General features: G+C 50.2%; 1 protein-coding gene across 2 annotated transcripts; it reads left to right on the top strand.

Moving 5' to 3' along the window:
• Positions 1-45,415: 45,415 nt before the first annotated feature.
• Positions 45,416-61,431, top strand: TBC1D21 (TBC1 domain family member 21; the record flags this gene model as incomplete). 2 transcript variants are annotated; one of them, XM_081050329.1, is made up of 11 exons in its annotated part: positions 45,416-45,475; positions 54,239-54,346; positions 54,488-54,591; positions 55,815-55,909; positions 56,392-56,502; positions 56,739-56,839; positions 57,767-57,863; positions 58,227-58,327; positions 60,183-60,299; positions 60,937-61,020; positions 61,399-61,431. In XM_081050329.1, the coding sequence occupies 11 exons, from the start codon at positions 45,416-45,418 to the stop codon at positions 61,429-61,431; spliced, it is 1,011 nt and encodes a 336-aa protein (XP_080906455.1). The 2 variants fall into 2 exon arrangements, with proteins under 2 accessions (XP_080906455.1, XP_080906456.1); XM_081050330.1 differs by lacking the exon at positions 54,239-54,346.
• Between the last annotated feature and the right edge of the window lie 9,944 nt (positions 61,432-71,375).

Below are 71,375 nucleotides of genomic sequence, written 5' to 3'. Positions count from 1 at the left end.
AAAGCCCATGCCATTCACAGGATAGGCCCAGGGTCAATAGAACCTAGCCCTCTAGGAAGCAGGACGCCACCTTATTCCTGGCCGTGGCCTGTGACCTCATGCCTTACCTGTTCTCACCTGAGGCGCCTCTTGCCTATCAGCCTCTGAAACTGGGCTTCCTGCTTTCTCCCCTCTGGATGAGCCCAACCATGTCGCATGCTTCTGCTGACTCGGGCTGGGCGTCTCATCACCTGACGACTTCACTCTCTGAGGACGTCCTGGGCCTGGCCCTGGTCCCTCTCATGTCACACCCCACCTCTAACTGGCCACATTTTCTATGCTTTTGAGCTTCCATTTGCTCTGAAAATCTTCTGTTCAACGAGAGCTGTGTTTGGTGGAGCCAAGAGGGGCTGAGTCAGAACTAGTGGCCCCTTCACTTTGGGAGTTAGTTGAGCTCTCCACCATAAACAAGCCAATCCCAGATCCAAGCTACGAGATAAAACCTAAGGGCTCCATTCCTGGTTCTGTGCTCCCAAGGCAGGGGCCTTAACTGCTAGCAATTCTTAAGCACATGCAGCAATAGCCACAAAATTCCTTCTTCCCCTCTCAGTCCAAGTCAGAATAAACTGCTCCATCCCTGAGCACTGAGTGGGAGAGGAATATGAGTTGAGGGGGAGCTTCTGTAAGTCAGGGTGGGGAGAAAAGGACCATGCTTCTTACAGCCAGCCATCTCCCCCCTCTCCCCACCAGGTCCAGGATTCTGCCCTCAAGAATTATTTAGGTGAGAGTAGGCCTGGGAATCATATGGCTTGTCAGTTGTTTTTTTTTCCATGTGAAGCCTGAAAAGAAGGGGATGTGACTGCCAGTAATGATGCCTTGGCTCTGACCCAACTGGCTTAGACAATGAGTTTCAGTGTCTCACAAGACAAGAAGCTCAAAGTGGGGAGGGGCTCCAGGGGCTCTGAGCACAGCTCTAACTCTGCTTTCCATTCTCCGCTTTACTCTGGTATTATGGGAGAGACTAGCTCTTCCTGTGTGGTCCTTTTAATTTTTTAAATCAATGTGAGCTCGTTTTCCATACCTCCCAGCAGTCTTTCTCTCACACCTCATTGGCCAGAATTGTTCAAATATCTGTTCCTAAAACAATAATTGGCAAGAATATTAGGACCACTATGACTGTCTAGTGAAATCCACCACCTTCTAGAGAAGGAGGTTGCCCTTAAACACAGTCTAGGTTCTGTTAGTGGAAGAAATGGTTGGCAAGTGGGATGGATGTTGGTAGTAAGTACAATGCCCACTACAGGTAGTAAGGTTGAAATCAGTTTGGACTCTATCTCTGTATCACTTGGAAAGAAAAGGCTTTTTTTTTTTAACAATAAGAAAAAAGGGAAAAGAGTCATGGTAGGTCAGTGGCTGATCTGGACATTTAGACTGAGTTATTCCCATCTGTAGTTTTACGCTGCTCACAGCTCTTTTCTGTCCACGTCTTATTCAATAATGATAATGACACTGTGAGCAAGGCAGAGAAGTGACTATTATCTCTATTTGACAGGTAAGGAAGAGGAAATAGTATAAGATAAAGTGACTTTCCAAGATCCCTTCTAGGCTCCCCTTTCATTCACACCACCTAGCAATACCAGCATAAACTTGTGGCTTATTTTTAGATATTTTAGTAAAAAGATTCAGTCTCACTTGTTATATGGTTTCAGGTGTCAGATGCCTGGGAGTCAAGTATCCAGGTCCTCAGGATATCCAGGCCATATTTTTCCTTCCCCAGCCTTATTGGAGGAGATGCAAATATGTCCTTCCTGGCCCTAATCACAGGCTTTTTCTATTAGTATGGAAACATGGTGTTCCCTAACCAACCTTGCTCTCCAATGAGTGGCGCTGTCCTTGGTACTCGCCACTGCTTCCACCACTTTCTGTCCTTGATGGCTTCCCTTTTTAGCTTTAAGACTGAATTCTTAAACCAAGATCTAGAGGGATTATGGGAATTATAGTCCTTCCTAACATCACTTTTTCTACCCCACGGAGGAATTCCTTTGTGGCAGATAAGGTAGGGATGAACTGAAAAATGATTTGCAAGTTCCAGACACAGGCTCTCATGCTCTCACATGGCTCTGTTAGCTCAGCACATGCCTAAGGCACTAAACAGTCTACATTCATTAATTAGTTTAAGGGTTGGCAAACTATACCCTACAGTCAAACCTGGCCCATCATCTATTTTTGTAAATAAAGTTTTATTGGAACATAGTTATATTCACTTGTTTCTTAATTGTCTATGGCTGCTTTTGCTCTACAACAGTAGAGTTGAGCAGTTGAGATGACCATATAATCCACAAAGCCTAAATATTTACTAACTGGCCCGTTACAGGAAAAACGTTGCCAATTGCCACTCTAGTTTATTCCATTTGTGCAAATTTTTGTTCTGAGCACAATCCTGTATTATCGGTGTATCCCTTTATCCCTACGTTCCCCCCTAGTTCATGATAGGGTCTTTCTCTAGCTCCCTCAGTTCCTGGATAAACAGATTTTCTTACCTGTATGGGTCGTAGGTCCATCATCTCTTTAAATTTAAACTACTCTCCTTGAATACTAACTACAGAGTCCAGTGTTGTTCTCTGGATGTTTCCAAAACCCACCCATCTTCGGTACACAGCCTTCTGCTCATCTTCACCAAACCAAGCCTCTGGTCTAGACAACACCCCAGTTACTCCAGGATTCACCCCCAGGAGCCTCAAACTTCTTTATAACCTTTCTCAGTATGTTAGGACTTTTTCAGTTGCAAATAACAGAAACTTTATCCTAAAATTAGCTTAATTTAAAAACAAAAAGGAAATAAAAGAATTCCGCTGAAAAGTCCAGAAGTAGGTCTTACTGCTTCCTGTACTCAGGTGATGCCATCAGAACTCAGCCACATGTCATCTCTTGGCTCTGTATTCCTCAGTATTGGGGTCATTCAGGCAGGCCTTTACCACTTGGTGGGCAGAGGGCTGCAAATAGCTTCAGCTTCCCAAATCCTCTCACGGTCCTCAGCAGAAGAGAGATCCTCTTCTTCTAACAAAGGAGCTTGGAACTGAATTGCAGAGGCTGAAGTGGGGTCACATGACCATCTCTGAGCCAAGCACTGGCCAGGGGAATGGAATATTGTGATTGGCCAGGCCTGGGCTATGTGGTGAGGTGGATATTGGGTGGGCAGCCCCACTGAGCAGGCAGACTTAGAGTGGCAGAGTAAATGCTCCTACCAGATGGAGCGTGAACGAATGCTGGCCAGGCGAGAACTAAGATAAACACCTCACCCTACCTGCTGGGTTTGTATTACTTCTCCCTCATGGACTTTCACCTTCTCTTTCTCTGCTCTCTTCTCAAGAAGCTATAACAATGTTCAAGTCTCTCCCAGATCACATGACAAAGTCTGTGCTTTCCAGGCTATGATATATCCTCCCTCTTTCCTGCCCCTCCACCTTCTCCTTTGTCTCATAAGCTCTGGCAATGTTGAGCTTCCACCAGCAGTTCCCCAAATGTCCCAAGTCTTCACTGTATCTTTGCACATTCCATTCCCTCTGGCTTTCTCACTTCATCATTGCACGACACACCTCTCACTGACTGTCCCCTCCTGTGCGAAGCCGCCTCCCCACCTCCAGGACAGAAGAGCACCCCGTCTCTGCCTTACCACCGCCCCTGCACCACTGTCCTGCGTCCCCTCTGATCCTGCTCTTAACCCAGAGGAGCATCTCTCTCTGTTTGTCTGTGTCTTCTCTTTTAGACTGGGGGCTCCTCGAGGGGCAAGGACATTTTCAGGAAATGCTTCATGAATGAAAGCATCTTCCCAGTGAGTTGGCCTTTGTGTGGCTTCTCCAACTTCAGCCTTATAACAATTCCAATCCCTCTAAAATTTCATAGGAATAATGGGAGACCACAGGCTTAAAAGGGAGGATGAAGCCAAGTAGAGGCATCACTAACTAATTCAGTCGACGCTTAGTGAGCACTTTATGTGCCAAGCACTAAGCTAAGGGATGGAACCACGAGGGTGATTCAGGCATGTTCCCAAACTCAAGAAACTGTATGACAGACAAATGAAGATGTCTTGTCTTTTCATCACTCTCTCCCTAATACGTAACTTAGTAACTGACACATAGTTAATATTTAATAAAGTTGCTGAACAAATAAATGCACAAACAAGTAAGTGAAGGAACAAATGCTGTGGAAGGTGCAGATAAGGCTCTGCCAGTGTGTGGAGTCAGAAAAGAAAGCCGGGGAGATATTATTTCACTGTCTCTTGTTTATTAAGGGAGCCAGGTACTGGGCCTGCAGCTGGGGATTCAGGGAGAGGGGACATTTGCCCCTATTCTCTAAGATCCCACAGCCCCAGGGGATGAGGCCAGATAGGAAAATTGCTGCTTACAGGGCTGTGTGAGAATTACCAAGCAGAGACAGCTTGGGAGCAATGATAAAAAGAACCCAGTGAAAGAGTACAGGGAGAGGAAGCCAATGAATTCATTGATCGAGCAATCAGTGTCCTTTATTATGAGATCTCAATATTCTCAGCCATTTTCAGAGTTTTCTGTGGGAGCACCAAGAAAATACTAATCCATTTGCTCACGAAGATTACAATATGAGAAGGGGAAAACACATTCATAAGACACTAAGCATGATAATATTGGACAGTGGCTGGCTACCTGCTAACTTCAAGACAAAGAAAGTCACAGAAGAGAGAGCGTAGGTTCACAATGGGCCCAGGTGTTTGGGAAAAGCTTCCTGGAGGAGGAACATGGAAAGGAAGCTCTGAGAACTGAGGTCTCTGAGGGTCTCCAGTGCCTGGCTGGGAACCTTTATATCTTATAGTTTATAGGCAGCAAAGAGTCCTTGGAGAGTATTGAGCTGGGGAGAAATATGATTAGATATAGATTTTAGAAAAATGACTCTGGGACATTATATAGAGATGGGGGAGTGAGATAGGGGTGCAAGATGGGATCAAGGGGGACCAACTTGGCTGTAACACCAGTAAAAGATCGTCACGGTCTCAACTATATCTTTCAGTTAAGATACCCTGTCTCCCAGCAGCTAAATGGCCATTGCAAACGGGTGCTTTCCCTCAGAGTCTGGTCAAGTGAAGGTTTCTTGGGGGTTGCAAGTCACTCATTCGTTTAATAAATATTTAGTGTTCTAAACACCTGGGGTAGAACTGTGATCAAAACAATGAAATCCCCTGCCTTTGTGAGGTTTCCACCCGAATAGTCATCTTTATTGCTGTAGATTGCTCCCAGGGAGAGAGGAAAGCTGATCAGAGCTGCCTTTCAAGGCAGTACATCTGGGAGGTTCTCTTGGCAACCAGTCAGCTTTCCCCCATCCCAACCCTCTCCCACAGACCCCTTGGCTGATAAGCCATGCGCTTCTTCCATTTTATCCCATTCAATCCTGATCCCCAGCAGAGCCTAATGAGGTGAATGGTGGTGCCCATTATGCAATGATAATGTGTGGGCAAGGAGTCCTGGGGTGCCACTGGCAATGGGTTCCTCAGAGAGTACTGAGGCCGGGGCGTCTGTGGGAAGGTGCTGCATGCATCAGGCAGGGCGCTTGTGGGGAGGCCTGTCTCAGGCAGGCAGGCTTCCTCAGTGCCCGAGTTTGCCCACAGGCACCTGGGAGCACCTCACATCTCACCAAACCCAACACTGATACCCACAGAATGCTAATCAGACTGGGACATCAGGATCTAAGACAATAACTGAGATGCAGAAAACACACAAAATAACCAGGCAGCCTTTGTAATTAACTTCCGCTCCCTTCCAGCAGTCATTTGGAGTTAATGGTTTCTTAATTCAGTGCTCATTTGGTGACTTTAATTTCCAATTAATTTTGCCGATTTTCCTCCAAGGTGCTCATGGTGTGATAGAAATTCCTGCATGGTAAAGCCCCACCACAGGGACCTGGGGAGGCGAGGGAGGCGGATGAGATCACACTATCAACAGAAGGGGGACCCTGCCTGAGTGCCAGGAGTCAGAGCCTCCTGGGAGGCGGGCAGGCCCAGGGGTGCTTAGCAGAGCCCTCTGTAGGTGAGGGCTGATGAAGGGGCACAGGGGTGAGGATGCCCTTGAGTTTCTCTGGCCCCTGATGAGAGTCTTGGCTTATTGCGGGGGGTGGGGTAGGAGAGGAAGCCCAGCCCTGCTGGAAGTAGAAGGGAAGGATCAGGACCAAGGGCAATGCCCTCCCTTCGGACAAGCTAAGGGGGATTTGTGAGGCCTCAGTGCTCTGAGCTAGCACTGGGGTCTGCCCAGACCCCCTTGGCTGGGCCAAACCCCATTGCCAAGCTGCTGCAAGTATCAGCAGTTAATGGCTCACAGCCTCCCTCTTCTCTAGAATTGACTTTGGCAAATGGAATTCACCTATGCTGGGACGTTCCACCCTCCCTGCCACTCGGGGCATTCTGTGGATAAGCACTGGGTGCTATAGGCAAAAGGCACCCCCTCTGCCCCTGGCCCTCCCTCTGCCCCTTGTGGCAGGGTAAGGCTGTCTCTGTGGTGTGGCTGGCATTCCAGAATGTGCAGGCAGACCCCAGCTGAGGCCACATCCTTACTTAAGTCCTTCCTATGTGCTGTCGCCCTCCCTCCCTTCTTCCCTCCCTTTCTCCTCAGAGGACCGCTCAACAAATCCCATGCACCTCAATCTCTGTCTTGGGCTCAGTTTGTAGCGAACCCAAACTCCAACAGTACTTATTATATTAAACTCTTGTCTAGCTCTTACAGTGCACAGACACTGGTCTAAGTCCTTTACAAAAAAAAAAGAAGTCATGTCATCCTTATAGCAGCCCTGTGAGGTCGGCATTGTTAGCGTCCCTATTTTGAGACAAAAAAACAGACAAAGAGAGGTTGAGAGACTTGCCCACGGTCAACATAGGTAGTAAGTGCAGAACGGGGCAGGAATTCAACCAGTCGGTGCAGACCTGTGACCTTAACTATCATGCTGCCCAAGATGTAACCACTAGCCCAGCAACGGCTAGAAGCATGGGCAACACACTTCAAGAGGCTGAGCCATCCAGAGGGATGGGGGACAGCTTGTCTTGAGGTCTTTGTCCTGGTGATTGAGACTCAGGGAGATGAGAAACCCGGCAGCTCTGGCCCCATGACGTCAGGACACTCTTTCAGGCAAACTCTCCCTGACCCCTCCGAGGTGGTACTGAAGAGTGATAACATGACTCAGTGGAGCAAGTCCTAGTCAGACGGCCCAGCTTCCAGAGCTACTTTTGTGACTTGGGACGAGTAACTTTGCACCAGCGGGTTTCCGAGTCTCCCTCTCCACTATGTGATGGGAGTTACGCATTTTGCAGCGTATAATTCGCTCCCGTGTATAATGCACTCCCACATTTTTGGCCCAAACTTTCAGGGGCAAAAAAAAAATTTTCTGCTTTGATTTTTTAATTCAAATTTTTATTTGTTTACACTTAGGTACTTGTTTGGTGTATTATAAAGAAATTTTAGCATTTATTTTTTAACATATTATGGTACAAGAAATTTTGTGTAACAAATAATTACAAAACAGAAGAACAGACACAAGGTACAAGGAATTTTATGTACCGGTAACAAATGTATGATATTTACGAATCGCATTGTAGAAGGCCAAGAACTCTTCGGCATTGCAGGTTCATCGTAATTTCATCAAAACCGATTATCGTATTCCAGAGTATTGCTTTGCATACTGATATTGTTATTGATTTCTAGAGTTACACTTTTAACTCATAAGCATAAATAAAAGAATTAAAAACATTTATATAGATATGAAATTAGTACCACTTATGTATAATGCGCATCCTTATTTTTCCCTTACAAATTTAGGCAAAAAGTGCACATTATACATGGCAAAATATGGTGGTTACGAAGTCTAGAAGACCTCCTGCTCTTACCTTTTTGGCTTTAGCAAGTGGAAACTTGGTACTTCCCTGGAGATCGCCCGTCAGAGGGTGAGACCAGATGTTCACAGAAAGCAGAGGAGAAACATCCCATGACCTGCAGGAATCAATGGCTCTGTCCCCAAGGGATTGGGGAAGGGAGCCACAGAAGCACCCGGGTCACAGTGACCACTCGATGTCCATTTATGGAACAATCATCTGTAAAGAAGCATTTATCAGGTCCCTCCATGATGCCAGGGACTGCACATGTAAATCGTGTCTCCCCAAACTAGGGGCACAATGGAGGCACCCTCACAATGGCTGTCAGTTCACTGACCCTTGCCCTACTTGCCATCGAAGGACAAGTCCCATGTAAAGACCCCGCAACACACACAGTGATATTTGTAGACTCCATGGGGTGCCCCCAGTGTACTCAAGGAAAACTATTTTCTGCTACCAAGTGGGGGTGTGCCATGCCCTCGCTCTCCTGCCAGAAGCCCTCTCAGTGATGCCCACTGCCTATGGACCCAGGGGAGGACCCCACTGCTGACTCCATGGCTAGTGCCTTTGATGAGAAGGCCTTAGCCAGCTGTGCTCCCAAAGCTGCCAGTCCACATGGGGCCAGGAAGCGTGATTTGCTCTTTGATGTTTCTGAAAGGAAGAGCAGAGACCCGCTTGGTCCCTTGAGGCAGGCTGGGGCTGGGTGAAGGTGGGGGAGAGAGGGTGAGCAAGAGTGGTATAAATCCTTGTTCTTCCCGTCTCCCTCACCCCCAGCTCCCACCTCTATCCATCCTGCTTCCTCCTTCTCTTGACCTTAGTAAGACCATATCCAGGGCAGCCTGCTCACCACGGGCCAGGGAGGTGAGGGAGAGGGGGGAGGGCAAGGCAAGGTTATATCTGCCATCATGCCCTCTGTGAGTCCCATCCCCCTTCCACTCTCCTCTCAAAAAAGCCAGCCCTCACTAATCCACCATAACAGTCGCTGCTTCATCCAAGCCTCTGCCAGGAAGCTCGGGCCTAAGGCTTGCCGGAAGGTGCTGGAGCTGTCATGGCTGTCACCGTCACGGATCCCAAATCTCCAGCTGGCAAGAGCTGCAAAGTCCAACTGTCCAGGGTGGCTTTTTGGTTTTTTGTTTTTTTTACTTTTCTAACACTGTGAGTAAAGATGACATGTTTGCAGACAAGGGCACCAAATTTACTCTTGGATCCTGGCCCACAAGGTGGCGTGATGTGCCTGCCACCTTGGGGCCTGCCTGAGTGGCAGTTGGAGTCAGCCCTCAGACACCCCCTTGCTGTGCTCCCAGCTTCTTTTCTCACCCTCCCATTCTCCATATGCACAGCTCTGACCACGCACCTCTCCTGTCAAAACTATCAGAGATTTTCCAAGACTAACTGGAGGAGCTGCCACACTCTGGCTCTAAACCACCTTCAGTCATATCACAGACTCCAGTCAAAACTGGAAACCCATTCTTTCCTAAACTTGTCCTTTGCTGCCAAGGCTCAGGGCCTTTGCATATGACATGTCTTCTACAAGGAGCGCTCCACCCTTCCCCCCCACCTGTGGAAATTCCCTTTTTCCCTGGGAGCCCTTTCCAAGGAAGAGCTCAGCCCTGGGGCCTGATACTAAGTCAGCCAATATTAGCCCCTCCCCTGGTACTCATGGCCTCCCCCACGCCCTTGGTCTCTGTCTTCCTAGATTTGATGAATGCAAAGAATTATAGCCGTAAGGTTGGAAGGGACCTGAGAGTTCCATGTCCTCCCACATCTACGTAGATCAGTGGTTTTCATAGTTGGGTGCATCAGATCTCCTGGGGGGCTTGTTAAAACACACGTTCCTGGGCCCCACCCTCAGAGTTTCTGGTTCAGGCGGTCTGGAGTGGTGTCCAAGGATTTTCATGTCTAGCAAGCTACCGGAGGAAGCCCAAAGTGCTGGTCCACGGACCACAGTCTGGGAACTGCTGACCTAGATTTTGATTCAGAAATTAACTTTGTAGCTCTGTTTCCCCTGAAGAACTGTCACGCGGGGCGGCCTGGGGGGTCTCTGTTCCCACTCCCCACATAAGAATGCTGGATGTGGCTAGGACAAAAAGGAACACCCACGGAGCCATAGGTAGGGAAGTCATACCACTATGGTCTCACTGGAGGCTGGGTTTACACGACGTGCGACCTGCTGTCCGCTTTTCTGCCAATCGACCAACAACTTTCCTCGATTCCCCTCAACTCCCCTCGACTCGACTCCCCAATGTAGCCACAGCAGTTATACTAGTGGCGAATGGCTCACTGGTTACAGCTGACGGCCATCCACTACCCGAGCCAGCACCTTTCCACATGAGGCCAAGAGCCTGGAAACTGCTCTCTGGGGCTCTGTCCCCACAAGGACCCAGTTCCAGCAAACTCACTCTCTCGGTTTGGCATCTACTGATGGCGGTGATGAGTGAGGGAGAGGCAGGGCTTCCAGGCCCCCACCACTGGGCCCCGGGAAAGGTGTTGGGTATTAATACTACAGTGAAGCCAGTGACAAGAACATAAAATTCCCTGCAGGGAAAAGAATCACAGTGACCCATAAAGTGACATAATGTAACAATATCAACAGTGGCGATAATAACGGTAATAACATGATTATAATATAATGTTGTCTGCCCTAATGTGCCAAATCCAGATTGATCTGAGCAATATAAGAGGATTACTGACACACATGCTCGCAAAGTCTACCTTAGTCGTATCGGGGGCCATTTGGATTATGGCCGTGGTAATGATGGCTGTAATAACAAACCACATTTGTACACCACTTTAGAGATTCTAAAGCACTTTCAACAGTTTTATTTTAGCAGCAACCCTGGGAAGTAGACAGGCAGGCAAGTTTCTTTGCTTTATAAATGAGGCTCACGCTCGTCTGTCATTTGAGCCTCATTTGGCAAACCTGGGCTGCGTGCCTGTTGCAGGCAGGGCAGGTCCTGAGCAAGGGCTGGTATGAGCTTGCAGATAAAACAAGGACAACCGATTACATTTGAAGTTCAGATAAACAACAAGTCATTCTGCAGTGTAACTATGCCCCAAATATTCCATGGGACATACTTATCCTAAAAAATTATTCATTGTTCATCAAATTTAACTGGGTGTCCTATATTTTATTTGCTCACTCTGGCAATCCTACTGGCGAAGGAAGAAGGGCCTGAGACAAATAAGAAACATTTGTTGCCCTCAGAACAAGTTCACAGCCTGGTAGGCGAGGAAAAAGCCAGCCGGGTGGTCCCGTCCGTGGTATCCGTGGGTGAGAGCAGCACTTCCCACAGCCGAATGTGCGTGGGGTCACCTGAGACGCTGTTAAGCTGCAATCCGGCTGCCGGTGGTCCAGGGTGCACCCCAGATTCCGCATGTCCAACTATCTCCCGGCAGATGCAATGCTGCCGTCCCCCGGCTACACTCGGGCGCAGACGGAAGCTTGGAGGAGGTACCTGGGCCTCTTAGGGGGCTTCTTGGAGAAGGTGGTACCTGGTGGGTCTTGGCTGGTAAGAGTCAGGGCAGAAAGGTGGAGAAGGTGTGCTAGGCGAAGGAGCCCCATTTGTGGAGTCCCAGGGCAGGAGAAAGCACGTAAGTTAGGGAGGGGTGGGGAGTCGGGGGTCAGAATTGATGGAGTGCTGAGTTCTGGGAATCCAGAGATAAATCAGGTGAGGTCCTCACCACACGAGACTCCTACCCCATCTTAGGGGAGAGGCTGAGCATAGACGGGCCAGCACAGTCCAGTGTGGCTGGTGCTGAGTTATGAACTGGAGGTAAGTTCTAGAGTGGTGGGAGCGCAGAGAGGGAGCAACTCACTCTGCTGGGGGCTTGTTGGATGAAAGAATTCAACGCCATCTTAGTGGAGGCAAAAGGCCAGGACAGCCAGGGGGCCCAGCTACCTGGCGGCCCCCAGCCTGTAGCCCAGGCCGTCACTCACTCGCTTCATCTCCACACTGGTCAGAACATCAATGGCAGAAAGCTGGCTAGGTCAGTAGCCTCGGGTTCACCTGACTGGGTTCTGGGACCTGTAGTATTCGCAGTTACATGGCCTTCGGGCCCTGTGGTACCAGCATCTGGGGTGTCAGCCCTCACGAGGCCAGTTTTCCTGTTCTTCAGATTCATCATAGCACCCACGCTCCCTGTCCATTCGCTCCCTCTTCCTTTGCTAGTAGGTCACCTGCCTTTCAGCTGAGGACATAGCCTCTGAGAACCAAGTCGACACTTCCTGGCCTCCGCAGATGTGCCCTGGCCAGTAGGGTGCGGAGGACATCATCCGCGAATCAGTCTGGGAGCAGTACAGGGAACAGAATCTAGCTGTTCCAAGCGTAGTGGGACTGAAGGAAGAGGTGGGTGCTTACAAAGGCGTTGGCAGGCCTGGAAGCAGGGGGCTGGTGGGGTGGCGCTAGGGTCTGTTGTCATGGCAGCCACAAACCAGAGGTCAGGAAGCTCCAGGAAAGCGCTCCGACGTCACAGCAGACACAAGGTGACCAGACAGCACACTGGAGAGGCAGCCGGTCGGAACTCCCACGGGCCAGAGGCTACAGGCCAGCTGTGTCCCCTGCCGAAGGACAAGTGACCTCAGCCTTCTTTCTGCCTTCCAAATAGCACATGGATGCAGCTCATTGGCTGGAACTAGTCACATCCAGAAATTCTGAGAAATTCGGCGCTGCAGCTTCCAGGCTCTGTGATAACGTGACAGCATAGCAGGGTGAGGGCAGAGCACGCTGACTGCCACCCACAGTACGCACTGTCACCCTTCCTGCCAGCTAGGGCGAGGACATGATGGTGAAGACACACTTCCTGGGACGGCAGGGAATTACAGAGGTCTCAGAAACGCCACAGGAGCTGGGACGTGCAGGGGTGAGAAATACACTTCTACCCTGTTCCAGTCACAGTTTCAGCGGCCGAGCCTGTGTCCGGACACAGCACCGTGACGTGTAAAATGCGGCCTCAGAGCTGTCACTGCCAGAAAGAGTGGCGCTGATGCTGCTGGAGTATCGATTCACCCCGGCCATCAGGACGGCAGCAAGAAACCTCCATCGGCAGACAAAGCCGTGTTCAGGGCTGTAGCCAGCTGGTGCCAAATGTGGGCCATTGAGTGTCTGCGGAGGAAGCTACAGCACGCTCAGAGGGCACAGGGCTGTTGCGGAAGGCTTCCTGAAGGAGGTGGAGAGAGGGAGAGAAAGGCCTTCCGGGAAAGGCAATCCTCTCCCTTCCCCAGAGCCTCACCCGCCAGGCTGGCACCAGGGCCAGGAGGGGAGACTAGTGGTGCCCGCAGTTAACCAGGGGAGCTGACCTTCAACCTGGAGCAGGCTGGAGACCAGAGGGTGGCTTAGGAGGTGTGAACGGAGGGGGCACTGCCCCAAAGGGAGGGACCTGTGTCTCTGCCACGTTAGCGACAGGCTCTGAGGAGGGTGGACACTCAGGAAACGGCCTTGGGGTCATAACATGGTGCCTGCTTGGCCCGGCCCTATTCTGCACTCCTCCCAGGAAGACACACTGCACTCACCCCTCCAACAGGGACCCCATAGTAGGCCTGCAGCCTGGGGCACAACGACAGTCCCATGAGCCTGTGTGTCAGAGCACTGGGATTGGGCCACACCCAAGCAGCCATTGTCTCTTAGAAGGAGTGTGTGTTTAGGACGTAGGGATAGGCCCCAATGGGCAGGGTCAGGGCTGATTTAGAGACCAGGTCAGGACTGTCCAAAGTGAAGGGAGAGTCAAGGGCCAGGATGAGAAACTAGGCGGGAATGGGGCCAACCTGTGCTCGGCTTACGCTCAGCCTGGGGCCAGGGTCACAACTGACTGTGACAAGCAGCACACTTCAGTCTAGGACCAGTGTCAGCGTTCGGGCTGGGACTGGGGTCTGGCTCAGGTTTTGACAGGGAAAGAGTATTGAGCCAATTGACCACTGTGTGTGAGCTCACTTTCATTAGTTCCCCAGAGAATAAACCACAATGAAAAGCTATCAGAACATAAGTGTGATTTCTTCATTTCTATCAGACTTAGCCTTCCAAACCATCTTACTCTGGGCCATCTCTTGACTCTTCCCCCAAACTTGGGTTCAGATCCTTATCCGCTCTGGTAGAAGAGGACACACAGGCAGACTGGTAAAATGAGCTGCCTCCATTCTCACAGCAAGTTCAGAAAGAGTTGGAGCCAGGCGACAGGCCAGTTGAGCAGGTGCCCAGCCCAGGGCCGCCTGGTGGACCCACAGCTTCCTGCAGTGCTTTGGAGACAAGCCCCAGGTCACCCTGAACCCCACGGGCAGGAGGCAACGGGCAGGCAGGCAGCTGGCTAGAGGAGCTGGCAGCGGGGACATCCTGGATCAGAGCCTTGGGCTGCAGCCAAGGCAGTTTAGTTGGGGTGGAGGGTGAGGACCACGATTTATTCAGCCTGCTCTGCAGCAAGCCCCGGGGCAGGTGCCAGCAATTTGGCAGCCCTGAGTGGCAGAGCCAGGAACCGCTGCTGAGTGGCAGGAAGGGCAGGGACCCCCCACCCAGGTCCTCATGGGCGTACTCAGCCACTGAAGGAAATACAAAGTGATGGTAAGTGACAAAATCGAAAACGTAATTAAGACAGATGGAAACAAGCGGTGCAGATGATAAAAACCGTTCCCCAGGCTCTGAGATTTAAAGCGAGGTCATTGAATGACCCCGTCTTGGCCACACAGCCGGCAAAGAGGAGGCGAGGTGATGAGCTCCAGGATGGGAGCCAAGCTCTGTGGAGGACAGTGAACAAACGGGGTTTCGGCTGCACTGAGAGAGTGGGGTCAGGCGCACGGATGAACTTCCTGGACGTCAGGGTGCAAAGACGCTGACATAAGTGTGACATCATCTCCTTTCCCAAGGACATATATTCCTCCTGGACAGGCTAGGACGCAGGGGCCTGGACAAGCGAACCTCTCCAAGGTCTATGAACATAAGAATGACTCCATTGTCAAATGAGAAGTCTGTGCAGATGGAGGCAGATGGCATTTGGAGAGAGGGCAAAGGGAAGGAGGTTCAGTGTCTGGCAAGTCCCACAGGGCTTCCTGAAACCAGAGCTGGAGAATGGGAGTCTGCCAGGCCCCAGGGAGGTTGACATCACAATGCTTGAACCTGACAGCGTGAGGAGGTCTCCAAGTGACCCCTTGTTCTTCTTCTACGTTTCCTTACCCTTGGTCAGACCAGGAGAAGAGTGGGCATGGTGGCCACCCCCTAAGCCCACAGAGGAAGCAGCAGGCTGCCTAGCCCTGGGCTCTCCAGGCTCTGATGGAGGGTAGCCTGTCCAGGCCCTCGTGGCAGGAGGGATTGCTGACATCTGTAAAGAGACCCATGCAAGAATCAGGGAGCTCAGCAGCAGCCTCTGGGACAGTCTTGCTTTACCAGCTTCGGCTGACAGCCAGCTTAGCTTTGCTGTGCGGCACTGAACTGGCCAGCTTTAAGTGGCACCCTTTCTACCAATATTGCGTGCCAGCACCCTGTGCTGGGCAACGGGGCAGTCCGAGAAGCTGGCCTTATGCTTGGTGAGCTCCCCAGTCTGTGGGAGAGGAGAGACTCATACACTCAGACAAGGTGGTGATTCAGTTCCTGAGTACTGAGCGTCTGCCCTGTGCTAGGCATGGCAGGGTAGGGGCCCACTGTGGAGGCTACAAAGCTTGTAGTTTGTTGGGAATTGAAACAGAGAAGCAATTAGATAGAAGTGAAATCCTGGGATGTTAACTCAAGGCACCGGGTGGTTCACATATTAAGTGCACAGGAACGAGGGGAAGGAAGAATTCCGGTACAGCCAGAGTAATCAGTGCAGGCTTCTTGGAGGAGGCAGCGTTTGAACTTGACCTTTATAGGATGAGAAAGAATGTCTCGGAGGATTAGAGGAAGGAATGCATCCTGGGTGGCTTTGGTGTATAGGTAAACAGGTAGAGATGGGAAAGAGTATTCAGAAAGAAATTTTCTGAACTTCAGCTCAGAGCTAAGGTCAGTGGGGCAGAAAATAGATCCCAGCAGGTCTGAGGCCACTGTGGGATCCAAAGTTTCTCTGAGAGAGAAGTCCGTGCCCAGGGATGAATTAATTTCCCTAAGTGGACTGATCCTGCCATCTCTGGGCCATCTTTCATTACAGGACACGTCCTTGTTATAGATACTGGGCGTCATCTGAGAAACTGGAGACACAGGGAGCGCGCTCCATCATTTCAATCACACCATCCATCCGTCCATCACAGGCCCAGCGTTTACACCTGCAGCCAGAACACGGAAATGTCAGATCACGATTTATCTGGTCCGTTAAATCATAATGGATGCCATTCTTTTTCCTTTTAAGGACAGTCTTCCTGAAACATCTCTATTTCTCTGACTCGCCATTCCTAAGGATCCAAGACATGTGTGTCTGCCCACCCGCAGCCCTTTTCTGGGGTGTGTTTTCTCTATCTCCCCCCACCCAATGGGTCAGCCTCTCACCTCGGGGCAGCCCCTTCCTCTGACCTGGGAGAACAAATGCCCAACAGGTAAACTATATGCTGAGGAGGAGATAAGTTCCCTTTCCTGATTTGCCTGCAGGTCCCGCTGGGGATGTGAGTGTTCCAGGAGAGTCACAGTGCTCACCCCTGATAGCTCCCAGGGGACAATGGCAATTCTGGGTGTCAGCTGCGTAGCCTTGGAGAAGTCACTCTCCACACTGGGGACTGTAACCTTCTCCCTCAAATGACGGGGCAGGATTGGATGACCCCTAATACTCTTTCTTCTCTAAAACTCGGTAAGCACAGTCCTCCAGCTTAGGCTCATGAAAGACAAAGCCTGGCAAAGGGTGGCCATTCCAGAGATCCAGAGAGAAGCCGGAGCCACGGACAAAGGCTGACGCTGTGAAGATGATACTTAGTCACCCCCACATCGCGGGGACCCCAGCGGGAGCTGCTCTTTTGAGGGTAGGGGTGCTGGGGCTTCCCTGCCGGCTTCCACTCCCATCTTTTCTTCTGCTCTCTTATTCTCCCTCTTTCTCCCTTTCCTTCTCATCTGATTTATACCTGCCTTGAACTTTGCCATCCTGCTTCCCACAAACTATTGATTTCAAACCACATTTTGTCAAACCAAAAATGGTCCCAGTTGTCCCAGACCCAAGGTCAGAATCTGAAGCCCCGGCTCCCAAACTCTGACTGGTTCTATTGACATTTAATGGCATCAGAGCCTGTCTTATTAAGAAACCCCTTTGGACAAGCAGAAATGATGAAGAAACAGTCCGGAACCTGGCCTTTGAACATTGAATGTTCTTCGAAGCTGGGAAGCATTTTCACTCTAACTTTCTCAGTCCACTTTCCACTCTCCTGAAAGAAGAGTGTAGTTGGTTCTGTCCAAAGCCATGAGCTCTGGGCACCTTTCAGAGGAGGCTGACCTAGGATAGAGTTGTGTGAAGTAAGCTTCCTACAGAAGAATCTCTGTGGCTCCAAACACGTGTCTTAATAAAACAGGTAACAGGTTTCTGACATAGCAGTATCTTTTGATCAGAGAGATATATTTTTAAAATGTTTTAGTCTGAAATATCTTCCCATGGTTTGAAAATGGAAAACAATTTTAAAGGTGCATAGTGAAAAGTTTACTTTCGTTCCCATCTAAGGGCCAAACAGTTCCCACCACTCTCCCCTGAAACTGCTATTCATTTCTTATGAAGCCTCCCACAGTGTCTTCATGTATGTGATAAGCAAAACCAAATATGTATTCACATTCCCCCCCTATTTTTCACAAGAGTTACTATTCTATACATGCTATTTTGCTCCTTTTTTCACCTAATGAAATACCTTGGAGATCTTTTAATTTCTGAATAAGCTCACTCATTTGTTTTCGTAGCTGCATAGTATTCCATGGCAGGCTTTATTTATTATTCAAAATCCTCCTGCACCCAAACACTTTTTGAGATAGTTTATAGGAAAGCATCCCTTCAGCAGAGAGAAAAGATCAAGGTGGCTCATAGCAGTGAGCCTGTCTTCAGTTTGCACAAGAATTGGCATGGGATGCGTGAGACCCCCTCCGCACACCCTGCCAGGAGTCTGATCCAGTCGGTCTGAGAGGGGATCAGAAAGATGCACTTTAGCAAGTTGACTAAGGCATCGAGAGCCCTCTCTTTGAGAAACTCTGGTGAATGGGGAGGGAAGCAAGAACTACATTCTACACTGAAAACATTGAGGTTGCAATTCATCATTAAATTTAGCTCCGAGGTTCCTGGCAGCTCAAGACCAAAGTGGAACCAAAAGGATAGAGTGTTCTCCCTGCCAGAACAAAAGGCCAGTTTTTCAGGAGACATAACTATGTCCCTGGCATTAAATTCGAAGTGGAATTTATCATGGGAGCCATTGCTTAAGGTACATTGAACTGCACAACGGGCAGCCTCTCCCCAACAGCCAAAGAAAATGCAGGCAGGCGCATCACAGTTCCTCTGCAGGAGCCGTGGCCCCGTGCCAAGCACAGCTCGGGGTAGTGTTTCTGCAGTCAGCACAGGTCAGAGAGGTGAGAAAAGATGGGTCAGCTAAAAGTCCAGGGTATCCTTATATCATCCGAAAAGATGAATGGGGAAGGAGCTCAATGTGACTGAGGAGAGAAACCAAGGAGACACACCCCACTCCTGGGGCTTGTGAACCCAAGAGGAGGCAGCGTCGCTGTCCCTAGGCCATGCCCAGTACAGAGAAGGAGGCCTCTCACCTTACCCTCAGTAGCTCCTGGAACAATGTGGCTGGAGGGAAGGGTGGCTGGACAGCTCTTTTCCCCTTTCCCCCACCTAAAGCTTTGAGCATTTCCCGAATCTTCAGCAATCAAGGTCATTTTCTCACTAAACATACAATTCAAAGATTGGAACATGGTGAACTCTCAGTAAATGTTGGCACTGATGATATTGATGGGGGGAAGGGGTGGTAGCCAGCGTGTTCCCCATCCTGCTGTCCCTAGGACATGCCACCAAACACCGCTCCAGAGCAGCGGTTCTTACGCTTTCGCATGTATCAGAATTACCCAGAGGGCTTGTTGGATCATAGATTGCCACCCGAAGTTTCTGATCCAATGACTCCGGGGATAGGAACCAAACATTCGCATTGCTGAAAAGCTCCAAGGTGACACTGATGCTGTGAGTCCAGGAGCCACACTTTGAGTAGCAAGGCCCCGAGGTATGACAGAGAAAAAAGCCTCAGTCCCTGAATGACCACGTGGAACACTCTCTGTGCACCTGGGTTGTTCATCTTGAACTGATATTTACCAGGCTGCTCTTTAAAAAGCCACTGATTTATTGCTGGGTGTTTATGTTTCCAAACCCAGCTCTACACTAATTAATACAGCCATCAACTGGTTCCCTCTCCTTAAATATATAGAAGGGAATGCGGAGGCCCAAGATGGAAAGGACCTGTCCAAGGCCACACACCATTCATGGGGCACGCCAGAGTGAGAATCCAGGTCTCCAGCTCCCAATAGCAACCTTACTATTCTACCTTACTGGTAGAATCTGGGTGTAACTACATCTGTTTTACTTGGTGTGGCTGGCAGAATAACACCTCCAAATACGTCCGTGCCCTAATCCCCAGAACCTGTGAATATGTTATGTTATATGGCAAAGGGGAATTAAAATTGTACGTGGAATTAAGGTTGCTAATTAGCTGACCTTAAAATAGGGAGATAATCTGTATTATCCAGGTTGGCACAATGTGATCACAATGGTCCTTAGCAGTGGAGGCAGGAGTCAGATGAGGCATGTCAGAGAGATAGATTAGAAAGACATAACCATCGTCGCTGGTCGACAATGGGGGGCCGTGAGCCAAGGAATGCAGGCAACCTTGAGATGCTAGAAAAGGGAAGGGAAGTGATTCACCCTTAGAGTCAGCAGAAGGAACACAGCCTGCGAATGCTTTGATTTTAGCCCTGTGAGACCTGCGCCAGACTTTGGACCTCCAGAAAAAGGTGTGTGGTTTTAAGCCACCGAATGTGTGGTGATTTCCTAGGGCCACTGGAAACCATTGTGCTTGGGAACTGCTCTCCGTGTGAAGCGGATCTGGCCTCCTGTGCCCAGAGCTCCTTGAGGGCAGGAATTTGCCTCCTCATTCTCCCCCACTGCACCCTGCTCAGGGCTGGGTCCTGAGGGAGGAAGAAGAAAGAGAAGGACATGCAGTAAAGTCACGTGGAGGGGCTGGATGGTCCTTCCTGCTTTCCAGAACCAAAGAGAAAGGCCATGTTTGTCACCCTCTAACCCCTAACTCCCATAGCTAGGACTTCGTCCAGAGATTGAACTTCATTTGGGGCCCAGCCAGAGCCTTCACCCCACTAAACATTTCAGAGAAAAGGTTGACCCCTAGGGGCAAGACTAGAGTGTGGCTGACACAAACTAGCCCTGCTCCCATAGACCAGCTTGTCCTATCATGTCAAGGCCATTAGGGACTTAGGGAGAGTCTTTGGGGGAAGGGGGAAAAGAGTAAGGATGAGAGCCAGGCTCACTCTGGAGGTCTGTCTTTAGTAGTAGATGTGGGGGCAGCTTGTGCACCTGGAAAGGGCACTGGCTCCTGAGAACGGAAGCAGCAAGCCTGACCAGGGGCTCGGGGTGTCTGGAACAGTCTGCTGACCCAGGGGTTCTGCAGCGGAAACAGCAAGTGTCTGCCAGTGAGGAAGATTGATGTGGGATCCTCAAGGGCTCTCACGGGCCCCTCCCCAAAAGGAGCCCATCTCCTGACTGACAATCCTCCCAGGCGCTGGCCTGTCTCACAGTGGATACAAGCCTCGTCACGTGCTGTCTCCCAGGAAGGCTCCCCGCTCTCCATGCTCGGAGCCCTTCAGCCTGCCTTGCTGCCTCCCCTGCCCCCTGGGTCACACTCTCGTCTGTCCACCCTAACATGAGCTTCCTGAGGACAAAGTCCTGTTTCTTCCGGCAGACAGCACTTGTGTCCCAGCTGGAAGAACTGCAGTGGCCGAGGGGGCGACTGCAGGGTTTGCTGACAGACTGTGGAGGGCAGACTGTGCCGGAGCCCGGAGCCAAGTGCAGGAGCAGAAATTAGGAGCCCTGGGATTAGAAAGCCTTGCCATGCCCTCCCTGGGTGACCTGAGGCAATTCCCTTTACCATCACCTGCCAAGGCTATTTCCTCATTTTTAAAATGGGACCATTAATCCATATATGTTCAACCATGGGGATGATTTCTAGGAAGGGCCTTAAAAGTGTCAGGAATTCTTTTCAGCCTTGAAATTAGGAACAGGCAGAGGGAGTTGGAGCTGGCACAACAGGTTGAATTTCCCATCCCAGCTGGGCCAGAATGAGGGGAATTATGTCAAACAAAAAGCGAATGGATTAAACCCAATCATCCCATCCAAAAGTGGACTCCTGGGGCTAGAAGGGGATGGGAGCTTGGAGCCAAGGGGAGAGGGAACATTAGGGCGTGCTGTCTATCCATCTGATCGAACAGCTCTGGAGGTAAGAACTGCATGGAACGGCCCCTCAGACTTCGGCATTTGGGGTCAGTGGGCCAGGCAGTGTTCAGACAGGGAAGAACCTAGCCTGTCAATCACTTATACCTTAGTGTGAAACCTGTGACTGGTTTACCCCTCCCCAAGGGGTTTACCTGTCAGCCTAAACTCTCCAGACAAATGCATGATTCTGTCCCAGGCATCACAGTTAAAAGAATCGCCGTGGAACTCTCAGCTATGAAGTTACCACCGTCAATGCTCTTTCAGTTTGACTCCAGTATCCCTGGATTCTAGAAATGCTAGCATGGTCTGTCTTGCCATTCCCACCAGGGCGAGCAGTGAATGATCATGCCAGGGAAGTAGCATGAGGTCTGATGATTAAGTTCACAAACTTTTTGCAACGATGTTGCCAATGTTTTTTGATAGCAGAGGGATTATTCATTGTGAATTTGTGCAACTGGACAAACACTTAACCAAGTTGACTATTTGCAAGTTCTGAAAACGCTGTGGGAAAAAGACGACCTGAACTTTTCTCCAACAATTCATGGCTCTTGCATCATGACAAAGCACCAGCTCACAGCACTGTCTGTGAGGGAGTTTTTAGCCAGTAAACAAATAACTGTATTGGAACACCCTCCCTACTCACCTGATCTGGCCCCCAGTGACTTCTTTCTTTACCTGAAGATAAAGGAAATATTGAAAGGAAGACATTTTGATGACATTCAGGACATCAAGCTTAATATGATGACAGCTCTGATGGCCATTCCAGAAAAAGAGTTCCAAAATTGCTTTGAAGGGTGGACTAGGTGCTGACATCGGTGCATACCTTCCCAAGGGGAGGACTTCTAAGATGACCATAGTCATATTCAGCAATGAGGTACGTAGCACTTTTTCTGGGAGGAGTTCGTGAACTTAATTGTCTGACCTCGTATGTCCCCCACCCCCTGGGTGGTTCAAGCCTTGGACCAATCCCTACTTGGAGAGGAATCAGCCTTCTGAAGAGTGCAGCAATGACATGTAGTGCCCCTCATACTCCTGACAAGCTTGGGTTCCAAGATTCTGTGGGAGAGGCAGGCACACAGGGCCTGTAAAGACCTATTGCCTTTTTCCCAAAGGCGGGTGACCCACAACCCTCCCTGGGTCCCCGACCCGTTTGTATGACGTTACTTTGTAGGGGACACTGACACTGCAGGTATACCCTCAGAGCCCGCTCTCCAGGCACCCCCGAGAAAGGCCCCAAGGGGCACAGAGTTCCGCCAGCCTGCCCAGCCACAGGCCTGAGAATGAGTTCAGGGGAAAAGGGAACCCCAGCCTGGGCATGCCTCCTTCTCATGCCCCAACTCCCTAAACTGCAAGGGGCACATTTTCCTTCCTTTAGAACCAGAAGGGACTGGCAGCTTCTCCACCATTCTGGCATTGTTTGAATGGGAATTCATGCCAGAAAAGGTTGTGGTGCAATGAAGAGAAAAAAAGGAAGCACATAACATTTAGCGTTCCTACTCTACTCCGAACTGAGGTGGCACTTCGCAAGCATTTGTTCATTCCTTCAGTCATTAATTCATTCACCGATTACTTCAAAAAACACAGAGTGAAGCATCCAGCACATGTCAGGCCTGGTCCTGCCCTTGAGGAATCTGCAGAATAACAAGTGTTATGAAGTTAATTCATTGCCTCTCGCAAAGTTCTGTGATGAATATATTAATCTTCCCATTGTATAGACAAGAAAACTGAAGATCAGAGAGGTTAAGCAACAGACCCAAGTTTACAGCATGTGTGTGGCAAAGCTGGGAACAGAACTTGGTTTTCAGTTCTGCTCGTTCTACCCCTTCCTACTGCATGTCTGCTCTCATGTGTAAAATGGGGTGCAGGTCCCTATTTTCAGGGTTGTTATGAAGATTAGATACAATCCATGGTAAGCACCATTGTGATGTGGACATTCAGCAAGTGGTCCATGAGGCAGAGGCTCTTGTGGCTTCAAGTCCCATTTCTTTTCACTTCCGTATGTGGTTGTTGGAAACAGGCTGCCACAGAGCTGGGCTCAGCAGGAGGGAAGAAAGTAGGCAGTTAAGGGCCTGGGAAAGCCTACGTCTAGTGGGACACAGACATTTATCAGTCTGTCACCAAGTAATAGCTGAGCACCAGTTGTGTATGCACAGGATCTGAGAAGGAGATGGAAGACCCAGAAAATACAACCCTCACAGAACTCTCAGTACGGTCGGGGAGGCAAAACAGATACATGAAACCACATAGGACAGAGGCCCGGCTATGTATTCATAGCGTAAGTCCTGTAGGGACCCAGATGTGGGCAGAGCTCATCAGGAAGCATCCTGGAGGAGACAAACCTTGAGCTGGGCCCTCAAAGGGCCCTCTAGATGGGTGAAGAAGAGGCAGCTGATAAGAGGATCTTAACAGACCCAGCCAACTAGGTACAATTTTGAAATAACTATAGTCTTCAAGAAGTTGCAAAAATAGTACAAAAAGGTACCAAGTACCCTCCACCCAGCTTTCCCCCATGGTATAGGGGAATGTGGGGATAACTACAGCAATTTCAAAACTAGGAAGTTGACACTAGCCTAACACAATTAACTAGACTACAGACCTTACTCAGCTTTTACCAGTTTTTCCATGCAGTCATTTTGTTGTATGCGTATATACCGGGGAGCCAAAAAAATGTGTACACATTTTAAGAGCTGTGATCTATGTATGACTTTTCGAAGTTGAATTGAATTACGGTAGCAATGTGGAGTATGACGTCCCCTCAAAAGGTGGCGCTAATCAAATGAATGCCAGCGTCACCGTGCGACAGGCGGGGCAGTCAGAGAAGACAGTGGGAGCACGGTTGTTGTTCAAGGAGCGCAACACCATTTTGAAGGGGTATCTGAAATTCGAGAACGTTGCAGAAGCACAACAATGGAGGCATGAGTCTGCAACAGAACCTCCAACACACCTAACAAGTGCTCGCAGTCGTGATAAGTCTGAGACGTGTGGTGCTGTGTGAAGAAATTGAAACAGCATGCGCAGCGAGACAAGTGGACACTTTGGCCAGCGTTGCTCAAGCAGTCGTCACCGTAATCAGAAGTGTCTGGACGCTGTTGGAAACCACTTTGAGCACCTCTTGGAATTGCAGAAGTCAAACGTGACTTGTACTCATTTTTTGTTATTGGTATATATTGAGTATTACAATTTTAATAGTTTTCCTTTCCTAAAATGTGTATACATTTTTTGGTGCCCTCTGTATACAGTTGTATAAGTTTTTCACATATATAAATCTGTATGACTACCACTACAATCAAGATACAGAATGGTTCCATTACCAAAGAGGCGCTCCCTCGAGGACACACCTTTAAATCACCCACATTATGCTTTGCCCATAGACACCAAGGATGTGGCAGCCCTGTGCTCTGCTCGTCAGACTGGAAAGGTCAGCTTATCCTGTCCTGCTCTGCCCAGTGAAGGCGAGTTGGAGCCTCGGTGTCCAGGGGAAGGAGTCCTGGTGTTGGCTGCAGCCCCGATTTCCCAACCCTCTGTGAAGGGGCTCATGTTGCGACTTTCTTGCAGGAGAAATTGAAACTCCGCAGACCTGGTCCTCCCAACGTGAGGCTTGGACAAGCACCCTGAGGTTCAGCACCACGGACAGATCCAGGCTACCCGGGTTGGCAAATTGGGTTTATAATGGCAAGGGACAGGTCTGGGTGTCTCTGTGGGTCACCTCTGAATCTGGAGATGAGCCAATCCTAGGTAAATGCTGACTCCTTCCCCTCACCCCCAAGGTCGTGGAGCAGGGATGTGACAGGACATTTCAGGAGTGCAGATCCTGCTTGCCTGGCTGCACTCCATTATTCAAGGCTCATCCTGAGACTCTTCTGTTCTGAGGACCTCTCCTTGACTTTCCCACCTTGCTGGCTCCTTCCTCTGAATTCATTTAACTCCAAGAGCTGGCAGAACCACCCAAGATGGCTGGAAGCACACTGTGTGCTGCTCCTTGCCTGCTCCCGCACGTGAAGCTGCACACCCAGCCAGAATGGGATGCTTTGAAACAGGATCAACGTGTCCCTCACTTGTCTCTTGCATTCTCTCCCTATTGTCCTCCCGCCCAGTGTAGCTCCACACAGGACTAGGCACCCAGCGTTTTTCTGGAGGACATGTTATCCGGGGCTGACTCAGCTTTGACTTTCCTTCCAGGATCCCATCCTGGACACATTTTCTGTGTGGCGTTGTTGGCACAGACAGCAGAGGGGGCATATTCAAACTTCAAGTTGCCGTTTGGAACTCCTCAGCCCAGCTTCCTTCCCTTTCTCCCACAATCTGTAAGATGATTGCCCCTAGGAAATCCTCATCCATGGTCTTACTATGCCTGGATGTCTTTGTCCTGGAGTTGGCCTTCCCCAGCTACCTCTCCCACTGGTATCACCAAGAAGACTTGTCGTGGGTGCTGTGCTGTACCACCCAGAGGGCCCCCAGGACTTATTCTCCCAGCTTTGAGAGGTGGTTGTCTGACAGCTCTCATCTGTCCACTCTCTCTGAGAGTTGCCTCAGCTGAAGAAAGCGTCCTTGTCCAAGGTCACAACCATTTCCCTAGGCGGTCCATACCCAGTGACTGGTCAGTGACAGGTGTAAAGGCCCAGCTCCCTCACCCCAACGGGTCACCCCAGCTCCGGAACCCCTGTGGAATCAGCTGAAGCTTTGCTGAGACTGTACTGCAGCCCAGCTCCTCCTTCTGCCCAGTCCTGCTCCCTTCCCTCCCCGACAACCATTAGTCTTAAGACCACTCCCCAAGAAATTTTCTGCATGCTAATCATCTCAGAGTCTGCTTCCAGAAAAACTTGACCTGTGATAGCTCTAAAGTCTTGGCCCAAATGTATTAGGCTTCCTGCTGACACACTTGCCCACCATCGGACTGCTTGAGCTCTGGCCTACCGAGGCAGAGTAGAGCTGCCCTGCAGGTCACTGTCCCCCAGGTCTCCTAAAAGACGGCTCACTCTACTTTCTGTGATGATTCTTAGCTTTGCTTCTAGAAGCAGGCGTTCCCTGATGTTCCCTGGGTCAGCTGGCAAAGTAAGATGGGCTTTGAAGGCAAGTAGATCAGGGTTTGGACCCCAGCTCCATCATTAACCAGCTAGGTGAACTTGGGCAAGTTACCTATTCCGTTTAAGCTCTTGCTCTTATATCTGGAAGCAGAAATGATAACAAAAATATCACAGGTCTGAGTAAGCATTAAATGATGGAGCATAAGGAAAAATATTTAGCACAGTGCCTGGCATGTAAATATGTGCTCAACAAATATTAATTCCCTTCCTTTCTTCTTTTGGGTCTGGTGGTACTTTCTAACTAATTACCAATTAATATTTTAAATTAACCCAGTATTGCGCATTGCAAGGACAGATGTGGTATAAGTCTATAGAAATAGTTTCGAATGTTCCATATGATGGAGCAGGGAGGTGAGGTGGTGGTCATTCAACTCCATCCTCCCTATATGCTAGTATTGCTTTTCATGCTGTTGGAAAACTTGCCATCTAACGAAATTCCTCATGGCATAAGGAATAGCAGGTGTTTTCATTCTATCCTAAGGGGATGTGGGGCCCAGCTAGACCTTCTTTTCCACCTGGCTGGAGCAGAGGCTGTGTTCCTCTAAGACACAGCACCAGCCCTTCTTAAGCAGTAGGGGAATGGGTCGGAAAGTTACTTTATTACCACTGCTTGGGCCACACAATGGGATGTCGGCATCTGGAAGAGATGACATGAGCAGACAAATCCGCCTGCACAACTACCATCTTGGATTCCCCAAATGTCATCATCGTCCACTCCTCTCCACCATCTCCCTGCTCCTTCCGCCCAATCTTCAGGGGAGAGGAGAGGACCTGACCTCTCCAGAACTGGCACCACCTCCTAAGAGCAGCACCCGTGGGCTGGGTGGATGTGCAGGGCGTGTGGGGAGCCTGGGGCAGGAAGCCACACACCCAGTGCACATTCCAGCTCCAGCTGGGCCTTTTCTGACAACCTTGGCCCAGCACATGCTGTCCTCAGTGACATCCGAGCTGGGCTCCAAGAATGCTGAATTCAGCCCCAATTAAGGGGCCATCTCAGGGCAGGCTGCCGACACCCGCAGCAGAAGCAGCAGCTATTTGGGGACTTGGTGAAGATGCTAGCTTCTCTCTTTCCTTCCCCATCTCTGCTCTGATTTACTTTTCTCCTATTTCTCCCTTCTCCATTTTCATTATCTCTAGGTTTTTCTCCCTGAGTATGCATGTCTTTTCATCTCTCCGTAACCTTGTCTCTGTGACGATATCTCACTCTAGATCTCTCTTAGCAAACCAATTTGACAACACACTACTGCCATTGGGCCAGGCCCTGACTGTGCTCTGGGGCAGAAGCCCAGTGCAGGTCCCTGCCTCCAGGAGCCCCGGGTATCTGCCTTTCTCTGGTTCTCTCTGCCCCTCTGCATCCTGCCCAGCCCTGAGCCCCCTGCCCTCCAAGGAGAGGGTCTCATTCCAGGCACCCTCTGACCCACATGCAGTTTCTATGCCCCCAGGTTACCAGTCCTGCCTTTAGAGATTGGGGACTTCTCCCTTCTTCCCTGAGGCTTCCAGTTCCAGCAGCAAAAGGACTAGCATTTTCCAGATGGGTCTGTGGCAGCAAAGGCTCCAGATGCCATGCTGACCCACCATCCTGGGCCCAGGGAGACCTTGCCCAGGGCCTGCAGTGTAGGCCAGTTTGGTCTCTCTAGGTCAGGCCAGTAGGACATGCCCCTTATTAATCAATAGAGTCAAGATTCATGGACCAAAGTCTCTTCTCCAGAGGAGAGGGTCTCATGAAGTGTCCATGGCCAGTGCCATGCTGGGTTCATGAGGTTTCTTATCCCCATTTTCTCAGCCTTCCAAGTCCTTATGCCCTGCTCGGCCCAGCTCGCTTCTCTCCTTTCTGATGACCCAGCTCACACCATCATCTCCTGCCCCAGCTTCCGGGGCGCTGAGCTCTCCCCGCCCCTTCCCCAACCCCCGCACCCATTTGCTGGGTTTAACCTGACCTGTGTTCTTTGACACAAGGTGTGGAATAGAGGTGCTTAATAGAACCTGCCTGTGAACCCTCCGAGGGCCTTCATCTCTCGAACCTTCCCTTGAGAATCTTCTCCTCTGGGTCTTCCCAGTATACTAGGACTGGGAGGAATGTGGTCATTTCTTTTGTACATTACTGAATTAATAATTTTTTTTAAAAAAAATGAACACCTACTATTAGGTGTTCATTAGGCCAAGCACTATTAGACATTTTTAGATGTACTACCTCATTCGATTCATAGACCAGCCTTCTGAGGTTTGTTGGCCCCATTCTAGAGTTGAAGGACCCAACTGGTTTCCCAAAGTCAAATTATAGGAAACCTGGTCTTATTCTGCAGCCAGGGCTTGTTCGGAACCCCAGCTCCTGTCTGTAAATAAAGTAAGGAAAGAAAAGACTTCTACAGAGCATGGTTCTTCCCCAAGGAATTCTGAATTTGAGAACCGGGGGGCCTCACTGCCCTCAAGAGTGAGATCCAGGGGCGGCCGGATGGCTCAGCTGGTTAGAGCACGAGCTCTGAGCAACAAGGCTGCCGGTTCAATTCCCGCAAGGGATGGTGGGCTGCACCCCCTTCAATTAAGATTGAAAACGGCGACAAGACTTGGAGCTGAGCTGCGCCCTCCACAACTAGATTGAAGGACAGTGATTTGGAGCTGATGGGCCCTGGAGAAACACACTGTTCCCCAACACAATTTATTTAAAAAAAAAGAAGAAGCAGCAGTGAGATCCAGCTCTTGAGGAAATGCAGGCCCGGTCGCCAGCACACTGAGCCCGACTCAGGCCTGGCGAGGACCTGGGCTCTTGGCGGAGGGGAGAAGCTCTTACTCTGCGGCAGGGTGGGCACAGCTAGTGACAGTTCTCCAAAGAAGCTCAGGGGTGAGAGGATGTCCTGGGCGAGGAGGGCCTGCTCCTTCAGCTGATATCAACCCGAGGCTCAGGGGCACCAAAGGTTCCTAGGTGGCAGGTGGGACTGAGACCTCCGCTCCTGGTGTGAAACAGGAGGATGGTGGCAGGGCTGTCTTTGAAGCTCCCCAGGGGAGGGACATGAGGCTTGGGGCCTCCTTAGTGATCAGTCAGTCCCCCTCAGGCCCCGGATGTGAGAGGAGTGTGTGAAGCAGGCTTTGGAACGGGGGCAGGGGGAGTGTGGGTCTAGGAAGGCGCTTTGATGCTTCCTTTCTTTGGTGAGTCCCTCCGCTCTTTGTCAGCAGTGCTGTCATGTGAGGATGTGCCAGATGAAGAAGAAGCCGGCGGGGGAGTAAAAGCTGTGCCTGCCAGGCTGTCGGAGAGGAAAGAGCAGCTCTGCCCTGGTACTGGGGGCTCCGGCTGTGTGCATTCAGGGCTCTGTAGCCTGTCTGCAGCCCGAGCCCAGCCCAGCCCAGCCGTCCAGAACCCTGACCTCTGGGAACACTGGCTCCCGAGCTGCGCTGGCCCATGTGTTGCTGGCTTCTAACCAGCAGACAGTCTCCCAGCACCAGCCCTGCTCACCTTTAGACCACAGGAGACCCCCACACCCTCAGCTCCAGCCCCTGAACCCCGGACCCAACACGCCTCTGCCTTGGGAGCCACATCTCACACGTCCCCCAGTCTTGCAGATTTTAGATAATTTCTCTAATCCACTCCGTCTTCTTGGTTCCACCAGCTCTGCCCAGTTCAGACCTCCCTCATCTCCCCCTGGATGCTTGTCACATATGATCTGCCAGCCTTAGGTCTGTCCCTCCCACTCCAGGGCCTGCTTTCTAACTCCCTCATCCTTTACTCGACACCCAGGGAGCGGTGACATGGCCCCTGTCAGCCCCGCTCCCCCCCCACCCACGTACCACGCTGGGCTCAGCTCCATGCGGCCTCGGCCCTTCCTCACACACGCCCTCCACTCTCAGCGCTCGCCCTTTGTGCTGTTCCCCCTGCATAGGACAGATTCTCCACGCTGCCTGACCCGTGTCCACTCCTGTCCCTCCACTCAGTTTCTAGACTCCACTCACTTCACCTTCAGAAAGGCTTTCTTGGCTGCCAAGCGAGGCCAGCGCTCTCTTTGTGCCCTGTGTTCTTTGTGTCCTCGCCCCTGCCATGCTGGGTTGTCACTGCTGGCAGGAGTGTCCCCTGGAAAGGGCGGGGGACGTGTGTGACTCGCTCCGTGCTGCACAGCCCAGCACGATGGGTGTGATCAGAAGCAGGCAGCCCCTCACCACTTCCCACCATCTGGTTGAGGCGCGACAGGCACGCACCACACACACACGCAGAACACTTACATACCCACTCACACTCCCACGATGCACCACTCACATGCACATTCACACAGTTACAAACACACAGAGCTACCTGAGCCTTCGCAGCACCAAGCCCTTGTGATAAGCTGAGGGTGAAGTCAATGAGCTGGGTTCCCGTGAGAAGGCAGGATCTGAGTTATGTGCTGGAGGCTGGCTCTGCGCCTATCGAGGGACGTGGTGTAGACCCTTGCCCCAAGGCTGGGTGGAAAATGGCTGTGGTGGATCGCCTGGTGGCCCCACCGCTGCACCCTCCCTGTGTCCACGCTGTTTATGTAAACTTTGTAGTCCCCTTCCCCCACCCTGTGCCGCCCCTCAACTCAGGGCCAGCCATGTGACGTGCCTTGGCCAATGGGATGCCAGCATTCATGCTCCCAGCAGAGGCTTGCAAAGGGCTTTCACATTGGCGCCTGCTTCTCGTGCTCTGCCATCTCCATGAGAACACACCGAGCTCGCCTGCTGGAGGATGAGAGGCTTGTGGAGCAGAGCCAAGCCGTCTTAGCGCCCCCAGCCAAGGCTAGCCAGCAGCAAGCACACCTCCGGAGATAGGAGCCCAGCTGGGACCTAGAGAGCCACCCAGCAGAGCCCAGCCTAGATCTCTGACTCGCGGAACAGTGTGTTGAATGCTTAGTATTTCACACCACTAAATTTGCGGCACCTTGTTACACAGCATTATTGTGACAATACAGTGACTGAGGCCAAAGAGATTGGCCTCTGGAGAGGCAGCCTTATTCACAAGGTGCCCACAGTGGGCTGGCAAATAGGGAGTGAGAAGAGTCCGCCTTCCATGCATTCCAGACACCTGGGGCTTTGCGAGGCCTCACACACCAACGTCCTGCATCTTTGCACAGCCCATTCCCTCCTCTGGGAGGAGGGAATCACATTGTCCCCTTTGAATCCTGTGCACCCTTCAAGGTCAGGTCCTACCCTAGAAATCTTCGTGGACACACAGCCTTACAGCTACCCTAAGCCTTTTGGGAAGGAGGCAAGGTAAAGGAAGGAAGTAAAATTGCCCCCTCTCTGTCCCTCCCCCACTCCCCACTGTGGTCGGCCTGTAGCTTTCCTGTGGCACTTCCCCTTTCATAGTTATGGCCCGTGGAGCTGTGGCATCTCCTGCACAGTAAGTAGATACTGCCTGGCCACAGGAGGAGCGGGCCTCATTTAGTCCTAGACTTCACAGCCTCAGCACAGGGCCTGGTGCCCAGAAGCATCTGGGGGTGGGCAATGCAGGAAGATGAGTAAACTTTCCAGCTATGGATTTTGAAACAGTGTGATGTGATACATTGTGAAAAAAGAAAGAAAGAAAGAGAGAGAGAGAGAGAGAGAGAGAGAGAGAGAGAGAGAGAGAGAGAGAAAAGAAAGAGAAAGAAAGAAAGAAAGAAAGGAAGGAAGGAAGGAAGGAAGGAAGGAAGGAAGGAAGGAAGGAAGGAAGGAAGGAAAGAAAGAAAGAGAAAGAAAGAATCCAAAGATCTATTTTCAGTCTTTACCTTCCTCTGCAGCCCTTGGCAGAGCCTTGTGCCCCTCTGAGCCTCAGTTTCCCCCGACATATAATGACGGCTTGTGTTGAGCGTGTTCCCCACTCCCTGCCAATGCTGAGCATCTGTGCTTTGCCCGTGTGTCCAGCCCTCTGGCCCCCAGCTCTGGCCTGTTCCTACCAACACTCCCCCTTGGCGCTGATCTCATGTCAGAGCTTCCCGCCTGCCGGCAGCCCTGGCCAAGCTCTTAGACAGTGGTGGCTGCTGAGTTGGCCTGGTTTCCTTTGACTGCCAGTGTCCTCCGCTTCCTAAACCTGCCGTGGGAGTGTTGAGGCTTTGGTGTTGGGACTCATCTCTCCCGAAAACTCTGCTGGGTAAGGCTGGGTCCCTGCCTGTCTGATAGGGGAGGCCTGGCTGTCTTCCGGGAATTCTCTCTCTCTCTCTCTCTCTCTCTCTCTCTCTCTCTCTCTCTCTCTCTCTCTCTCTCTCACACACACACACACACACACACACACACACACACACAGTCCTCTTCTGGCAGCTTCTGCTGAACCAGTAGGAAAGAATGCTGACTGGCTGTATTTCCCCCCCTAGAATCAGGTGAGAAGAGGAAACAGAAGGAAAATGGGCCAGGGAAAAATTATCCAAAGAGGAGAAGGCCTTTCCACTCCACCTTACCGAAAACAAGGATGAGAGATTTCAGAAGGCAGGGAGCCAGCCTGGTACACGCCTAGAGAGCAGAGCTTCCCGGATATAGTGCAGGACGGGAGGCAGGGGCCTCTGAGCTGGCACTGGCGGGTGGCACTGCTTGCTGCAGCCTCACCTCCAGGCTCTGTTTTGGAGGTGGGGAAGCTCCGGAGGTGCTCAGATCATGTGACCCCCCCCCCAGGATACCAGGAAGGAGCACAGGACAGGATTTCAGGGGGGGTCTGTGGCCGTGGCTGGGGCTGCAGGCTGGAGGGCTGTCCAGCCTGCACTCACATCTGCCCTGCCTGCCAAGGCCTCCAAACCCCGGCCATCACAGGCCACGTGGGGCTGACTTGGTACAGAGTCTTCGGCTCTGATTCTCCGCTCTGCTTCCTTCTTGTGTGCCCCCTCTCCAGCATAGAAGGCTGGAAGGAAGCACCGAAAGGCTGTGGGGAGATGCTCACTCACTGCTCCATTCCCACCCCACCTGCACGAAAGTCAGAGCCAGACATTGAGAGGCTAGGAATCCGAGCCTGAGGTTCTACTCAGGCGTTTGCCTTCGGCACCTTGGGAAGCCCAGCTCTTCTCTCACACATCTGAACACCTGACTATCTCTTCTACAGGTAAAATGTAATCAAGCCCATCTGTCAAATAGCCACAGGGATGGGAAAGACCTTCTGAACCCAAGAGGCTGCAAACACAGAGCTGTTTTCATTCTGTGGCCACAGAGTGCTGTGGGCCTCATTGTGGGAGCTTCACGTCCTTCCTTTGCGGCCTCTTTGCAGCCTACGCTTCAAGGGACCTGGCTCTGCCCCTCACCCCAATACCCCACTTCATGTTCTCCCAACCAGCCAGCAGTTTCAGAACGCTCTGGGCCCATCCCAGGACAGGGCTGTTAGCATGGGAGGTGAGGGGTTGTGGGCCTTCCCTTAAGCTCCCCACCTGGGGTGTTAACAAGGTTGATAGATCAACCCAGACAATAGTAAAAGAAAGGCCACAGTAGGACAGACTGTGAGCTTAGACTCTCTGGGAAGGGGGCTGGAGAAGCCCAGAGGACTTCCTGGAGGAAGGGAGGGGCTCAAGTTCACCTTAGAGGAGGCAGAAGCAGCTGCCGTGAGCGTGGGCAGCCTGGAGACAGGACAACAAGACTGAACTCCCAGGGAGCTTCTCATGCCTGTCCCAGGTCTAAGGAACAGACCCCCATGCATAGAAATCCAGCAGCCGGGGAGACAATGGCGACTGCAGGAGGGTTTGAGCAGAAGCAGGATGGTACTGGTGCCCCAGGATTGCCCCTTCTGCTCCTGCCACAGCAGCTTTTGCTCCGAAGGAGGGAGCAGGCTGATGAATGCGTGACCCAGAACACAACCCTGCGAGTGGCCACCTGCTTTTGCCCAATAGTGGAGGCCAATTACCAGCCCTCAGAAGCTCAAGGCATCCAACTTCCTATCAGGGTCGAAAAGGCCGGAGAATCCTGCACTGTCTTCAGACCTCCTAGTCTGAAGGGCAAACCCAGCTCACTCACATCCGTGGGCCATCTGAGCCACGGGTTCCGGTAGGGGCATAATGGGGACTGTCACACCCAATCTAGAGATGAGTCAACAGTCTGAGGGAGAAGGGGTCTGACCTAAGTGTAAAGGACTGGACCAGAACTGGACCCGGGGCCTCCTGCTCCTCAGGTGGGTCAGGAGAGACAAGCTAACCAGATAACTCGGGCCAGTGGAGGTAACTGGATTACTGGGGGCCAACAACCCATTTCGGAATGGAGCTTACACTGTGGAGATGTGAGGAAACCACCATGGGTGTCAGGCTGAGCCAGGCGAGGCGTGGGGCCTGGTATAGGCCTCAGGTCCTCCCTCTGAGGGAATTAGCTCCACGTCAGGAGGTAGGGTCTCTTTTATTCCCACTTTGTTGATGAGGAAACTGAGTCTGGGAGAAGTACAGTAATTTGCCAATCTGTCTCCAAACACCTGTATCATCTACACTCCCCACGGATTTCAGATGGAAAGAAAGACATCTTTGCAGCAGTAGGAGTGGCCTGAGTGTGACATGGCTCTCTCGGCAGAAGATAAGCCCCCTGCCAATGAGGCATTTTTGTTCTGTGACAGGGCAAGGTTGTGTACTTAAAAATACTATGTATAGCCATACTTTTTAAATTAATATTCAATTGAGTAAGGACACACATTTAAAGACATAGCTTTTCCTAAGGCTTAAGTTCCACTTACCAGTCTTATTGTTCCATAAATGTAATAAGAACAAGACCTTCACTTTTTCTTCAATTAAAGTTTGATAAGCTCAAGTTGAACTCCCTTAAACAATAAGTGCCATTTACAACTTAATTAAATTTGCTGAAACAGTTTCAACTATACTTGAACATTTAATATATTTGATTTTCCTAAATAACTTAAATGTCTAATTAAACAAAGACTTTGCATCGTGTACTTGAAAATTGTTGTAAGCCTAATAAATTAAATGTATAAATATAGTGACTTTCAAGTCCTCTTAAATACTGCAATACTGTTTGCAAAATTAGTCAAATTCTCCCATATCTTTCAACCTCAGATTACATGTCTGCCAGCTTCTGGTTACAGCTGAGATGGAGTAAACACACTTCACCTTGTCTCTCCCACTGATTACAAATAAAAATCCGGAAACAGACACATACAGCGCTGTCTGAGGGTTCTGAAAAATAAATAATTGCAGTGGATTGGGGAGGAAAATAAACACTCAAAGAATCATCAATATAGCAGTGAGTTTCCTGGGGTTTTTCTTACCATTGGACTCTAGAGGGCCTGAATCCCAGAACTGTGCAATGAGCACAAACAGAAAAAACTCCAAGAGAAACCATCTCTCTCTGGCTAGAGGACTGGGGACAGGGTCCCTGCAGCACAGAGTGTGGCGGGGGACGGGGAAGAGAGAATCTGTGTTTTCTCTTTTACTCTCTAGGGTTGCTGCATGGAAAGCCCCGACCATGAAGCTTTACCCTGCACTATTGGTAGCACAGGACCTATAACTCGGAGAGAAAACACTTCTCTCTGGCTGCAGGAACTGAGAAAAGGGGGGTCCTGGGGGAATGGGGAGAAATTCGTTAATTTTCTCTCTTTTTTCTCACTGCTTCATCCTGAAGGTGGATGCAGCAGGGGTAATGAGTGATAATATGAGGGGGCTAAAAACCCAGGTTTCTAGCCCAAGGACCAGCAAAGGGGCCTCTGGGCACCAGAGTGTAAGGGCAGTCATGGGCAGCTGGGGAGGACTCCCTAAATCTGCGTATGAAGCCCTGGACTCACCCTTGGACTGTGCGTGGGTAGAACTGACCCAAAGCAGAAAGCAAGTTGGCACCTGTGGTCTGAAACAAATAAGGTTGATTGCATAATATTCAAACTGCCCCAAATTACTCCATATACAGAGAACCAGGAAACTCTCAACTCCTCTCTCTCTCTTTCTCTCTCTCTCCCTCCCTCCCTCCCTCCCTCTCTCCCTCTCTCTCTCTCCCTCCCTCCCGCCTTCCCTCTCTCCCTCTCTCTCTCTCCCTCCCTCCCTCCCTCCCTCCCTCTTTCCCTCTCTCTCTCTCTCTGTGTGTGTATATATATATATATATATATATATATATATATATATATATATATACACCTTGCTGGCCTCAAGGTGATCCAGAGGGTAGATTGGTCACACAGAGACATTAAAGCAGCTATTATAATTATAGCCCATGAAGTAAGGCAGACTGATCTTGATGTGAGTGGAAATATAGAAATTCTCAGGAAAGAAATAAAACTATTAAAAACAAATGGAAATTTGGTTTTGCTGGCAATAAAAGATTTTAAAAAGCATAGAGTTTCAGGGACTTATAAGACAATGTCAAAAGATTTAACATTCATGTCATTGGAGTCACAGAGCGAGGGGGGAAAAAGTTTGGTGCAGAAAAAAATATTTGAAGAAATCAAGGCTGAAAACCTTCCAAATTTGGCGAAAAGACATAAATGTATAGGTTCAGGAAGCTCACTAATCACCCTTCAAATAAAAAGGATACACTCAAAGAAAACCTGAAATACATCTTAATCAAAACCTTGCTGAAAACCAAAGATAAAGAAAAAAAATTTTCAAAAATATCCAGAGGGAAACAATACATTACATATAGGGGAACAGCAATTAAAATGACTGCAGATTTCTCATCAGAAATCATGCAGTCCAGAAGACAGTGGTGCTGAATAAAAAATTGTCAACACAGAATTCTCTATCTAGGGAAAACATACTGGGGGTGCCAAAACAATGTGTACATATGACTTGTATTCGTCTTTTGTTACCGGTATATATTGAGCATTACAATTTTAATACAGTTTTTTCCTTTCTTAAAATGTGTATACATTTCTTTGGCACCCTCTGTATATTTTTAAGGCAAAAGAAAGACATTTTTAGATGAAGAAAAACAAAGAGAATTCATTGCCAACATGCCAGCTCTAAAATTAATGCTAGAGGAAGTTCTTGAGAAAGAGAAATGATACCAGAAAGAAACAGAACTTTAGGAATAAAAGAAGAGAAACAAAAATGATAATATCTGGGTAAATATAATAGACTATTTTCTCCCTCTGGAGTACTTTTAAATGTAAATTTAAAAGCGGAGCCCATCCCTCCTTTTCCATAGAGGTTATGGTCAGTCTTTTTGGGGTCTCCACGTATTAGGTGAATTGGCAGCTCCAGAGGGAGGCCCATGCCTCCTCTATCAGATAGGAGACTGTCTGGAGACAAAGCACGTGACCCCATAAGAATGGGAGTTTCCCAAGGGTTAAGTAGCTTGTGGCTCTAAACAAGTTACTTAACCTCTCCATGCCTCATTTTCTCATCTGCACAATGGGGATGATATCAGTGCCCACAGGCTGGGCCATGACCTTGGCCTGAGCTGTCTGGAGGAAAGGCTGGCGGGGAATTGGAAGCCCTGGCTCCTGGTGGCTGCTGTGGGACCCTGGCTGGGATGGGACGGGTCTTTCTAGTGTGTAGTAAGACTTCAGCATGAGGAGTGGGACTCCTGCCTCCATGGAGCTGGGAGGAGGGACAGGTTAGGGCACATAAAACATCCTCGGCAGAGACTTTGATCAGCAACCATGGCAGGGATGGCGTCTGTTCTCTTTGAAGCAGCAGAGATCAATCCTCCTTCTTATCTCAGCCTTTCTGTGCTGTGGCATTACGTGCTGCTGCTGCTGCTGCTGCCGCAGCTACTCTCTGAAAAGACTGGAGTAGAATGCTCACCCAGGCCTGCCCACGACCCCCCACTTCCTGTTCACTCCCAGGATGAGGACGATGAGCAGAACCCCCCACTTTCTGGCCTTCCCCTGGCCGGACCCCAAAACGGAGGGGAAGGAAAATGAACGCCCAGGCCTCTGAAAGTATGAGCTTCCACAACTCACTTTCACAAAGGTCCTCCCTCGCCTAGACATTTCCCCTCTTTTCTTCAAAGCCTGGCTTTAAAACATCACTTTTTGCAGAGACTAAATATACTGGGCCAGGAGGCATTCTGGATTCTATTTACAGGTCAGCCTTTGATTTGTTGTGTGACCTTAATCAAGTTACTGCCCCTCTCTGGAGCTTAATTTCTCTGACCTATGAAGTAGACTTGCTGTAAATGTTTTTCAGGGCTCGATTTAAAGCTCTGCGATGAAGACCAGCCTGTGGTCAGGGTCAGGCTCCTTGTGGGCTCGGGTCGTAGCAGTGTCTTTCTCAGGTCCTGTCACAGAATGGCCCCCATCACCTGGATGGCTCCAAGTTCTTGGCCATATGTCCTTCTACACAACCCTGTTAGTGGAAACAGGGAGCAGCGTCCTGAGTGAGTGAGCTATGCCTCTGAGGGGTGGGGAGAATCCCATGACAGCACTGTCCCCAGCTTGCTCAAGGATGGCAGAAAGCAGAGAAGCTTGCAGCGTGGCTCCACCGGGACCCCCCCAAGCCTGGGGGAAGAGGAGAACTGGAGAGAGGAGCAGGGCTGGGGGGAGGAATGGCCTGCATCTTCGCCAGGGGGTTGCATGCTTATGACCACACAGGTTAGGGCTTCAGGTTAGAGTCAGGGGCCCATTCTGACCTGGACACAGGTGCAGCCCCTCCCTGGCTGGGAAAGTGGAAGAGTTGCAGTGAAAAGAAGTAAGGTCCTCCACGCATGTCCTGTCCCCTGAGCAGGTCCCAAGGACAGAGCAGAGGCTGCAGGAGCGCTGCTCCTCCAAGCAGGACCCCTGAGCTGACGTTACTTCCTTCTGAGATCCCAGAGATGAGCTCCTGTGTTTGATCTCCAGAACACTCCTGGGCCAGAGCCAGCACTCTCAGCGTCTCCCAGGGTCTGGAGAACAGAATAGGTCCAGAAGAGGGAAAGAACAGGGAACCAGCTGGGAAAGAAATATTTCTGGTCTCCCTGCTTCTGCCAGGTGCTGACGTGTGTCAAGCTGGACCCAGAACTTTCTCTGTGCCATCAGGACTGCAGTCTCCTCCTTACACCCCCCAGGCTCCAGCTCAGTGTGTCCCCTCCTGTCCCTCCAGGTCCCTGGCTCTTCCGACTCTGCCCTGTCCTCCTGAACTCTGCCCTGAGGAAGCCCCCAGGGGCAGCCCCCACCCCGGGGGCTCTCGGAAAGGGAAGTGTCTGTGAACTGTTGCCATGACTGACGGGACCCAGAGGGCCATCCCTGGACCCTGCCCAGGTGTTTGCACCCGTGGGCATGGACATGTTAGTGCAGCTACGTGCGTGTACACACCTGTACACTTTGTAGTGCACACTGCAGAGAGCCAGCTCTGCGTAGAAGTGAGGTGCTCTGCCTTGATCCTGTGCTGTTTAGTGAAACACGTAAGCGTGCATATGCTGTGGTGTGTGCTATATGTTATATATGTGTTTGCATGCACATTGGTGGGGCGGTGTAGGCTTCTGTGGGTCTGAATCTTTTGGAGAGTGAATATTAAAGCACGTGGACTTGCATTTTAGGGGTGTTGTGTGCTCCTACATTTGAGGAGTGTCGTGTGTCATTTTGGAACCTTGGTGCAGGAGAATGAGTGACAGGGTGTGAGCCCACCGAGGGTTCAGCATCTGGCTACAGAGCGCGAGTGAGTGACACGTTGCCCGAGGCAGCGTGGGCTACATGCTGTGAGCTCCTGAGTGTCTTCGCACTTGGCCTTCTCCTGAAGGCGGCTCCTGCCGGCTCTGGCCTGGCTGCATTGGAGGGCAAGCGGGGCCCTGACCAAATAGTGATGTGAAGTCAAGGGTCAGCAGCAGTCTCCGTGATCACAGCTTCCCAGGGGTCCTTGCCGCTGGCCCAGAGGCCACAGCAAGCAGGAGGGGCTGCCTGACGCTGGAGGTCCCAAGAGAGAGTTTGTTGGGGTGGGGGTGGGGGTTCAAGGGTAGCCTGGAGCAAACGATAATAACACAAACAACCACTTGGACTGTGCCAGACGCTGTGCTCAGCTTCACAGCAATACCGGGAGGTAGATATGTCACCTCATTTTACAGGTAAGGAACGGAGCCTGGGTCAAACAGCAAGTAAGTTATAAGATTGGGATCTGAACCCACATCTTCCACAGATCCTCCTGGAAAGAGGAGAGAAGGAGGCTCGTTTCCCCCAAAACCCACACTTACCAAACAGATCTCTTTGGCTTGTTGGAGACGAGTCATCATTTCACAGAAGGAGATTTACCCCCTGGATTTAAGAACCACGACTCCTTGTTGGGGAGAGAAGAGGAGAGTGATGGGGTCCTCCCAGGTACCAGCCTCTGGAGCTGTTGGAGAGAAACTTCTGGATCTTTGCTGGGGTTGGGGGCTTGGATTTCCAGGCCTCAGTCCACACTGGAGTTCCTTGAGCCCAAGCGTGCGAGGGTCCCATGGCTTCCTCTGTGGCTTCTGTGGGAGGCCTGTTTTGTGGGCGCCCTGGGAACAAGGATGCTGGGAAGCGACTCAGGTGACATGGTCAGAGGTGGCCCTGGACACCCTGGAGGCCCCCTGGACACACCTGGTGGCCCTATGACTGCTCTGGCTGTGCTGGGAGACTTCTCAGTCCTTCTTTCCTCGATGCAAGTAGCAGAGAAAATGCATTATTTTTTTCATTAAAAATTCATTTGGGAACAGATAGCCTTCCGAGATGTAATTAGCCACATGATTCCTCTCCATTAGCAATCCGTGGAGTTTTCTGGAATTTTTTTGTCCTTTTTCCTCTTCACTTCACTCTGTCTTTTTTACAAGCTAGATTGTAATGCTTCCCCACTCCCCCTCCCGACCTTCGCCACACATTCTGTTTGGGAGCAGAGTAACTATTTTAAATCTGGAGAGTTATAGCCAACTCCCTCCTCCCTGCTGGGCTGTGGGATCACAGCCCCCTGAGCCAGCAGCAAGGGGCCTGAAGACATCCGCTTCTCCAGACAGGACATGGGAGGCAGCTCCATGTGACACAGAGGCAGCCTGGCTAGTGGCAAAGCTCAATAGAGCTCGGAGGGTCCTGGCCCCCACTTATTGGCTGGGTGATCCCAAGCAGGTAACCTTGGAGTTCCCTGTTGCAGCTTCTGTGATCTTCCGTTTCCCTTCCAGGTGGTGACGGTTGGCACTGACATGTGTAAAGGACTTCACCTGAGGCATACAGCAAGTGCCCTATAGAAGGGCATGTCCAGGGACAAGGGGGAGCTTCTGGGGAATGCCAGTAGACATGGCAGCAGGAGAGACGCAGCCTGGGCTTAGGGAGAGTCAGAGCTACGCACTTGGTGGGGCCCCAGGAGCCTGGGCTGGGGGGCGGGTGTCAGGAGGGACTCTTGGGGACTCGGCCTCAGCTGCCAGGGCTGAATGCCTCTCTTTTGCTGACTATGGTGACTTCTGCCCAGAGTTGCTCTTCTGGATTATTTCTAGTGTACGTGACAACTGGATGGAAGGTGACAAAGGTGTCATCTTCAACTGACTGAGGGGAAGTGTGGAGCAGGTAAGGGCTCCCCAAGACGACGGAGATGGTCCAAAATACAGCAAATAACCCCGTGGCACTCCAGTTAGCTCAGGGGACCTCAGGCTGGCTACGCTGGCTATTGCTCTGGAGGATTCTACCTCCCTCATCTCAGAAGAGAGCTGCCTTCCCTCCCAGCCCCATGTCTCGGCTCCTCTCACGCTGGTGACACACGATGTGTTGTTGTCTCCAGCATTGTCAGAAGTACCGTGCTCTGTGGGGCTGAGGGCAGAAAACTTGCTGCCGAATCTAAACTTCTCCTGGATCCCCACAATAAGAGCCAAAGGAGAAAGTACAGTCTAGTACAAAAGATCGTTGGCACCTCGCAATGAAATAAAATCCGAATGCATGCGAATATGCCAAGAACTAGAGCACCCCAGGCTTCGACAGGCATGGGTAGGAGTCCCTTGAAGGGGGCTGACTGATACCTGTTACAGGGACACACCTACCGCGCTTCACAGAGTTGCATCAACGTGAGGGAATTGGAAGGAACTCGGTCTCTAACACCGGCCTCACCCTGCTTCTGTGCTGATCCTGGTCCTGGTTCCTGGAGAAATGCAGAGAAGCAGAAGCTGACTGGCGCACGGAGCTGTGAACTTTTCACTGACGTCACCACCGGCCTCGTGAGGCAGGCAGCATCCTGACTCCAGTCTAGTTCATAGAGATTTCTCTGGACTCATCCGGGGCATGAGTAATGCTGACGGGGAGGCTGAGGTTGCCAGTTGCTCCTGTGTGACGGCTGCCCTGTCCTCCAGGCCCCTGTCGGGCTCTTCGCACACACCACCTCCCTCACCTTCAGTTCCGTGGGGCGTTATCACCCCCAGGGCACATTCAAGGATGCCAAGACCCAGAAAGGTACGAGATGGAATCAAGCAGATGACACGTGTTACCACCCCAGTCGGGAGGACCCCGCTGCATGGTGGAGAGCAAGCAGTACAGCGACGCCTGCCACCAGGGCATTCTCCCAGAATGCCAACCCACTCCAAGGTTTGCAGGGAAGGAGTCGCCCAGAAGAATGACTCAAACAGGCACAGGAGAGAACAAACGCTTCACTCACCCAAAGAAAAGACAGAGCGGGATCAGCCTCAATAGTGGGCATCAGTCTCCCACAGCCAGCGGCCTCGTCCTGCAGCCGACCCTTGGTGATAACAGGCGCACACCCCTGCAGGTGACGGACCCCCTCCCTCCCTGCCAGAGCAGACACAGTGGTGGGACTGGCCGGGTGTCACATGACACACCTTTGTTCAGTAGAACAAAGGAGCACCCATTGAATCTGGAACACGGAAAGACGTTCCCGCACAAGGCCCTAAACCACGCACGGGCTCTTGGTAAGGAAGTGCTCCAGGCCCAAGGTCAGCTCTTGTGTAGCCGGGATGGTGGAAAGACTGCATTCACTTCCCAGCAGGTGGCACCAAGGTCATATGGGTGGTAGGTGGCAGGGTTAGGATTTTAACCTGGGTTTCTCTGGCACCAAAGCCCACGAGCTTCCTCGCTGCGTGAACTGTGCTTCTGAAGATGAGAGGACCTCCCCAGGCACCTTCCAAGTCAGCCTGGCTGCCTCTCCACCACAGCCCTGCCAGCCAATGGACAGCCAGGTTCCTCAGAGAAAAGATGGGCTGGGAGGTTTTCTCCCTCCCACAATGTCTTTAATGCAAATTCTAGGTCTCTCCAACCTTTGCCCACACTCCAACGCCAGGAATAATGTTTTTAAACCTGGGATTCTTATGCCCTGAAGAATCCCCATGTACAGAAATTGAAAGCAGAAAACTAGGCTCTCATCAGGGAGGGGAAAATGCACAAAAGAAAGGTAACACGGGAGAATATAAAGAATTTGGTCAATGTTGTAACTAAAAGGACATGGCAAGGACTATTCAGCCCTAGAGAAAATGCGATGGACGTGCGTAAATCCCTTGTAAGGATAAGATAAAGGAGAAAGGGGGACCAGAAACCCCTCTTGCTTCAGCGCAGTATCTGCAATCCTGTTCGAAAGCTAAGCCTCCACGTGGTTGCTATGAGGCTTCTATAATATGACCTAACTGTGCCTGGTAATTGGGGGCAGGGTTATTATCTGCAATTTGCAGGGAAGGAGCCAGAGGTGAAAGGAAGTTCGGGAGATGATCTATGCCTATCGTGTTCATTTTAGAAGCTCCATCAGGGTTAGCACCCAGATTTTCCACCTCCCTGCCGGATTCTCAGCTTCTTAGGGAAAAACTGCAGTTGATTCTCAGTTGTTGACATCATTAATGTGGGGGAACAAGAGGCATGGATGATCCCAAATGGTGAGTTAGGCCCACGCCACGCCTCCTGCTCTGGACATTTGCTTCTGAAGCTGCCTGCAGACCTTAAAAGGAAGGACCCTGTGGGGGAGGCCGTCCTCTGTTTGCCTCCTCCTCAATGCCGGCCACCTCCTGCTCCGTGGAGACCTGGGGCAGCAGGTTAAGGGGAAGAGACCGTAATGCTTTCCCGGGTTGGGCTGGAGTAGTGCAAGGAGGCGGAGAATACGGCCTTTTGATTTAAAGGGCCTCCTGATGGGCTGCAAACTAGCAGGACAGTGACAGTAAATGAGACAATGAATTGTGCCCACTGAAGACTTCCATATGGTCGCTGATTCATTATGTTAATAAGAATGTGAAAGCCAGCGGTTGACCATATTCTGATTTCATGGCTGGGGGACCCATGGCTCAGACAGGGGGAACATCCAAATTTGAGGTCAGAGTCCAGATTCCAACCCCAAGCTCCTGATTCCAATTTGGTTGGTTTAATCACTGTCATCTCCTAATGACTAAAGAGGCTTTAGAGCCAGATGTCTTTCATGGTCGGGCCCTGAGTGGAGATGCAAGCTATGCTTAAGATAGAGAACTGGGGGGTTGGTGCCAACTCCTCAGGTTTATTCAACAAATACTGAGCACCAACCAAGTGCCAGGTGGCAGGCTGGCCCTGGGAGGGGAAAGTACAAAAGAATCAGAAATTGACTGTGGTCTGAAGGAACTCGGCGTAGGAGGGGAGGTGGGGCAAGTATAGAAATCTCTAAGGAAAGTGACATGAAATCTAGGAGCGTCATTTATTTTTTCCATTCAGTTAAATCATGTATTCGGTGGCTCAGGCACTCTCTTAAGTGCTCTGAATATAAAGATAAATGAAACTGGTCTCTACCTCCTGAAGCGACCATTCATATACTGAATCGGAGTCACCCAGGGTGCTTTTCAAAATACAGTTCCCCAGGTCCCCAGCCCAGACATTCTGACTCTGAATGTCTGGAAGTGACGCCGAAGAAATCTGAAGCTCCAATTCTAGGTGCTCTCCAGATTTGGGTCCTGGTCTTGTGGGGTAACAAGTGAAGGGAGCCAGAGACAGGGAATAAGGCTTCCTGGCCCACCTCTACCAGGAAGCCCTCCCTAACCAGCCTGACACGGGTCTGCATGCCCTGGCCCAACAGCTACTGAACATCCGTATGTAGGTTTTCTAGATGACTAGTAGGTTTAGTCCCCGTGGCTCCTGGGTATGTCTTACCTCTGAAGCTGAGGACTCTCATGTTCCAAGGTCATTGTGACAAGGGTTCCAGGGGCCTTGTGACACACAGCTGGCTGGTTCTGCTCAAGAGTGAGAGGTCAGGAGAGGCTCAGTTCCCCCTGGGAATCAACTCATCTTCCAAAAGGAAGATCACCTTCCCTGCTAATTAAACATCATTTACAGCTCCAAGTGACCTCTGGTCAGAGGCTGCTTTGAAGACAACCCACAGAGACCATGACCACCCTCTCTCCGGAAAACAGCCTCTCTGCCAGGCTGTCGGCCTCCTTCATCCTGGTGAGTGTCTCCGTCAGCTCCAAGGCCCTCCCTCCCCAACCTCCGGTTGTATTAGGTCATATGCCCCCTGCTGGGTGGCAAGGACTGCAACTGAGCTGGCCTAACACACAAGAGGGTTCGGGTTAGATTGCGCCTTGGTCTCACTGTCAGCACCAACAACAAGTCGGAGAAACACAGGTCCCCTTTCTCTCTTCTCTCAAAGCCAGTGTTACCTTTTCTCCATATGTGACATTCTAACTAAGGAGTTTTAGGTTGTCGAGTTGTTTTGAAAATGCTGATTAATTTTCCTTGGTGCTTTTGCCAACAATTTTGGTATGCTGCCACCAGGTGGCAGTAATGTTTTTGTTAGCCAGTGGTTACAAGCCTAGTTAATAAGATACATTTATTCATTAGAAGTCAGCCTCAGTCATAAAAATTTTCCACAGTATATTTTTCAAAATCACAATAACTAATTATAATGACCTTAACCAATCTCAAGTCTCATTAATCACAATGATTCAGAGAGTGATACATAAAGCAGAAATACAAAATGGGCACCTCTCTCCCGGAATTTTAAATGTTGCTGCTTTATTGCAGACTATCACCAGGCCTTGATTTGAATTTTCTTTGTATCTTTCTTCATTTCTCTGAACTTAGAGAAGGATAATAATAAAACAACAAACTGTCACACAGCGTTTGTTATGCATGATGACTATTCTAAATGCTTGATTTATAGTCACTTATTCTCATCATAACCCTATGAGATGGATGATGCTATTACCTTCATTTTATAAGTGAGAAAGTTGAGGCACAGAGACTAAGTCACTTGCTGATCGTCACAAAGCCTCTAAGTGGCAGAGCTGGTATTTAGACCCAGTCAGGTGGGCTGTGGAGTCCATCTTCTGAATCAGTGATTCTCAAAGTGTGGTACCCAAACCTTCAGCATCAGCACCACCTGGGAACTTGTAAGAAATGCAGATCTTGGGCCCCAGATCTTCTGAACCAGAAACTCTGGGGACAGAGCAGCGTGTGTTTTAACAAATCCTGTAGGTGATTCTGATGTGCAGCTACCTTTGAGGACCATTCTTTTGATCCCGGTGCTATACTGATGATCCCGGTGCTATACTCCACGCCTGGGTTGTTAACAGTCATCCAGGTAACTATGGCTCCCTTCCCGATTTGAATGTGCCTGCCCTGCTTGGGCCTCCCCTTCCCGAGTGAGAATCACTGATGTGGTGAGCCACTGTTACTTTGGGGAGTGTGTCTTGGCCCTCAAGGTGAACTGGAGTGGCAAAGAGGTTGGGAACCTTAAGCAGAGCCAATGACACCACCCAGGCTTTATCGGGGACTCTGTTATTATAAGTCTTCAGAGTAGCACGGCATCAAAGCCTTCATAAAAAGTTTGTCTCATCCTCCAGTAGATTTCTTATTTTACTAAAAACATTAGAAATTTTTTAATCCAGTGATGCCGAGAGGGAAGAAGGAACGGGGACATGTACACCTGCAGCCAAGGCCCCTGGGAGCAGGAAGCTATTAGGGGGACTGAACCACATAGGCTTCCCTCTGCCGGCCCTTTTCTCCAGGGAAGCGTGGCCTCCAGGTTTTCCCCAAGTTACCTGCTTAGGCACACCTCGAAGGTGGGAGATTTCCACAACTGCTCTACCTAGCAATACTCTTCCCAAGAGACTAGGGAAGCAGCTACTGCATTGCTGAAGGATGGCCAGCACCTCATGGATCACGTAATTCCCCCTCCCTGGGGACCAGGTCACTGTACCCACATGGCTGTGCAGGATGTTCGTAGGTCGGTGGAACAAGGAACGGGGAAACATGGGAGAATGAAGATGATTTCAGAGGCCATTGAGTTGACAATCGCAGTTACTGTGAAGGACCCTGGATGTAGGTTGTATGATTTCTAGCACAGGCAGATACTGTGGATGGACTGGGAGAGGAGAAGGAGGGGCTTTCGTATGGAAATGTTCACCTTGGGCCCTCTGCGTGTCAACACGCTTCTTATGCTTGGCCTTGGCTTGCTGGAAAATGCCTTAGATGTTCTTGTGGGTGGCCTATTTGCTTGCTTTAGGTTTGGGGAGATACAAGGAAGTAACGGGCATGGAGAAATGACGTTTTCTGTAAGGAGAAGGCAGTGAGGTTTTACGAACACCTCCAGCCATGGCAAAGTAGGCAGGTGGCCCACTGCTGCAGGTGGAGGTTGAGCAAATTCTGGGAGCACTCGGCAGATGACTTCTTGTGGTGTTTCTAACTCTCTCCATTGTGCTGGTACCACACCTTTTATGTTGCTGTGCTATGCACACTACTTTCATTACTTTGCCACACTTTCCCTTTTAGTGTGTTTGACCCTTTCTTCATATATTTGTTCATTTTTTTAATCTTTCAGTGGCATTTTATTTTAAGGTATATGGTGTACTAATAGCTGTGTAGATGTATGTTTTTTATTCAACCTGAAATAATTGCCTCTTACCCTCGCCGGTGGCATGACATTGGGGTTTGACACCCTGTCTCTTGCACCAAACAGGTCTGGGTTCAAATCTCAGCCTTGAGACTTGCTGTGTGACTTCAGGTGCTGATTAATCCTCTTGCAGCTTCCATTCCCTGATGTGCAGAACAGTGACATAATTACACCTACCTCAGAGGTGGCTGTAAAGATTAAACGACTTGGTTTATATTGTGTATCGAACACTGCCTGACATATCATTAATGCTTTTAAATGTTTACAACTAATAAGAGAATTTAATGCATTTGTTTTCATAATTTCTTTGAATTTATATTATTTTTATGCTTTATGCTTTTATTAATTTCTTGTTGCTTTTTGTATTATTTACTTGTATTTTTTAAAGTGAGTTAGAAGGAAAATGTCTGGTTCCTAGAAATTTCTAATTTTTAAAGTCAAAAATAAAACAATTTCTTCTGACTCCATCCTCAAATCTAATAAAGAACTTAAATTTGCAGTTAAAAATCTTCCCACAAACAAAAAGTCCAGGCCTAGATGGCTTTGCTGGTAAGTAGTACCAAACATTGAAGGACAAAACGGTAGCAATTTTACAAAAACTCTTCAAAAAATTGAAAAGCATGCATGAGGTCTGACAATTGAGTTTGCAAACTTGTTGCGATGATGTTGCTAACCTTTTTTGATATCAGAGGGATTATTAATTATTAATTTGTACCAACTGGACTGTTAACCAGATTTACTATTTGGAAGTGCTGAAAAGTCTGTGTGAAAAAGTTAGACGGCCTGCACTGTGTGCCAACAATTCACGGCTCTTGCATCACGACAATGCACCAGCTCACATGGCACTGTCTGGCTTCAAGGCAAGGAATGGAGAGGCAGCTTTCTCCTGGACAGAAGAATTGGCAGAAGCCATGTTTCTTTGTTGAGCACTCCCCGCTCCCAGCGTGCCGACGCAGGTGGCCACCATATCTGAGTCTCCATCAAACTGAGTAACACCATTCACCCCACACTGGCGATTCCCTACCCAACTTGTGGGCCCATCCAAACTGCTTCCAGTGGCTTTTCCAGACAAATGGCCTGTCTTGGCTCATGCTGTGGACTTTCCCAAAATCTCTCAAAGATTTACTAACCCCAAACAAGCAACATCTGTACAGGTGTGCCTTATACCTCTTAAACAGTCCCAAACCTGGCACTAGCAGCAGCCAGCCTCAGCTCCCAGCTTAGCTTCTCCCAGGCACCTCCAAAGCCAGCATGGTGGAAAACATCTGGATCACTTTGTGACTCATGCCAGGTGGCCACGGGCCGGGAACAGGGGAGGCTGAATGTAGCCTATGGCAATGTCCTTCACAGGAGGTCCTGGGGCCAGCACACCTGGTGGCTAGCTTCAGACCTCCCCAGAGCACCACCTGGCTGTGGCCTCAGACCACACACCCAAAGGGCAACCAGAGGGCAGTCACCAGAGCCCTGCTAAAGAGAATCCAGCTTTGCAGGCTCAGCCCCTGCAAGACAGCTTCTCCACTGTGATCATGGCCAGTCCTCACAACCAATCAGCCTGAGGGAAACAGCTCCCACTGAGGTGCAAACAGCAACCGAGGCTCAGCTACAACAGGAGGGCGCACCAGGGACACGCCTGCAGCACCTGGGTCAGGTGACCAGGAAGACTAAGCCACTGAGCCCAACAGGACACCTACTACACCAGGACACTCTTCTAAGACCAGGAGACATAGTTTAATAGCCCTACCTAATACAAGAAACAAATACAGGGAGGCAGCCAAATTGGGGAGACAAAGAAATATGTCCCAAATGAAAGAACAGAGCAAAGCTCCAGAAAAAGAACAAAAAGGAAACAATCTACCAGATGCAGAGTTCAAAACACTTATAAGGATGCTTAATGATCTCAGGGAGAACATCAAAAAAGAGATAGGAAACATAAAAATGGAGATAGAAAACATAAAAAGGAACCAGTCAGAAATGAAGAATACACTATCGGGAATCAACAGTAGATTAGATGAAGCAGAGGTTCGAATCATCAATTTGGAAGATAAGGTAGCAAAAAACATCAATCAGAACAGCAAAAACAAAAAAGAATCCAAAAAAATGAGGAGAGTTTAAGGGACCTCTGGGACAACCTGAAGCATACCAGCATTCACATCATAGGGGTATCAGAAGGAGAAGAGAGACAGCAAGAAATTGAAAAACTATTCGAAGAAATAGTGATGGAAAACGTCCCTAACCTGGCGAAGGAAATTGACATGCAAGCCCAGGAAGCACAGAGAGTCCCACACAAGATGAACCCAAAGAGGCCAGCACCAAGACACCTAATAATTAAAATGCCAAAGGTTAAAGATAAAGAATCTTAAAAGCAGCAAGAGAAAAGCAGTTAGTTACCTACAAGGAGCTCCCATAAAACTGTAAACTAATTTCTCAACAGGAATGTTGCAGGCCAGAAGGGATTGGCAGGAAATATTCAAAGTGATCAAAAGCAAGGACTTATAACCAAGATTATTCTGCCCAGCAAAGCCATCATTTAAAATTGAAGGAGAAGCAAAAAGCTTCCTAGACAAGAAAAAGCTGAAGGAGTTCATCACCACTAAACCAGTACTACAAGAACTTCTAAAGGGACTTTTTCAAGAAGAAGAAAGATAAAAAATAGTTTAATAAAATGGCAATGACTACATATCTACCAACATTACATTAAATGTAAATGGATTAAATGCTCTAGTCAAAAGACATAGGATGGCTGAGTGGATAAGAAAACAAAATCCTTACATATGAGTGTGCTACTACGAGAGACTCCCTTCAGATCAAAAGACAAACACAAATTGAAAGTAAAAGGATAGAAAAAGATAGGTCATGAACATGGAAATGAAAAAAAGGTTAGTGTAGCAATACTTATACCAGACAAAATAGACTTTAAAGAAAAAATTATAATAAGGAACAAAGAAGTGATCCCACTTCTGGGTATTTATCCAAAGAAACCCAAAACACTACTTTGAAGGGACCTGTGTATCCATACGTTCATTGCAGCACTGTTTACAATATCCAGGATATGGAGGCAGCCTGGGTGTCTATAAATGGATGAATGGATAAAGAAGAGACAGTACTTATATACAGTGGAGTATTACTCAGCCATAAAAATATATGAAATCTTGCCACCTGCAACAGCATGCATGGACCAACAAGGTATAGTGCTGAATGGAGTAAGTCAGACAGAGAAAGACAGATGCCATGTGACTTCACTTATATGTGGAATGAAAAGAAAATAAACAAACAAACAAAACAGAAACTCATAGATACAGAGATAATTTTGATGGTTACCATCTGGGAGGGCAGTTGGGAGAGTGAGTGAAAGGGGGAAGGATTATGAAGTACAAATTAGTAGTTACAAAGTAGTCAAGGGGATATAGAATATAGCATAAGGAATATAGTCAATAATATTGTAATAATTATGTATAGTGTCAGATGGTATTTATAAGGGTGATCACTTCTTAAGTGTCTAATCATTATATTGTATGGCTGAAACTAATATAATATTGTATGTCAACTATAACTGAAAAATAAAAATATATATTAAAAAATGTAAAAAGAAAACAATTTCCCATATTAACAAACTAAAAAAAAATTATAGAGGCAAAATATCATTTGAAAAAATTTAACATTCATTCCTGATGAAACCTTCCAGCAAACTAGGAAAAGAAGGGAATTTCCTCAATCTGATAAAGGGCAGCTACAAAAAGCCTGCAGTTAACTTCATGCTGAATCACGAAAACCTAAATGCTTTTACTCTAAGATTGGGAACAAAGCAAAGAGGCCTGCTGTCATCACTTTTCTTCAACATTGAACTTGAGAATCTAGCCAGTGCATAAAACAATAAAAAGAAATAAAAGATTCCAGCCTGAAAAGGAAGAAGTTTAACTGCCTTCATTGATAGACAACGTGATCATCTATGTCAGGGATGGCAAACTTGATCTGTCAAGGTCAAGACAGTAAGTATTTTAGTCTTTGGATGTCATTTCTGTTGCAACTACTTAACTGTGCTGTTGTGGCATGAAAGTAGCCATAGACGATACATGAATAAATGTGCATGGCTGTATGCCAATAAAACTTTATTCAAAAATAGGTTGGAGGCAGATTTGGCCCATGGATGATAGTTTCTGATCGTTGGCCTGTATAGTAAGTCCCATGGAATCCACCAAAAAAGCTACTAGAACTATCACATAAGATTAACTAGGTTTCAGCATACATGATCAATGTATAAAATTCTACTGTATTTATACTAGCAATGACCAACTGGAAGTTGGAATTTTTAAAATAACACCTTTTACCATAATTTCCCCCCAAAAATGAAATATTTAAGGATAATCTAATGAAACATGTGAAAACCTACACACTGAAAACTACAAAACATTGCTGAAAGACGAAATTCAAGAAGACCCAAACAAATGGAGAAATGTACCACGTTTGTGGGTCAGAAGACTCACTGGCGCTATCAATTCCCCCAAGTTGATCCATAGATTCAACAAAACCCCATCAAAATCACAGCTGTCTTCATTACAGAAATCGACCGACTAAAATTCATATGCAAGTGCATTCCTAAAGTTCACGCATTTCCTTTTATAACTGGGGATCTGAGGACACAGCTTGGACTTTGTCTATTGCCCCTGCCACAGGGCACGCTGAGTTGTAGTGTCTGGCTGAGTGCAGGTTATAAGAACACGACAGTTCTCAGAGGGGCAGGAGCCTGGCTCTGACTGGCTCAGATGCCAGTGTCTGTGCCACGGGGGCATGGCACCAGGGCACATCCCGCTTCCCAAGGTGCAGCTAACACCGAGATTTTTTTGTACCTTCTTGGGCCCATGTGTCCTAGTTTGGTTCAGAAGACAGAGAATGTATGCTTTATCAAAGTGTATCGCTCAATCCATCCCTATCAAACATGGACTTAGTGGAAATTATCCCAAATTTGGGCCTGTGGGCTCTTATTTTTAATTTCCAGGGCTGTTTTTACCATCTAATGCCTTGCTACCGTGTTTTCCCGAAAATAAGACCTAGCCAGACAATCAGCTGTAATGCGTCTTTAGGAGCAAAAATTAATATAAGACCTGGTATTATATCATATCATATCATATCATATCATATTATATTACATTATATTATATTACATTATATTACCTGGTCTTATATTATAGTAAAATAAGACCCGGTCTTATATTAATTTTTGCTCCAAAAGACGCATTAGAGGTGATGATCCGGCTGGGTCTTATTTTCGGGGAAACACAGTACTCCTGTGGACGAGCAATGTCAGCCAGCCCCTGGTTGCTTATTAGAAATGCAGCATCTTGGGCCCCACCTCAGACCTTCTGAGTCCTAATCTGCATTTTAAGAAGAGTCTCAGGTGCTGGTATGCAAATTTAAATTTGAGTCACCCAGGTGCATATTCAGGTGTATATAAGTGGGAGGCCATCTCAATAAGAATTCGAACTCCTAGTTATTGTTTTAGGAGCATTTTTTATTGCTTTGTATGCAGTGAGCTCACCTCCCCCAGACACATACACACACACACACACACACACACACACACACAGCCCTTATGTAAACTAGAAAGCATTCCTCTTGATAAACTGCTTTACTCTTCCAGGAAAGGTAAAATGGAACTCATGAATGTGTTCAATTAGTGCTTATTTTATATTTTTCCATTAATAAAGCAGCATACATCATTACAGAGAAGTTTGAAAATGCAAGAAACAGGAAAAAATTACTTATAATCCTATCATTTAAAAATAATCACTGTTGCTTTAGGTGGGTTTTGGGTACTTTTTTAGTCTTCCTTCTAACAGAATTTTTATAGTGGTTAATTCACTATGTATTAGGATATACATGGTATAGTTTTTATAATATATAATAGACATACATGGAGTATAGTACATAGAGATTCTGAACATGCAATTTTGGGTTCTGCATTTTTCTGATAACATTTGTATTTTTCCAGATTATTATTCATTCCCTGTAAGCATCATTTTATATGCTTCATAATATTCCATTGAGTATACAAACCATGATTTACTTAACATTCTCTTATTGCATAACATTTAGAGTGCTTGCATTTTCCATTTTGGTAAGTAGCATGCAATAAAAATTATTGTGCATACAGCATTTTTCTATATATTTTCAGTAATTTCCTCAGGATAAATTTTTGGAAGTGAGTCAGAGGATGTGAACTTAGATTCACATTACAAAATCCAGAGTATATCATTTAAAAATCACATTTAAAAGAAAAGCCAGAGGTCCGTGACCGAGAACTGAAGTATTGTCCTTGCCAGGTAAAGAGAAAACCACCCATTGACAAGACAGAATGGGATGGCTTCTTTGACGAGAATGGTCAGTTGGCCAAGTCACGAGACTTCATTTGTGTTAACATCCTGGAAAGGGTAAGGTCCCCAAGTTACCCTTGGCCTTGGCCTGAATCTGGGGGGCATGGGTGGGCTAGGGGGTGGGCATGGCATCAGGAGGGACCCTTATGGCAGGTATCTGGAGAACCCATGACTTCTCACATCTCCCCCCCACCCCAGGGTCTGCACCCCTCTGTGAGGACAGAAGCCTGGAAGTTCCTCACAGGATACTACTCATGGCAGAGTTCCCAGGATGAGAGGCTCACCGTGGACAGCACAAGGAGGTAGAACATTCCAGATCCTGTCAGGGGAGGGTGGGTGGCTGTGGGTGGGAGAGGGTTGGGGGGTGCTCACCCCAGCCTGGCAGTCTCAGTCTTCTTCCTTCCAACGGACTTCTCATTCTGAGCAACAAAATCCCCATGGCACTCCTGACCTAGGCCCCCCACAGAGGAGGCGCCCCCCAGTTCCATTTACCAGCGCACAGACTGCCGACATGAGCTTGACCCCAGCGACTGCTCTTATCCCATCCCATCCCATCCCATCCCATCCTTTCCTGGGGCCTCTCTCTCCTTCATAAGGTGGAGAAGATTGACATACAGGGCCAGCCAGAGAAGAATCCAAGGCAAGAGGGGACCTGAGGGCTAGCTGGCCAGGCCAGAGTCTGACGAGAGCCTGCACGTGTCAGCTTCCCGAGGCAGCTGTAACACTGCACACACACCAGATATCTTACCACAGCACTAATGCACTCGCTCAGTTCTGGACGCCAGAGCCCAAAAGCAAGGTGCTGGCAGGGCCCTGCTCCCTCTGAAGGGTCCAGGGGAGGGTCCTTCCTTGCCTCTTGGAGGTTCTGGTGGCTCCTGGCGTCCCTTAGCGAGTGGCTGCATTCTCTGCCTCCCTGGTACAGGGCCTTCTCCTCTTTTCCCTGTGTCTGTCCTCTGTGCATCTCTCATAAGGACACTTGTCGTTGGATTTAGGGCCCACTCAGATAAACCAGAATGTTCTCATCTTGAGACCCTTAACTTAATTGCATCTGCAAAGACCCTTTTTCCAAATAAGGTCACAGTCACAGGTTCTAAGGGTTAGGGAATGGACATATCCTTTGGGGGTCCCCATTCAACCTACTACACCACCCAAGCTCGTTCAAATGATGAGCACAAAACACTGCCTCATGCAGTCCTTCTGATTCTGAGGCATGGGTGCTAGTGTTATTCCACTCTGCAGATGAAGAAACTGAGGCGCAGATAGAAAGTGAGTTTGCCAAGGCTTGACCCTTGTTGCAGACACCTAGTTATTAAGTTGTAGAGCCAGGATTCAGGTGTGGGGGTCGGACTGCGGAACCACGAGGTTAAACCCATGCCCATCAGCACTCCAGGCACATAGCAGAGGATGGTTAGGGCTGGCACAGGCAGAGGGGAGGGGGGCGTCCCAAGCAGCAGGCATGGTCCAGGGTCCCCCCACTTGACAGGAGGCAAGGCTGCCTCATTCAGCCTCAGTCCTGTTCTCACAGGAAGAATTACGACGCCTTATGGCAGATGTACGAGAAGATTCAGCCCCTTCTGGAAAACCTGCACCGGAACTTCACAGAGACTCAGAATAACATCAGTAAGCAGAGGGTGGGCAGGGCAGTGCAGGCAGAACTGCTGGACGCCATCCCTGCCCCTCTGCTGTCTTGTCTAGCGCAGTGGGGCCCTGGTACTCAGGAGCTGCCTTGACATGTGCCTGGGATTTCGCCAGCTAAGCCTTGGTTAATCCATCCACCCATCTCTCCTGGGTGCCCCTAGATGCCCAGCACCATGTTTCCATGGGTACATGCTGTTCCTGCTGGTTTGTCTTCACCTCTTCCACCTTCGGCCTTCTAGTAGGCTGGATTTGAATCGGACGGAAGGGGTACATTTCCAGCAGAGGGTCCAGCCTGGTCAGAGATTTGGAAGTGAGAAGAAACCCAGGCAGTCCAGGGTGTGGTGAGGGACAGAGCCTGGTGGCTGTTCCCTCCCCAGGATGCCGGGTTGGTTGAAGGGAATAAACTCACCCATGGAGCCTGGGTGCTGTAGGGTCCACCAACTGGTCCCTTGCTCCCGACCCAGCATGCGACATCCAGAGACTCTATGACAGAGACACCCTGGGCAACGTTCTTATCGACAAGAAGAGGTTGGAGAAGATTCTGCTCCTGAGCTATGTCTGCAACACCCGAGCAGGTACGTCACAGCACTGGACCTCCTCTCCTCAGTTCCTTCCTGGACTCCTGCCCTACCCAAGCCCAGGCTCCGCCCCTCCTCACTGCCTCCCTCCCCCCTACCCAAGCCCAGGCTCCGCCCCTCCTCACTGCCTCCCTCCCCCCTACCCAAGCCCAGGCTCCTCCCCTCCTCACTGCCTCCCTCCCCCCTACCCAAGCCCAGGCTCCGCCCCTCCTCACTGCCTCCCTCCGCCCCAGAGTACCAGCAGGGCTTCCATGAGATGGTGATGCTTTTCCAGTTGATGTTGGAACATGACCACGAGACCTTCTGGCTTTTCCAGTTCTTCCTGCAGAAAACAGTAAGGGCTGGACCTGAGTTCAGGGACCACTACCTCCCCCTCCCAAGTCTCCAAACAGCCCCTTAAGGTTAGGCAGGCACTGGCAGCCCCAGCTATTTCCTCTAGCCCTTTGGGTCCCAGAGGAGCCTGGGAGGGCAACACCAACCCCAGTGGGGTGTGTTCTAGGGTGGGGTGGCAAGCATTGGAGTTGAGGAGGGGGCTAGCTGGGTCCAGCTCTCATCTAACCTTGAAAGAGTATAGCTGACCAGGCCCAGTGATGGTACTCTCTCCTGGCATTTCTCTCCCAAACACACTCTGCTCCCACAAATCCTCCACGGCTCCCCACGGCCTTCAGAATAAAGCCCAATAACCTCAGCCAGCCATTCAAGTCCTCCATCACCGGCCTGCTCTGTCACTGCCCCTCTCACATGACCGGAATTCCAGGCTCACCAGGCATTCGGTATTCCCCAGTTGGCACACCACACTGTCCAGGTTGAGGGCTTTTGAAGTTGTTGCTTCCTGGAAAGACTTTCCTCATGATCTGTGAGAGGCTGCCCAGAACCCACTCTCACCCCTATCTTCCTTCCTGCAACAATGTGCTCGCTTCTCTTTGCCCTGATTGGTTCTGACCCACAGCATGAGGGAGGGAGGAATAACTGGGCTCACTGTGTTGTGAGCCACACCTGAAACATCTCTGCATTCCCACACACCGCACACACACACACACACACGGACACACTTGTACTCACAGGTGACCTAGACACAGACATGACGTGTGCATGTGTGCGCACACACAGACACTCAGACTTATACAGACACATGGGTCCTGCCGGGGCCAGACACACAGGGGGTCTCTGGAATCGGGGAGTTGGTGAAGCAGGGCTGGCTTTTCTGGTGCCCTCCAGCCCAGAGGACTCAGTTTCCCTCCCACCCACCCATCTTTCGCAGGAGCACAGCTGTGTCATCAACATCGGGGTGGGTAAGAACCTGGACATGCTCAACAACCTCATCAACTTCCTGGACCCTGTGTTTGCTGAGCACCTCAGTGAGTGACCCTCTCCAGCCACCATACACTCCCCACAACCAAGGGCAGCATGGATGGGGGCCAGGACCCAGCCCCAACCCCAGGCAGCGGTGCCCGATCCTGGGGGAAGGGAGCAGGGTCATTTGGTCTTCCCACCAGACCCAGGAAGAAGGGATCATCTCATTGGGGCTAGACTCTGAACAGTTGAAAATCCGCCCCAAACAGTCTCCAAGCTCAGTTGGGAAGGTGACAGCCAGGAGTTTGCATTTCCCAAGCATGTTTACATGTCCTATTGTTGGTCTGTCTGTCTTGCCCTGATGTGTGTGTCACCCAGTTTTCTCTGATCGGGGCCTCTGGGCTGGCGCCCCGCTTCTCTTCCCACAGAAGGAAAGGGTGCAGGGGCTGTGCAGTCCCTCTTCCCCTGGTTCTGCCTCTGCTTCCAGCGTGCCTTCAAATCCTTCGAGGACGTCTGGAGGCTCTGGGAGGTGAGGTGCTCTGCTGGGAAAGGAGGGACAGGGCCCACCCCTTGGGCAGGCCGCAGGGAGCCCTTTGACTTGCCTCCCTTTATTGCTGGCTTTGGATGGAGTCCAATAGCTTGAGGTTTGTGGGGCCGTCGCCCCTGCTCCCGCCTTGTTGGAGGAGGCCAGAGCATCCGTTCATCCACCTGTTCATGCAGTCCCATGGCTGCACCTTCTCAGGGCAGTCAGGGCGAAGGCGAAGCCTGTGAGCTGTCCATGGACACCTGGCCTTCAGTTCAGCTTCCCTGGGCCCTGCCCCAGTGGCTTCCCATTTCCTCAGCTCCCTCTTCCTCACCCTTCCCCTCCACCTGGGTGCTGGCTCCTTGCTGAGCCCTCACTCCTAGAAAAGGTGAGGCCCCCAAAGACAGGTTGCACCTGCAGCCCTTTGATCCCAGTGCCCAGGGCAGTCACACACGAACCTCCCTGGGGTCCTGACCACCGCCGGTCACCTCCCTATCTGCTGGCTTCCACTGTCTGCAGGACCCAGCCCAACATTCAGTCTGGCACTCAGTGCCCCACAAGTCAACTCCCACCTGCCTCACCCCTCCTTCCTGACCTGCTGGTCTCCTTCCCGAGTCCATGACCACCCCCAGGCCTCTGGTGACACCCCAGGATTATTGACTTCCCATCAACCACTGCTTTGTCAAAGCCCCACTCAAATGATACAGATAGTTACCCAGTTATTCTCTCACCTCGTCCTTCCTCCCTCTCTTTTCTCTCCTTCTTTCCCTCCCTGCTCTCTCCCTTCTTCCTCCCCTCCCCTCTTTCCTTTTCTCTCTTCCTCCTCCCTCCCTCTATCTAATGAATTGCCCGATTTCAGGGAAGTTAGGCTTTTTCTCTGATTCTCCCAGTAACCAGCACAATGCCCCAGAGGTAACTATGACCACGTGCCTGAGTGAGTGAATGAGTGAGTGAGTGAGTGAATGAGTGAATGAATGAGTGAGTGAGTGAGTGAATGAGTGAATGAGTGAGTGAGTGAATGAGTGAGTGAGTGAATGAGTGAGTGAGTGAGTGAATGAGTGAGTGAATGAGTGAGTGAGTGAGTGAGTGAATGAGGGAATGAGTGAGTGAATGAGTGAGTGAGTGAGTGAATGAGTGAGTGAGTGAATGAGTGAGCGAGTGAGTGAATGAGTGAATAAGTGAGTGAGTGAATGAGTGAATGAATGAGTGAGTGAGTGAGGGAATGAGTGAATGAGTGAGTGAGTGAATGAGTGAATAAATGAGTGAGTGAGTGAGGGAATGAGTGAATGAGTGGGTGAGTGAGTGAATGAGTGAGTGAGTGAATGAGTGAGTGAGTGAGTGAGTGAATGAGGGAATGAGTGAGTGAATAAGTGAGTGAGTGAATGAGTGAATGAATAAGTGAGTGAGTGAGGGAATGAGTGAATGAGTGAGTGAGTGAATGAGTGAGTGAGTGAATGAGTGAATGAGTGAGTGAGAGAATGAGTGAATGAGTGAGTGAATGAGTGAGTAAGTGAGTGAGTGAGTGAATGAGTGAATGAGTGAGTGAATGAGTGAGTGAGTGAGTGAGTGAGTAAGTGAATGAGTGAGTGAATGAGTGAATGAATGAGTGAGTGAGTGAGGGAATCAGTGAATGAGTGAGTGAGTGAATGAGTGAGTGAGTGAGTGAATGAGTGAGTGAGTGAGTGAATGAGTGAGTGAGTGAGTGAGTGAGTGAGTGAGTGAGTGAGTGAGTGAATGAGCGAGTCAGCAGTGAGGCCCAGGAATGGCTGCCCCTGCCCAAGGTTGGTGGGAACCTCAGCCTCTTACAGGCATGTGCAGTCGCAGGCCACGGGGTGCAGGCCGAGACTCACTGCCCCCGCAGGTTCTGCTGACAGGGAAGCCCTGCAGAAACTTCCAGGTGCCAGTGGCCTACAGCCTGCTGCAGTTGGTGCGCGAGCAGGTCCTGCAGGAGAGCATGGCCGGCGACGACATCCTCCTGGTGAGAGCACCCTCTGGCCAAGCCTGCCCAACGGATGGCTGGAGGCCCAGGCTCGGGGTGCTGGGCTGCAGTGCCCCCTGAGCCCTGGGCAGGAGTCGTGATGGGAGCTGACACTCACGTCCTGAGCACTGCACCCAGTGCTTTGCAGATGAGCTCGTTTAATCTACACAACAAGCCCAACCCAGGGTGATGACCATCATCATCCTCACCCCTCATAGCATGGGAGGAAACTGAGGCCTGGCTCTGAGCGTGGTTCTTAGCCACCAGGAGTGACTGCCTCACAGTTAACCCTTGGCCCTAGCGTCCTCCTGTGGCAAAAGACCTAGGGTTTGCCAACATTCCTAAAAAGCAGCTGAAGTCTCTGTTTAGAAAAGTCTTAGGTGCCACCCCATTTATAAAACAATTCCTCTTTAGAAGTCCCTGAGACCCTCGGTGGAACCCCAGGGGTTTCTGGAGCCCAGTATGAAAATGGCATTTACTACCTCCCCAAAACATGAAATTCCCGTGGTGGAATTGCAGGCCCTGTGCCAGGCGGGTTGGGGAACGGTCAGGGGGCCCACGGGACTGCCGCGAGCATGGCTTTGCTCTCTCAGCCTGTGCCCAGGGAGACATGCTTCCCCCACTTCTCCTGGCACAGGCCTGCAACAGACTGGTCGACCTTGATGCCGATGAGCTGGTGTCCGCTGCCTGCTTGGTTTATGCGGAGCTCATCCAAAAGGATGTAAGTTGCCCGGTGATTTTTCCTTCTCTTCTTCCTCACCCAAGAAGCCTTTCCTGATCCCCCAAGCCCAGCCCATGGCAGGCATATGCAGCTTCAGAGACAGTCATACCACTTTCTCTGCCACCCCCTCCGGGGGTGCTGGGGTGCTCTGCATAGTGTTCTCGCTCTTTGCATGTGTGACTCCTGCCTCCTGGAACAGACTGTGCTTCCCGAGGCCACAGCCCTCACCCCTCGTTCCGTGTGTCCATGCCAGTGGATCTGGGCACACAGCTGGGCACCCAGGGTCTCGGAAGAATGTTACCTGATGAACAAGCTGAAGAATGAGGGCAACAGACCAATGCCCATCCCCCTCCATCTGCCAGACCCTCCTCTTCCCAGGTTCCTCAGCCATTGAAGGATTTCTTTCTCTGAGGACACTCACAATGCACAGATGCCCGCAGTGGACAAGACGAAGGTAGTGCTTCAGCCGTGAGGTCAGGATCAAGTCTGCTGGGGTGTGAGGGTGAGGGCGTAGGGAATACAGCTGCAAAACCGGCCGCCTCTGGACTCGCTGTTTGTGGTGGGCAGTGTGTCTCCCAGGGGTGCTGGGGGCAGACATAGGACTATGTAATACGAAGAGAGTCCCGGTGGGTAAAGAGAGGTGCAAGGGCTAGAGAGAGGGTACCCACTGGGAGAAGATCGTGGAGGAGATTGTGCAGTCCGCAACTCTTCTGTGACAGGGTTATCCAAGGCTGCGGTGGTCCTGCACCGGGAAGCAAATGGTTAGGGTAGAACTGACTGGGGAGCTCTCCAGCCTCCTGGGGAAGAAGCTGACCATGTCTCCGAGGCTTGCTCGTTGGATTCAGTCCTGAGAGGAGGGTCTGACCCCAGGGCCTTTCTCCCCCTTTCTCCCCTGGGTCCCAACACTCCAATAACACATTATATTGTTTCTCCAGGGCTCCCAGCAGTCTGTGGAAACACGCAGCCCAAATCTCTGGCTAGCAGGCCATTCCCCTTCTGGTTTCAAAGCTTCCCTCACAATTGCACCTTCATTTCTCAGCCTGAAAATGTCTCCTTAACTTAACTACCTCTTCCAACCTTACTCAGTCTCTCCAAAGAGCGCCATCTTTTTCCTGGCCGGGCACTTGAGTCTCTCCCTGGCAGAGGCTCAGGCCGCCTGCCTCGCCTGCCCATGTTCTAAGGGGTCCCTGAGGGCAGACGCAAAGATTGGCCAGAAGAGGCTGGGACTGGCCATGTGCCCCCATAGCTGCTCGGCAAGTGTGTTCACCTGCGTACACACACACACACACACACACACACACACACACACACAGAGCCCTGCCCAGTGGCTGTAACTGTTCAGAGGGGGCTGATAGATGAGCAGGAGGGATCCATTGGTTTTGCTGTGGGCCCTGGACCTTGGAGGTGCAGCATAACTGCTCCACCCTTCTGCTCAAAAGGCCCCATGTCACCAATTATGTCTGGTCTCCTTCCCCTCAGATGACCATCTCCCATCCATGACTGGCTCTGAGTCTCTTGGATGCTGTGTCTCCTCATAGGGGGGTGTTGCTAGAAAGTGGGCCTGTTCCCCCCACCAGGGTCTTTTCTGCCTGGCTAAAGAGGCAGCTTTCACTGGGCAGGAAGACACATGGGTAAATTCATATACTGCGCTTCTCCTCAGGTTTATGTTCCCAAGACAGTTTATTTAAATAAGGGTTCTTGCATGGAATACAGCGCTCCAAGAACAAAACTGTTTTTATTCTACAAAAGAACCAGAGTAAAAGACAGCCTGGTGAGCTAACGTGGCCTTGGGAAGAAAAGAAACATCAGACATGCATTTCCTAATGCTGCTTTTGGCATAGTGGGTTTGGGTTGGGACATATACACAATGCCAAACATCGATTCCAAAACTAAAACACTCAAGCACTCGCCTTCTAGGCCAACAGTTTTCAAACTGTTTTACAATGACCGCGCCCCATTGTAAGCCTTTCCCAGGAGCCCTGTGGTTGAAGAGTGGGTGGGGAGCCCAGAGCCCACCTCTCTGTGATCCCTCCAGACCCCTTCTCGAATCTCACGAATCTCACGTCATTCCCTCTGGTGCCTCAAAGAGCCTCTGGTCTGCTGGGAGCACATTTGAAAACTTCTGCTGGTCTTAAAGATGAACTGGATTAAGTCTTGACACCGAATTGATCCAGGTTCAGATAAATTCCAGGTGACATAGTAAGGGATGTAAAGGTCTTAGGAGAGCCAGGTTTCTCGGAGCTCATTTGCAGCACTCCCAGCCCTGGGCAACCTTCCCCACACCACTGTGCAGGTCTTGGAGCCCGCACAGGCTTCTCTGCATTTAGCTTATCATTTCTATCACCCACTGCTGTTTTTTTCTAGCCCAGTCTGGAGTTAGAACTATGGGAAGCATTGAAATCCAACAGCCTAAGTTCCCTTTGGTGTAGGGACTGTGCTGGTCTAAATAATATGTTAATTCAGTGCACAGTTATTAAGTCCTTACTGGGAGCTGCCCGGTGTCCAGGCACTGAAAATTCAACAGTGGGGGAAAAGAGTGACATAATCCCTGTTTCCATGACACTTAGAGTTGAATGGGGACCAGATAATTACATTACAGAATGTGTAATTGCAAATTACCTTTTGTGCTCTTAAGGACAGAAACATGACTCTAGGAGAGAAGATGACAATTGGTGGTGGTGCTAATGTCGATGATGATGATTGTGGTGATGATGATGTCAGTGATGTCAGCGATGATGGTGGTGATGTCACTATGATGGTGGTGATGTCAGTGATGACGTTGGTGATGTCACTGATGATGGTGATGTCAATGATGGCAGTGGTGATGTCAGTGGTGATGGTGCTGATGTCAGTGGTGATGGTGATGTCAGCGATGATGGTGGTGATGTCACTATGATGGTGGTGATGTCAGTGATGGCAGTGGTAATGGCAGTGGTGATGGTGGTGATGTCAGTGGTGACGTTGGTGATGTCAGTGGTGATGGTGCTGATGTCAGTGGTGATGGTGCTGATGTCAGTGGTGATGGCGCTGATGTCAGTGGTGATGGCGGTGATGTCAGTGGTGATGGTGGTGATGTCAGTGGTGATGGTGCTGATGTCAGTGGTGATGGCGGTGATGTCAGTGGTGATGGTGCTGATGTCAGTGGTGACGTTGGTGATGTCAGTGATGATGGTGGTGATATCAGTGGTGATGGTGCTGATGTCAGTGGTGATGGTGCTGATGTCAGTGGTGATGGTGCTGATGTCAGTGGTGACGTTGGTGATGTCAGTGGTGATGGTGCTGATGTCAGTGGTGATGGCAGTGATGTCAGTGGTGATGGTGCTGATGTCAGTGGTGACGTTGGTGATGTCAGTGGTGATGGTGGTGATGTCAGTGGTGATGCTGCTGATGTCAGTGGTGATGGTGCTGATGTCATTGGTGATGGTGCTGATGTCAGTGGTGACGTTGGTGATGTCAGTGGTGATGGTGCTGATGTCATTGGTGATGGTGCTGATGTCAGTGGTGACGGTGATGTCAGTGGTGATGGTGGTGATGTCAGTGGTGATGGTGGTGATGTCAGTGATGATGTTGGTGATGTCAGTGGTGATGGTGCTGATGTCAGTGGTGATGGTGCTGATGTCATTGGTGATGGTGCTGATGTCAGTGGTGATGGTGCTGATGTCAGTGGTGACGGTGATGTCATTGGTGATGGTGCTGATGTCAGTGGGGATGGTGCTGATGTCAGTGGTGATGGCGGTGATGTCAGTGGGGATGGTGCTGATGTCAGTGGTGACGGTGATGTCAGTGGTGATGGTGATGATGTCAGTGGTGATGGTGGTGATGTCAGTGGTGATGGTGCTGATGTCAGTGGTGATGGCGGTGATGTCAGTGGAGATGGTGCTGATGTCAATGATGATATGATGGTGGTGATGATGATGGTGGGTGGGATGAGTTATGATGTCAGTAATGATGGCGGTGAATGATTGTGTTAGTGATGTCACCTGAGGACAAGAGTGGCACTGTCAATGATGCTACTTGTAATGGTGATGTCAGCAATGGTATATGATTGGTGGCAGAGGTGGAAATGTAAGTTTTGATATTGATAATGGGGATGTCAGTGAGGTTAGTGGTTATCAGTGATATTAATGTCAATGGTGTCATGGGTTAGTGACAGAGGTGTGATGTGGTGTGATGGTGGTGGAAGTAACTAGGATGTCAGTGATGATGCTGGCTATTGGTGGTGGCGTCAATGGTGTCGTAGGGTTGGTGGCAGAGGTATGATATCATTGTTGATGGTGGTGGTTGTGGTGATATCAGTGGTAGCATTAATGGCAGAGGTGTGATACCAATTCTGGCAATGTTGGAGATGAAGATGGTGGTGCTGGTAGTGCTTTCATTCAGTCAACAAAAAACTGACTGTCTACAATGGCCATCTCTGTATTCATATTGGTGGTGATATTGGTTGTGATGGTAGTCATGGTGAAAATGAAACAGTGATAAATTCACTCTGGAAAAACTACTGCCTAACACTCTTCCAATACGATAATTTTAAATGAGCCATAGTGGCCATGAGTGTAGAGATCAAGAAAATGGAAGCACCTACGCTCTATCCAAGGTTTCCAAAACTTGGTCCTCAACCTGATATGAAAGCTTGGATAGGCTGTGACCTCAGCCCACCTCTCTCCCCTTTTCTCTTGTTCCAAGCCTCTTCCTTGGGGATCATTTGTTCCCACTTCTCTAGCCACCTAGAATGACCTCACGCCCAGTCTTTGTTCTTAGAACCAGGATAATTGCTCTCCACCCATTAATAGATTCACAAGGCAGCATGTATAAAGATCTAAGTTCTCTGGGCCCTAGTGTCTGTGTTTTAGACTCAGAGAGGGAGAAAAGAGGTGGGCTCTGTACCCACCCTCAGACTGACCAGACCTTTGTCCAGCGAGGGGGGAAGACTCCTCCTATCTTTAGCGGGAGGACATAGCCAGTGGGCAGGGCCTCCACTGCCCAGGATTTGAGGTTGGAGCACTGGCCTCTCAAAAGAAAAAGGGAGAAAGGAAGAGGGTGGTAGGGAGTGAAGAATGTAAAGTTTTAGAAAATTCGGGATGTAGTTAAATCGGAGGGAATGTGAGCTTTCTTTCTCAACTAATTAAAGATCATCAGTCATGTTAGGGAGCATCAGCAGTGCTGGCTGAACATGGCAAAGTGACGGATGATACTCATGCACTGATCCTCAAGGCCGATGCTTCTCACTGATGAGTTTCCCAGACCATTCCCCATCCCAGCCCCCCACACACGCATGCTCACATACACACTGCTGTACACTCACCCTGCAGCCTGGGCATCCCTGATGGATTTGTTACACTGATAAGATGTAACTATGTTAGAAACATCTTGTTCTCTGTCTTCCAGAAAAGTCAAGATGTTCAGATCCATTTACACCAAAGGAACTACTCCCCGTTACTGCACCACACACACACACATACACACACACACATACACACATACTTTGTCACCAAGTCCTGCCAGTCCTATCACTACATAGACCATTTGCTCAGTCCTGCAACTGCTGGGGGAAGGAAGGTAGCTTGACCACGCCCTCTGACCCCTTTCCCTCCCGGTGGACACAGGTCAGGCTCTGCAAGTCCAGAGCTCATTAGCGCTGGGGCCTGAGCTGCCTCCTTAGTGCAATAGCCGGGAGGGGCTATCCTAGCTCTGGTGCTCCTGCTACCGTCACCACCAACCCCCTTGAGACGACTCATGACCCAGAATCTGGAGCTGCAGCCCCCACCCCAAAGGATAAATCTTCCCCAATTGCACACTCTCACTGGCCCCTTAGGGCCCCTTAGAAATTCTTTCTCCAGGATGGGGGCTGGGCTGGGGCTCTGCAGTTACAAGGAAATCGATGTGCAGGGATGATAGTAAGGAACCGAGGGGGGCTGCCACATCTTTCTGTCAGGCATGGAAAGAGCAGCCGCAAATCTGGGAGGCTGGAATGGGAGAAGAAGGGTGGAGGAGGGCTGCACAAAAATAGCCCCCCTTCCCATCCCTGCCCCCGCAGGCCCCTCTCTGGACCAGCCACAGTCAGGGAAACAGAATGGATGGAGACCAAGGCAGAGATAGGAAAATTCCCCATCAGTGTCAAGTGCTGTCCTGCCACACATGGGCCACCAGCCACATGGTCCAGGAGGAGAAAGGAGCTACTTCTGAGACCTCACCAACAGCACTAGCATCCAAACTGTTCTGCCAGCCCTGGGGCTAGGTGAGCCTACAGTGCAGAGAAGATTAGCAGCACCTGGAAATGAGGGAGGTGGGTCACAGGCAGGGCCACAGCAGGGTGGCATGGGAGAGCCACAAGCAGTAGCTTTTTAATCTCAGCTGCACATTAGAATCACCAGGGAGCTTTTTAAAAATAACCCAGGCCCAGGGCCCACCAATAAAATCAGAATCTCAGGGGGTGAGCCAGGGCACTGGTACTTTTAAAAGCTGCCATGTGACTCCAATGTGCAGTCAGTGATGGGGACCCTGTGCTTAGAACAGGCAGCTGATGGAGGGGGTTAGTGGTTCAACACCCACCTGCACAGGATGGGCAGGGACTTGCCCAAGGTCACACAGCAAAAGGAGTGCAGCCTGGAGACGGCAGGAGTGGCAGTGCAGGGCACTATTCTGAACTGATACTGAGGAGCAGAGCTTATCTCTGCAGCCAACCCCCAACATCTCTCCACCCTGGACCACAGCAAAGCTTTGGGCTGCCCTCTCCCCACTGGCTCTTAACCAGACCTCCCTACCTCCCCACCTTAGAGCCTTCAGCTGAATGAGTCTAGAATTAAGCATTCCACGTTCTTTTCTAAACCAGCACATAAAAGAATCTCTTTAGGGAATTAATAAGTGCCCAAGTCTCCAAGGCCTGACCCTCATCTGCAGTGATATGCAAATGGCCCTGAACACCCACAGTGCAGCACTCAGAAGTTGGGAGCAAATGTATGCAATCATTATGCAAACAAGGGCAGCCCCAGGTTAATGGCGGTCTTCAACCAGACAGCTGCTGTCTCTCTAGGCACAGGCTTGGCTTACAGGGAAGGCTGAGCTGCCCTCCTGACAGAAGCATCTTGAGGAAGGGTGGAGAGCATAGGTTGTTCTGACACCTGGCTTGCTGATGGTCTCCTCTGAGAAACCTAGATGGGGCGTCTGGCAGGCAGAAGAATGTTCTCTGACTGGGCTCCTTTCCCAAGTCCCAGGTAATGGCAGATGCTGAACTCTGGGGAAGAGCGTGGTGACAGGGATGGTGGGGGTGGTAGAGGTACTAGGAGAGATCATGTGGAGATGATAGGGTTGAAAATAGCTGAGATGGCAGAGGTGGAGACGAGGGTGGGGGAGTCCCTGGTAACGGTGGTGATGAGGTGAAAATGGGCCTGGAGAAAAGGGTAGCATGGCGGCGGAGAGGTAAACATAATGGAGGTCATGGCAGTGGTGGCAGTAACGGCGGAAGTGACATCAGTGACATCGGATGTGAAGCTGTGGGTGAAGGGGCGATGACAGGGTAGTGCTGGCAATAGTCATGGTGGGGAAGCTGACAATGAAGCGGTGAGGCTGGCGGAAGTGAGGAGGAGGAGGAGAATAGAAAGGACAGCACTGGCGGGTGATGGCAGTGATAAGTGAACATGATATGGTGCCGTCACAGAGGCAGCGGCAGAGTGATGGGGGCAGCGGTCACTGCAGTGACCAGTAAGAGATGAGGGTGATGGAGAATGACCAAGAAAGTGAAGATGATGAGGGGGAGTTGCTAAAGAAGATGGGTTCTCAAAACTCTTGAGCTCAATAGAGGAGGGTGTTAGAGAACCTGTCAGAACAAAGGCAGGGAGGAGGGGAGAAAGAATCTGAAGAGGAGAAACCAGGTGTGCTGTCATGGGGAAACGGAGTATGAGGCCCCCTCCCACAGACCTAAAGGAAGCTCAGAGACAACTCCCAGCTGCTCTCGCTCCTCAGCAATGTCTTAGCTACACACCCCAGTTCCACTCAGTGAGGGTGGCAGGCTTGAGGTCTGCAAGTGACCAGGGGGGTGACCTGGGGTTGAAGAAATCATAGCCAGTGGGCCTCAGTTTCTCCCTCTATGAAATGGGAGGAAGTGTAAAAACAAGTGAATGTGTGAGTTTGTTCCCTCCTTCTGGGGCGGCAGGGCCCCTGTGGCTGACCAGCTATGCTTTGCAGTGGCATGAAGCTGCCTCCTTGAGGGCGGGGAAGGGAGGGTTGGGTGTCAGAAAATGGAGAGCACGTGGCAACTGGAGGTTGGAGGACACTGATGAATGTCTTCTCAGGAGAAGGTGACACTCCTGTCACTCCTCCTCTGTGGCCCAGTTCCTCTCCACTTGTCTGTCACCCTCACCTCATGGTCACTACAATGATGGCCACCAGAGCTATCCGCCTAACACTATCCTCAGCTCCATTTGCCTCCTGGGAAGCCACACCCTAAACAGGCTGCAGAGTGAATGGCTTCGCCCCCAGGATCTGGAGTCAGACTCCAAGTAATAGTTATGTGACCCTGGACAATATGCTTAACCTCTTTGAGCCTCTTCTTTCTCACCTATAAAAGGAATACAAATATCTACTATACAGGTTGTAGAACAGGTGTCTATAATGTGTTTAGCACAGCAAACTTCAGCTCAAAGAACAGACAGCTGGCAGGTAGACACTGCAGGAGTCGGGTGCGCCGTGATCGTTTGTTTATTCTTTAACCCAAGAAGCAGCAGCCACAGGAGAGAGGGCCTCTCCAGGTCCGTGGCTCCCCACAGCTGCAAGGTACAGCCCGAGCGTGAACCACCGCGTCCGTCCGGTGGAACCGACACCTGCACGCAACGTCCTGCAGGGGGCGCGCCTCTCCCACAGGCCTGGGGTCCGCGGAAGGCCAGGCCGCCGGGAGGAAGGCCCCGCGCAGGCTGGGCGAGGCCCGCGGCCGTCCCGGGGCTCTGGCTGGGGGCGGGGGGAAGACCAGCCCCCTGGCCAGAGCTGCTGTGGGGCCTCAGCAGGGGCAGGGAGATGGAACCTGTTGTTGTTTGTGTCTCTTAGCGGCCCTAAGCCTTGCACTCGGGCTGCAGATTTGCAGATTTGCGAGGCAGCGGCCATAGCTTAGACGGAGGCGCCCGCCGCGTCCCCCGGAGGCATCTCGGGACGATTCCAGAGCAGGGAGCACCGTGCAGGGAGCATCGTGCAGGGAGCACCGTGCCGGGAGCACCGTGCCGTCCTCCACGCTCCCTCTCTTGATTTGGAATCCCCCCCCCCACCACGACCATTACACACCTTGGCCCAGCGTGATTCACTCTGAGTGGTGCTAATCCGCTGACTGGCCCAGCTGACGGCCTGAGAAGAGGGAACCCCCGCTGGGCCACCTCTCAGAACCGTAATGAGGGCCCACTAGACAGGAGCCGGCCCTCGGCCTCCTCCCTAGGCCCACAGGTCGTCCGTCCCCTGCACACACCAGGCGCGGGCACACCCGGGCTGCGGCCGGTCCCACCAGCAGAGGCTCTGCCCCGGGTCCCGTGGGCACGGGCAGCGGCACCGGCCATGCCTCCTGCCACAGGCCAGCACGGGGCCAGCGCTCCCAGCTGCGTGGGGGGCTGGCGCCCCAGGCCGCCTCCCTTTCCTCTAGCCGATAGAAATACACGGTGAGCCACAAATGTAGTTTGTAGTATTTTAATAGCCACATTTAAAATGGAACAGGTGAAAAGATTTATTTAACCAATATATCCATAATATTGTTTCAACATGTAATCAACGTAAAAGATTATTCGAGGTTTTTACATTCTTTTTTTGTACTAAGTCTTGAAAAATCCGGTGTGTATTTTACACTTCCAGCACATCTTACCTGGGACAAGCCACATTTCAGGTGCTTAGTAGGCACATGTAGCTTGTGGCTTGTGTATGGGACAGTGCACGTTAGACAGTCACTTCTGGTTCCCAATCTCAGTAAGTTTGTGTTGATTGTCTGGCTTGCAGGCCCACAGTCTCCTGGGAATCCTGCAGCAGCAGTCGCTGAGGGGTCTGAGGACTTTCAGGGTCTCTCCCTGTGTCCCCAACAAGGGAGACTTGGGAGCATCCTGTTGGCCTTGAGGTGTGTGTGTGTGTGTGTGTGCGCACGTGTGATGCTAAATGCCAGTCTGGACCAGGTGGAACCATGGAAGCTTCTGAGCCAGGGAGGGAATGCAGTGAAGTGTGGGTTGGAGCCCATATAAAAAGGACCAAGAAGGAAAAGTTGAGTAAGGAAATTGCCACTCACGGTTGGGAATAAAGAGAACTTGTGACCTTTATTCCCTCTGTGGCTGGTTCCAGAGAGCTCAGCCGGGTGGGGTCCACAGAGAGAAGTGGGCTGAAGGCTTTGAGATGAGAAG

Source organism: Rhinolophus hipposideros (genome assembly GCF_964194185.1).
Source record: "Rhinolophus hipposideros genome assembly, chromosome: 5".
Classification (NCBI taxonomy): Eukaryota; Metazoa; Chordata; class Mammalia; order Chiroptera; family Rhinolophidae; genus Rhinolophus; species Rhinolophus hipposideros.
This window is presented reverse-complemented; position numbering and strand designations above follow the sequence as displayed.